This window comes from Centruroides sculpturatus, unplaced genomic scaffold, assembly GCF_000671375.1.
Source record: "Centruroides sculpturatus isolate CEXI.00-Female unplaced genomic scaffold, Cexi_2.0 scaffold130, whole genome shotgun sequence".
NCBI lineage: Eukaryota > Metazoa > Arthropoda > Arachnida > Scorpiones > Buthidae > Centruroides > Centruroides sculpturatus.
The window spans coordinates 747,800-819,888 of record NW_019384364.1 but is presented as its reverse complement, the minus strand read 5'-3'; the positions used below and the strand labels follow the sequence as shown (position 1 = coordinate 819,888).

The 72,089-nt window shown below is 31.9% G+C and overlaps 2 protein-coding genes across 2 annotated transcripts in view; one reads left to right on the top strand and one right to left on the bottom strand.

The window, feature by feature from the left end:
- The window catches only part of LOC111641760, a 4,668-nt gene extending 1,770 nt beyond the window's left edge, over positions 1-2,898 (bottom strand). The window contains exons 1-5 of the mRNA XM_023387976.1: positions 2,871-2,898; positions 2,436-2,464; positions 2,141-2,356; positions 2,020-2,069; positions 1,804-1,932 (exon numbers count right to left, since the gene is read on the bottom strand). Of these exons, the coding sequence (XP_023243744.1) occupies positions 1,804-1,932; positions 2,020-2,069; positions 2,141-2,162 (201 nt within the window). The 5' untranslated portion in view covers positions 2,163-2,356; positions 2,436-2,464; positions 2,871-2,898. The remainder of the gene's footprint in view (positions 1-1,803; positions 1,933-2,019; positions 2,070-2,140; positions 2,357-2,435; positions 2,465-2,870) is intronic.
- A 14,834-nt stretch (positions 2,899-17,732) lies between these two features.
- On the top strand, positions 17,733-62,670 carry LOC111642250 (heat shock 70 kDa protein 4-like). Its single transcript, XM_023388565.1, has 18 exons — positions 17,733-17,987; positions 42,493-42,691; positions 51,819-51,941; positions 53,047-53,146; positions 53,221-53,348; positions 53,424-53,668; positions 53,745-53,821; positions 53,897-54,048; positions 55,693-55,796; positions 55,871-56,004; positions 56,076-56,371; positions 56,441-56,497; positions 60,721-60,843; positions 60,914-61,039; positions 61,107-61,214; positions 61,293-61,454; positions 61,528-61,647; positions 61,834-62,670. The coding sequence occupies exons 1-18, from the start codon at positions 17,881-17,883 to the stop codon at positions 62,020-62,022; spliced, it is 2,550 nt and encodes an 849-aa protein (XP_023244333.1). The 5' UTR covers positions 17,733-17,880; the 3' UTR covers positions 62,023-62,670.
- Positions 62,671-72,089: the final 9,419 nt, after the last annotated feature.

Genomic DNA, 72,089 nt, shown 5'->3' with positions numbered 1-72,089 from the left:
ACAACTTACACGAGTTTTTCCTAATCTATACAAGCGAATATTATTATATATTTCGGGTCCTATAAATAAAATATATTGTAAGTACTGTATACATTACTTAAAAGTTTTACTCAGGAAATATTGTACTTACNGTTGTGATTGTATAGACAATTATAATTACTGTATTATCATTTTATTAGTTGATTTATTAATATCAAAAATTACATTTACCACATGAAGCGTGTTGTACCCTGCCGACGGTACAGAACGTTACGCGCAGGACAACATTTACGATGTAATTATTGTTACACGATAATCAAAATAATCAACACTTAATCCGTTTCCGAGGGAGTTTATTTTAAAAAAAACGAACGTTTTCGATCTACCCCATATATCATCTTCAAGTTGAAAAAAACGAATATGGAATAACCACAAAGAATGGAACATTAAATTTAAATTCAATAAAATATCGACAACTGAGTAACTAAGTAAAATAATTAAAGTGTAAAAAATATTAGTTGTAAAAATAAATAACATACAACAATAAATAAGTAATAGTACAAGCCGTTAACAGTTAACAAAAACTATAAATGCTCTCATAATGTGAATTGCGAATCAAGTCGTCATTCATAAGCCATTTGTAAGTCTTTTAACAGCAAACTTCCATGCTGAGGGTAGGCCCTCTGCATCTCTGGCGTTTACACATCTATCATCAAGTTTGCTTCTGTATATTTCTATTTTTTCGGCAGGCTTCGCTAAAGTTGGAGAGTGTATTCAGTGGCGTAGCGTGGGTGTCAGCCGCCCGGGGCGGGGAAAAATTTCGTCCCCCCTTATTTAGGTATCTCAATTTAAAAGACTAAAATTCAGTTTCGTCACAGAATAAGTGAAAAATTCCGTGCTAGAGTTGCCACTTTTTTAAAATCGCTGACCCGGACGGCAGGTGAGGTTTGTTCGAACAGAAGTTCCTGACGCNTGGTCCTCAGAAGTCGTCCTCCCAAGTTGCCTCCTCAAGAATTAATATCGTGAAAATGGCTGTGCCTCTTTAAGGATATATTACACACGTGCCTCTACACCGTAGTGCTCTTGTTATTGGACAATCTAAAGACCCAGAACAATTTCATCGAACCTCGAAGGTTTATCCAGTCATCTTATAACAGATCTTCGACTCAGTTACAATGTATTTATCAACACGCGATTCGTTTGTAAACTCTCTCTCTCTCTCCAACGGTCTAGAGATAATTAAGGGGAACGTTAGTCATGATTGATATCGAGTATATCTGTATTTTCCTTTGTTATAATTAAAAATGTTATTGTTAGTTAATATGGAATCTGAGTGAGTCGCTTCCTGGTCTCTCTCCTCACCTCTACTCCTAATCCAACCGCTCGCGTGACGTAAGTCGCGATTTCCGAGTCTTGCGAGACTCGGTGGTGTCACATCCCACGGTCACATAAGGAAAATTTAAAATTTACCTCGAAATACAGGTAAGTTAAAACTGTGATCGTTAAATTCATTAACGTTTAATATTTAAATGAAGAATTTATATTTCGAACGTTGACACTAAATGACAAATACAAGTCGACCCCCCTATAACACTGTTGATTATTCCGTTTTATATGAATTCCATATGTTGTACGAGTCACTTAGATTTTACAAATACGTGAGCCATTCATAGCCTGGTACATGTATTTGTAAAATCTAAGTGACTCGTACAATACGGAATTCATATAAAACGGAATAATCAACAGTGTTATAGGATGATCGACTGTATTATTTTCTTTAACACTTAATACAAATAAAAAATTAATTTATTGTGTTAACCTTACCTTATAAGAATTTGGTAACGTTTGAAAAGCATTGATAAAACTTATATTTCTCATAAACAAAGCGTATAGACATGGGAAAAATTCAAATAAATTCTTCTCGTCCAAAAATTTATAGAATTTCGAGTTTTTCTATAAAAATTTAATTAATATAAACGTAAAATGCGACAAGTAAAACAATACCTCTTCACAAGAAATATAGATTTAAATACAACTTACACGAGTTTTTCCTAATCTATACAAGCGAATATTATTATATATTTCGGGTCCTATAAATAAAATATATTGTAAGTACTGTATACATTACTTAAAAGTTTTACTCAGGAAATATTGTACTTACTATAGATACAATCCGATTTCATTCCAACATTGTAACATTTATTTAATCTACAGGCCGAGCAGCTATTTTTTACTAGTATAAGACATTTGGCATTCTCTTTGCAACGTGGTAGCTTCAAGTAATATACATTTTCGTAAAAGAAATCAGCGCATTCCAAGCATGTACATGGTCCGTATGCATTCGTTATGGCTATTCTAAGCGAGCACACCTTACAAGCTGCGAAGGAGAAGTAAGTGTAGTTAGTAGTGTAATTATTAAACGTGTGTACTACAATATACTCAAAACAATTACTTACGTTTGAAGTCTTTAACATTCTTCGCGATTCTGGGATACAAGAAGATATTTATATGAAATTTTATAGGGATAAGATTAAAAACAAGAGATATTTTTACAAGAGAATGGGTTAAAATTCTTAGAAAGTGAGGCCACAGTGTAAAAATATTAAACCGTTGTCTGACTCTCAAGTTGTAGCTTAGGGCCTCTCATTATAAAACTATAACTTAAGGCCTCATATATTATTATTTGGTGGACGAAAAAGGCCTTGCATACGTTATTGCTTAAGCCTACAAGTTTAGGGTAAAACATAATATTGAATATATTGAGAGTTCGTTGAGAAGGTTGATTGGCCCGATAAAAATTAATGTAAATCTCAAACAAATATACATGCTAAATTTGGAATTATAGAATTAAATTATGTAGAAATCAATAAAAATATTTAAGTAAAACTTACTTATTAACATGTGAATTTGGTATTGCCATGATGCNTAACTCCCATATACTCCTTTTTTAGTCCTAATTGTTGGTTCTATCCTAATATTTTTTACACTTTAATTATTTTACTTAGTTACTCAGTTGTCGATATTTTTTTGAATTTGAATTTAATGTTCTATTCTTTGTGGTTATTCCATATTCGTTTTTTTTCAACTTGAAGATGATCTATGGAGTAGATCGAAAACGTTCGTTTTTTAAAATAAACTCCCATGGCAACGGATTAGGTGTTGATTATTTTGATTATTAATTTGCCAAGTACGTTTCCTGTTCAATGTTACACGATAATTGGAAAATGTTTTTCCTCGACGTAAGTGATGTCATTTGATATGTCAATCATTTCTACTTGTGATCCAATTGGTTTAAAATGGATTGCGCCGTTGTACGATTTATTGAAGGGTGGTAGAAACGATTCGGGAGGGATTTTGTTGAGCACTAAGCTAAAACCGTAATCACAACTCGTTTACAATAATTGCTTTATTTTTATTTGCTATCGCGACACAAACAGCAACATCTTAACTCCAGCTGCTTAAAAATCCGGATGGCTTACGTGTATTTTGAAATTAATACAGCAATTTCAAAAATACTGGTGTTAATTTAACTATTGAATCATCAAAGAACAGGTTGCTTGCTAAACAAGCGATCAGTAGGTAAAAATCTTAGCTGTTCGCTGTATGAACCCGAAACTGAANCCGGATGGCTTACGTGTATTTTGAAATTAATACAGCAATTTCAAAAACACTGGTGTTAATTTAACTATTGAATCATCAAAGAACAGGTTGCTTGCTAAACAAGCGATCAGTAGGTAAAAATCTTAGCTGTTCGCTGTATGAACCCGAAACTGAACTAATTAGAGATGCAGTAAAAAGAGTTCACCAAAGGTATAAGAAGCGACAAGAAGAGCATAAAGATTGTGCAGTACTGTTAATGCAAAAAGAAGAACAGAGTAGCTTTGAAATAATATTAACTACTGTGTAAATTAGGTAATAATTTTTTTTTCAATTTGTATTAAAATGCCTGTAATTATAACAGCATGAATGTACTAGAATAAAGTATTTATAATTACATTTCAATCAGAATTTTTCTGGGTATATAATCTGGATTTTTTCCCATCCAGACCCAAGTTTTTCATATGTCGCGAGTGGCAACCCTAGTCCAGGTCAGGGGCGCCGCTAGCTGTTTGAACGCCCGTGTGCAATACCGATTACGCCGCCCCCTGTTTAACTACGACTACCTGCGCTGAGCTTGCCAGAAAGGCTCTTTAGTGTTGTCTCATAAAGGTGTGAAAAAAGAAAAGAAATACTTTACAAAAAGAACTATTTATTATTACTAAGTTATTTTTATTTACTTAAGTGTAAAACCATATAAATATTTATCTACAGAAATTGAACTCTCTTGCCTTCATGTTTGCGAAATCTGCTATTAATTTTCTTGTATCCAAGCTGTCTAAGATATCATGTTCAATTGAAAATATAGCTATAAACTAAATTACTTAGTCTTTGCTGGTGCATTGTTGATCTTAAATAAATTAATTAATTAAATAGTTTTTTATAATTTTTAACTTTGAAAAGGACCTTTCACCAAATGCAACTGAAACCGGCAATGTAAGTAATATTCTTAGTGCTATTGCTGTGTTTGGAACTGTTGAAATTAAGTCATTAGTAAAAAGATATTGTAATGGGGTTTGTGGATCATTAGACTGGTTTTCTGGAAAATGCAACTTTAAAGTATTGATTTCATTAAACAAATCAATACTGTCAATGTCTGTTTCACTACTTGAATCGTCTTTAAGCTTCAGATTTAAATCCTAACCAAGTTAAAATATCATTAATTATACTTCGACCCATGTCAGAAGAATTATTAACAAAATAATTGCAATTTGATATGCAATAGAACTGTTCGAATGCGTACAAGTACAAATTGAGAAGGAAGCTCTGTAGGGATTCCCTATTTTCGCCAAACCTGTCAACTTCTATCATACAGCACGACTATTGGTACTTGCCTTTCGGGTGCCCGCCAGATGGTTCAACCTGCCGACAGACGTTTCGCATTGCATCTTAATTCTGATAAATGCCAATAGAGGCGCTGTTAACGCTATAATATAAATAAGAATATAGTAATTGCGCGCCAGTCGGATTTTTTTCTCCATGCGATTACGTTTCTTATGCTATAAGTAGGGTGGGTATTATGACAATGACTAATTATTGCGTGACCGATCGCTTGATTTGTCGCCCCCTGAACGTGCCGCCCGTGTGCGGTGCAAGCCTTGCACGCCCGCTTACGGCGGGCCTGTATCCACTCGGTCACTGGTGGGCGCTGGAACATTTCACACACTAATAAATTAGAAAACAAGATGGTCCAGCAGATAAGATGGCAGCCTATTGCTCATGGAAATCTGGAATCATTTCCGGACGGGTCGAAAAACCCCAACAATTTTCCGGGTGTAGTCCATCTGGATAAGTTGAATACCGTCCCGCATCACCTCCCTGCCCCATTGTAGGCCTGGCCGAACCCACAATGGTTAAAAAACGGTCCTGATGTCCTATTAGTGCCCACAGGGCGGAGAGAGTTAAAAAAAATCGAATTAAACATATTCGAAAATAATCTGGATTTAGGTACAGTACATTTGGATACCGCAATGCGACACGGGAGATCTTCCAAGGTGTGATGCCTCCCGGAAGAACTTTCGTCAGAAACAGTCCCTATTTAGGTATTACTGACGTGAAGAAAACCGGGAAAACCCCACGTTGCCAGCCCGTTGGCAGGCGCCAACAACCAACTACAGTGTTTAGTGATTTTTATCCACAACCACTGACAGGCACGAAAATAATCTGGAAATTTAACGTAACTGCCGGAAGACGTAGTGCTTAATTTCCAGTCATTGATGTAGAATTGGGAACATGTTGAATAAGTCACATGGTATGTATTTTTTCTTAATTTTCCTTTCTGTGGGCACTCCGGATCCACAATCGGAGACGACCGAGTTATGAGAGACTGTACCAACGTATCTGGGATAACCCACCTATAATATATTCGTGGATTGGATTGGCCAATGGTCTAAAGGTAACAAACAACATATGGGCGATCTGCCAAAACGGAAAAGCCTACCGAGAGGACGTTTTATGGGAAACTAGTCCATATTTAGGTGTTAGACACGTAAAGCAAAACTTGGAAAAGTTGACGGCCAAATGGCCGAGCGGTCAAGGTGGCAGCCTACAGCCCTGTGGGAACCGGAATCGAATTCCGACGGGTCGAAAAATCCCCAGGAATTTTTCGAGGGGTGGTCCGTTCGGATATGTCGGGCCCCGTCCCTCACAACTCGCCCGTCTCATTGTGGGCCTGGCTGAACCTATAATGGGTCTGCTGATAAGAAGCCCTCTAAGTGTCCACAGGGCGGAAACAGTTAAAATTTTTAAAAAAACGTATATAAGTAACTTTATTATAATACAAACGTAACTTTATGCCTCCAGGTCTAAGTTACAGCTAACGCACGACTGACCGAAGACAAAAGAAGACGAGATACAGTAGAGCCTCGGTTAACCGACCGTCCTAGTCGGCAAATTTCAAATGTCCGCTAGTGATGTGGCGCTACAATATTTGGCTATGTCTCGGCTACTTTAATATTATTTTTACGTGTTTTAGCTGGCAACACTCATTCGACCATGAAAGGGAGCCAGTATTTAAACGATGCTTAANCCTAGTCGGCAAATTTCAAATGTCCGCTAGTGATGTGGCGCTACAATATTTGGCTATGTCTCGGCTACTTTAATATTATTTTTACGTGTTTTAGCTGGCAACACTCATTCGACCATGAAAGGGAGCCAGTATTTAAACGATTCTTAATTTTCTAATTTTTAACGATACAATAGCGACGATTATTATTTAAAAAAATTTTTGTTAGGCTTAACGTCGATGAAAATTCAACGCGAAGTAGGTTAATAGCGATATACTAATTACATGGGATATAATAATATACTACACTAATAACGGATTTTTTCATACTTTTCGGTTATCCGACTTTTCAATTATCCGACCAACCCCAGTCCCCAATTGGGTCGGATAATCGAGGCTCTACTGTAATGGATTTTTTCATACTTTTCGGTTATCCGACTTTTCAATTATCCGACCAACCCCAGTCCCCAATTGGATCGGATAATCGAGGCTCTACTGTACATAACAAAAAGGCAAAAAAAAAAACTGCTCAAAAGTCCACATGGTCAGCCCGTTGGTCATGTGCGAAACTATGACCAGCTATTAGTGTTCCGTGATTTTTATCCACTTAGTCACTGTGGAGCACAAAATTCGTAGGGTTTCCATTCTCATTCCATTTCGAAACTCCCGAAGCAGCTGGCCCACACCGTTATTACCACGGTTATGCGTCCATCAACCTGAAACAGTATAAAACGACAGGAACATGTTGAGGACGTCACAACGTGAGAAGACAAAGACAAGTTTGTGTTTCTTCCCAGTTCTGTCTTTTCGCACCACAAGAATACGAGTTGTAACAATACAGTTGAATTGATATTTAAATTTTTTTGTCTATTGATTAACACATTATCCTGATCGTAAAGTTCATGCATTTGGAACTTTTCTATTTTAAACAACACGGTATAAAAAGCAAAACAATATCCAAACACAATTGTTTTTAAAATTTTGTGAGAAAATAATAAATTTCAGACATGATGTTAAATGTTTTATAATATAATTTAAATATTTTTATCTGAAATGCATCAATAGCTGAAAGAAAACCGCGCAGGCATGGGTTAATTACGTAAAACATTTTTGTAAGATTATTTTGAATATGAAACTTCTACTTTTGTAACGTAGAATTGGAAAATTTGCATTATATTATAACGTGACAGTGGCGTGCCTTCATTGGAAGCGGTGGATGCGCCGCTTCCCTCGTATTTTCTAAAAAATAAATACATATTAATTTTAATTATAGAAAATAACCGCGCAATATTTTATTATAACCGTATTACGTATCTTATTACAAGTTTCCATACTACGCGTGAAAAAAAAGATAAGATCGCTATCGTATACAGTAATACCTCGACTTACGCTACCCCGACTTACGCGAACCCGGAGTTACGCGATTTTCAAATCTCGTCGATTCGTCTTTTGTTTGAGCGCCACGCAACCCTCGATTACTCACTCCCCCCACACTATTGTTCAGCTTATATGTTCGGACGTGTCGCGCGGAATCGACACAAAGCTACAATTTATTTTGTGTTATTTATTTCTGTGTTTGTTATATCTAGGAGACTCGAGAGACTCTATGTGGTGATTTCTTGTAACCGTGAACGAGTCAAAAGACGAGATAAGATTAACGAGAACATTTATTAGCTTACTTACATCCGTCTTGGATTTTACACAAATTGCGAAATTATACCCCGACTTACGCGAATTCGACTTACGCGGTTATCGCTCGGTCCCATCTATCGCGGAAGTTCGGGGTATTACTGTATTCGAATATTAGTGGCAGAGTGGAAGCGCCGTATCGTCGGCATCCAAAAAGCCGGATTCGCGCACGCGCTTTACGGAGCACCGACCTGGCCCGGTTTAGCCGGTGGAAGCCTAGAACTTCGGGTGGACGCTACGCGTATACCGCATCCGATTCTATCCGGGACCGGTTCCGGGCCGTTAGCCGCCTGTCTGCTAGATATTTGGCCGCCCTCGCCCGATTACGCGAATCGCGAGTAGATTTGTAACTTAACCCAACCGATAAGAATTAAAATATTTGATATTTTTATTCCGCTCTCCCATTTTATATTACTCGCGGATTTCGATGTTAAACCGGTGATATTACGATTTCGTACGTCCCATCTTTAAGGGGATGCAGAAAAAAAACGTGTACAATTCTCGTATAATGTTAAAAAATTAACTGTTACTTCGACGGCGTCATTTACAACTAAGTTTGAACGAGAGAGATGCACCGGGTACAGAAAAAGCTCTAGAATTTATTTTCCTTAAATTTACGATTTATATATCCGTTGTCGTAAAAATTTGTCTTTCCACTTTTTTCCGAGACTACAAATACAGTAGAGCCTCGATTATCCGACTCAATTGGGGACTGGGGTTGGTCGGATAATTGAAAAGTCGGATAACCGAAAAGTATGAAAAAATCCATTATTAGTGTAGTATATTATTATATCCCATATAATTAGTATATTAGTATATCGCCATTAACCTACTTCGCGTTGAATTTCCATCGATGTTAAGTTTAACAAACATTTTTTAAAATAATAATCGTCGCTATTGTATCGTTAAAAATTAGAAAATTAAGCCTCGTTTAAATACTGGCTCCCTTTCATGGTCGAATGAGTGTTGCCAGCTAAAACACGTAAAAATAATATTAAAGTAGCCAAGACATAGCCAAATATTGTAGCGCCACATCACTAGCGGACATTTGAAATTTGCCGACTAGGACGGTCGGTTAACCGAGGTGTCGGTTAATCGGGGTCGGATAATCGAGGCTCTACTGTATTCGAGTACAAAGTAACCGGTTTCGACTTATTTCTACTTAAGAAGTAGTTAAATAATTAAGCGATTAGGGAATTGGGGACATAAACAAAATCCTGATGAAAGAGCCGAAATTTTACTTACAGAAAAGCTTAACCGAACCAATCTATAGCCGAGTACAGTGGGGACTGATTTCTTCGAAATACTGTATTAGATGTAATAAAGACAGAAATTTTTCCAGTTCGACGAAAGTGACCGAAAAGTTGTAAATTTTGGAAATTTCCATGGACAACAGCTGGTCTTAAAACGAATTAGAGAACAAATGTCGGACAATCTATTAAGTTTAACATATTTAGATTTTTACAGCTATGGTGAGAAACGTTTAAAATTTACAACCCCGTCCCGTTCTTTGAGATATACTAGTGATGCGACAAAAGAGGCATTTGACATTGACCGGTATCGGCACCCTCGGAATTTGGCAGCCCGCGTGCATGCACGCACCGCACACCTAGCGGGACCGTCTCCGATTCCACTCGTAGAGACCTATTTGACTAAGTGGTTAAGATTTAAAGAGTAAAGAATATTTTATGTTATTTTCATGTACGTTTCATTACAAAGCTATATTTAGTTATAAATTTTTTTTAAAAGTATATTCATACAATTGAAGAATATTTTGTACCGGATATGTATATCCACCACATTATATTTTATTTCACCTAGTAAGTTTTTATAATTTTATTTTTAATTTTAGCCCTTGTATCGTGGTTAGCGATACGGAATGTAATTGCGATATTGAAAATTTATTTTAAAAAGTTTTGGCTCGAGATCATATAACGAAAAAGAAAACGTTATTAAAAGAGAAAGCCAATGCCTAAGTTAAATATAAACGCTTCAAAAAAAATTTGTTCGACATTTTGACGATAAATTGGCTCCGTAGATGCATAAAAATGCAAAAATTGTTTTCTTGGCTCGCCTACTGTTTTTAAGTGAAATTAGTGTGTGGAATAAGAATGGCTTCGACAATTTAGTTGGCAAAAGAATTGGAAATCGAAGCGGAATAGAATTTAACATTAGTAAATAATATAAAATAAATATTGAAAATTATAACGAGATAGTTAATAGATATATTTAAATTAATAGATGTTATACGTTATATCAAAGCGAGAATCGGCATTTAGAGAGCGTAGGGAATCTATTGAATCTAATAACAGAGGTAATTGTATTGAACTTTATTAATTACGTCAGATGAATTATCTATTAAAAATACATTTAAAGAATTAACTGATCGCCCCTAGAAATCGGCTTCTTACAGAAAGACTGCTTCCATATCATCAAATGTCACAGCACGCCACTGTAACATGAGTTTCTTTTTATTTTTGACTCTACCTTATGACACTAAGAGGACATTTTAATCATATCCATCTCGAGTTCCGCGAGGCGTATAATGGAGTGGCCATATTAAATGCTGAGAGACAAGGTCTGACGTGTCCCAGACAGAATTGCTGGGATTGTTCTCCTGAATCCGATTCTCGACGGCCGGATGGCCGAGCGGTTAAGATAATAGCTTATCGCCTCGGGGACCCGGAATCGAATCCGTACCGGAATTTTTCGGAAAGTAATAATATTTGCCCGGATACGTCGGGTACCGTTCCGTCCCTCACCACCCCGGCAGTTCCGTTGTGGGCCTGACCAAACCCACAATGGGCTTGCTAAAAGGACCTTCTTGGTGCCCACGGAACGAAAAGAGTTTTTTAAAAAAGCAAAAATTTACCTTCATTTCTATGTGAAGGTTCGAAATTGTTCTCCGAATACAGTTTGTCTCGCTGTGCGATGACCATTATAGGCGTTTTTTTTCTTTATTTGTCTACAAACGAAATCCTAATTTTCCGCTTTATCCAGTTATTCCTATCCGAAAATCATTATTTAAATAAAAAAAAAAAAAACGAAAAGTAAAACAATTATATTTGATGCATTCTTAAAATTCCTTTGGGTAATAACGTTTATGGGAAATGATTATGAATACGCCAAACCCGTACATGTTATTGATTTTCTGTAAAATCATCAGGTTGACTAATCTTATTCATCAGAATTTACTGTAAATTAAATTTTATATTTGATATTTCGCTAAAGATTTTTTAATTTTTTTGTATAAATTTAGTTTAATTAACACATTACAAGTAGCGATACGAAGTAAAACTACTGCAATTTAATCAATGCCTGCGATATTGCTGCATATTCATATACGTGAACTATTATAAAACTGGGATAAAGATATAAAAATCGAAACAACTTAAGCGAAACTATTAATAAATAAATATCGTATTAATAGAAACATTTATTAATTTTTTAAATATTAAATTTTTTGTGAAATTCTAGAAATTTTAATAGATTAATATTCAATCGCGTAATATTTTCTATTACATTAAATGAATTAATATTCTTCTAATCATTAGAATTATTAATGTTTCATCAAAAATTAAAATAAAAGCGACTTTACGTAATTATTATACTGTATAATAATATTTTCTTCATCAATTCCGTTACCATAGCAACATCCGAAGATTCTCGAAGTTTTTACTAAATTATTATATATATATTTTTTTTAACGACCCATAATTAACACATATATATTTTTTAAGACAACAATAAGTAATTAATTCGTTTAAAAATTAATAATACAAATAAAAATAATTAATATACCGTCAACAGAATTTTAACTTTTATATCCATACATTCTAGAAAAAAGACCAAACGATAAATCGTGATTACATTTAGCGCCGTTAGGTGTCTTTTCGACAGTAACTATAGCAACCGGCAACTGCATTCTAGAAGGTTCTAGAAAGAAGTAGTGAGTTATAAGTACTTCATACAAGAATTTAATTCATTTTTAATTCTTCGTTAACATTAAGATAACGGGGAAAGAAAGATGTCAGTTATCGGTATAGATTTCGGCAACGAAAATTGTTTCATCGCAGTAGCAAGAGCTGGCGGAATTGAGACTATAGCAAATGAATATAGTCAAAGAGTTACACCGTAAGTTAACCCTTTTTAAAACCTTAATAGGTAAAATGGTGCTATGACTTTGTTTCCAGCCACACTTACAAACATACGATTTATTAAAGACGACTGGCCGAATGTAAAAGTTCTGAGTGGGTGTATAACTATTTCTCGCCATTCCTAAATGGTAAAATGCCCTTTCTTGTTTCGTCGTTTGCTCGACAAATCTTTTCTTTATCTAGTCCTCATTCTAGAAAAATTCTATAAAACGGCAGCGATGACGTATTAGTAGGAAAAAATTCGTCTTCTGTTCGAAAACGAACGCGAAACGACTTTGTTCCAGAAGTGAAAGCGTAAACTAAACGGCACTAAAACATTTTTTTTTTTTTTTTTTTTTTTTAGTAGATTTTTGTATGAGGAGACTGAATTAACTAAATTACGTTGTCAAAATGTAATTTAAAGAAAAAAATGGGAGTGATTTGGTTTGAATGTTATTGTCTGGTTACAAATGCTTCAGTGTTGCCAGTGATCTTGAAGATAAATCCAGAATTACAAAATGGATCCTTCCATGTTAATTCAGAATTATTAAAGTTGTAAAAATATAAATGCCATAAGATAATTGGTGTTTTTTTGCTTGTAAGATGATTATAATCACCTAGAAAGTAATGTAATTTTTCAATAAAATAAAATACTTTTATAGATACTTTTTTTTCAATCATTAAAATAAATGCAAAATAAGCTTTAAAACAAGAATTTATTAAAACTTCTTCAAATAAAGGAAAACTATAGTTCAATTACAACCTTCCTTTTTAACAAAGTATAAACAATCTAGTAACAAATGTGTTTTAGCAGATTCTTGAGAGACATCCATTATAAATTAACTTGTTTAGGATAATGAGGTTGGCCTGATGACTGTATGGTAATGTCTGTCTGCTGCTGCTGTGGGAATTTGGTTAGAGCTTTATTTTGAGCCCGGTAGTTTATTTAAAGCAGTACGGGTTGGGCCATTGTTTTCTATGTTCTCATTCATGCTGGTTGGGTCTCTTCTCTTCTGGAATAATGCCTGCTTCTTAACGGGAACTGGCTGCTCTTAGTCATAATATATTGGTAACCCTTATTAAGTAATCGTAATACTTGTGAAGGGATAATGAGTAAATGACTGAATTATTGATAATTCTAAGTATAAATTGATTACATATCAGTGGATATCAGATTGTAAATATTGAAATTATCATTTATAAAAACAAATTTTTGTAATTGTATTAGATGATTTGTAAATTGATTGGCTTGCAAAAGGAAATTATATTAAATATACAAATGTTTATTTTATTTTGTGATAATTTATAGTGTCTCATTATTAATAATACAAATGAAATTAAATTGAATCCATAAGAGAGAGAGAATAAATGCCAGAAAGTCTTTTATAAAGAAAATAGTTGTAAGTGGAATTTTAAAGATCATGCATATATTTAAATGTATTTGGACTGGATTTGCTTTACCTTGCAAGTCTCTATTGATTTTAAAAATTAATATATTTTATAATTGATGATCATGTTACTTGATAGAAGTGACCAAACTTTTCAAGTTCAGGCCAAAAATAATATATATTCTAAATGTACAAAAAAACAAGGCCTGTTTCTATCGTAAGTCATGTATTGAGTATGTGGGCCTGGGTTGGATTAGGCACCACTGCAGATAAATGGTGAGGATACAGTGCTTGATTATTTTTTAAAATTTAAAAGGATAAGAATAAACTTAAATGGTAAATCTAATTTGTGAGCTGTATTTAAAATTCATTTCATTGTTACTTGTTTATAAAGAAATGTAATTTTGTTTCATGTAGGATGAATTATACAGATCTGTATAACATGTTCATAAGCTTACTTCTGTAATTATATATTTTTAAATTGAAATAACTACAGATATGCATATCAGAAACATAAGAGTGTATAAGTGTAGATACAGTAAATTTTTTTGATCATCTCTGATTTGTGCCCACTTCCAAAGTGTTTGATTCCTTCTATACAAATCTATCTCTGAAATGCAACCATTTGCACAAATCTATGCATGCAGTTACTTTTCATTAAATGCAATTTCTTTCCATATGGAATTGCTTTCTTTGTTTCCAGGTAGTTGCTAATTAAGCGGTCCTTCAAGAACAAAGATTGGGAGCCTCTCTACATTATGTTTTGACTTATCTAATAGTAGCTAGAGAGGTATGAGATACAATTGCAACTATAAAATTGTTTTATTTTCTACTTCCTGGGTTTTAAGTGTATGCCTCACATGCCTAATGGGCATTATTTTTATTGAATGCTATTGATTTTCAGTAATCAATGAAATGTAACTTCTCTACAATAACAACTAGGATGGTTGGTGATTGCTGGATTTGTTAACAGAACTGTGAACAACCATAGATTCCAGCATAAATTCTTTGATTAATAATTGATGTTTGATCTTGTTTAGCTACATTACTTCAAACATGAAAGACAGTCACTGAATATCTGATATTCAGAATTGATTTTGATTTGTTAAATCAAGCTATTAAGTGAAATTTTAATAGTAGCCTTATTAACAAACTACTATTGAAACTGTCTTAAGATATTTTAAATAATTAAACTAAAGTTTTCAATAAATAGTTTTATCTTTATAAATTGCAAATCCTGTAATACTGCATGTTGAAGTAAAGATTATAAATTAGTTTTTTGCCCACCTACCTTAATCTGCTAAATGCTTCATCATAAACCATAAACATTTACCATAATGGTGCTACTATTACAGATATAGAACTAAATGAATCTGTTTAGATGAGGAGATAGCAGCAGTAGCAACAACAATGATACCAAGCATTAGTGAGGCAGGTCATATGATGCACTCATGATGGTAGTTGTGTGTTCAGACAAACAGCATATTTCTGCTTTCTTATGATGAAAACTTGATACTGAAGTCTTCAGCATTATAAGAGATCTTACTACTAAAAATTATTTAAATTAAAATATGATACAAAAGTAAATTGGATGTATTTTGTGTTGTAGGATAAAATAGCATGACATTATTATTACAGCAGCTCTGCACAAGAATATTATGCTGTTTCAGAAAATATTGGTTATTTGATAACTGTTATTAATTTGGTTCAAAAGAATGTTATATTATTATTTAATATTTATTATTTTCAGATAATGACTAGTAAATACTGGTTAACTTTAAATGAACTATCATCACNACAGGATATTAGTTCCTGCACTGTATTGCATATTACTGCACAATAAAGTATGTTTTTGTTTTATGGTTGCAATCATATATCTGTCTAGCAATGACGATGTCATATACCAATTTTTATTCAAATCCAACAAGTCCTTCATGGTGCGTTATTTTTTTTGTCGTCCAGTGTATATACACTAATATTATAAAGAGGTAATGTTTGTAAGTATGTATGTATGTAAGTTTGTTTGCAGCAGGTAATCTCCGAAACTACTCATCCAATTTCAAAAATTCTTTTACCAATATTTAGAATGGAACCTCAGGGTGGGCATAGGCTGTATATTATTCCATTAAACATTCATATAAATTAAAATATATAATCTAGGTTAAGGCTTTTATGTCCAACAGATGGTGCTACGAGTATGGCGCCCTAAGTTTGCTTTTCTGTGAGGCATTACTCTTTTCTGTGAAAATTGAACTAAAGCAGATCATCTTCTATCTAATTATATAAATAAAAATGTAATGTTCGTTTGTTCCTACCGATTCCTTTGAAATTTTGACACAACGCTGCATTTGAATACGCACGTGTTTTTATATAATATACGTGTCGAAATTCCCCCCACTGAAGGGAGATGGTTAGGATTAAGGTTTACTGTAAAGAACTCTGCTTCTATTTATACTATTTTAGATGCAGTTTTTTGCGTTTTAATAGGGTACATCAACAGAATGTACACCAAGAAGAAATTTTTCGAAAAATTCCCCCCACCGGGAAGTGTTATAAATTTATAATAGATACATTTTGAGCCACAATAACGCGTGGCGGGGTCTGCTAGTATATATATAGATAATATATTTTTTCCATTTTATTTATTAACTTCTTAGTAGTGTAAGAAAGAGATTTCTCTACTACAGTTTCAGTTTATATATATATATATATTTAATTTTTTTAAGTCTCCTACTTTTTAAAAGAATGTTTGATGATTTGTTAAATGTCTAATTTAATTACCAATGTAAACTAAAACAGGTTTACAGGTTTGGCTTAAATGATTTAAAAAATTTTTTTTTTGTAATTTCTGAAAAAATTTCAATGAACTCTAGGATTAGTTTGTCAAATAGAGCTGAGCACAATATGAATTTTAAAAACTGTTTCTTGTCTCATTGTGAATTTAGATTTTTTTTTATATATAACATTTTGTTTTACAGATTTAACAATGTATTGTAAGTATCATGTCTTTACATGAAGATGACCTAAAATTAGAAATTCTTATTAATCTGAAAATTACTTACATATAAGCATACATAGTTACTGTCTAAATCAGGGGTGTCCAACCTTTTTGTTTCTCTGGGCCGCATTGGAAGAAGTCAAGGAGTTCTGGGCCACAAGTATATATAATATGTACTTGTGGTCCAATATACAAGTATATTTAAGGATTAACATGCCTAGACTATAATAATAAGTATTAAAACTTTATCACGAAACAGGATATTTTAAAAAATTACTTCTACAGACATTTTCAATTTGTACTTAGAAATAGATATATGAATTTATTTGAAAAAATGCAAATATTTAGTTTATTTCAGTGGTTCTCAACTGGGGGTACATGTACCCCTAGGGGTACGAGTGTAAATCGAAGGGGTACATCTAACTTTCATTATAAAATGGCNATCGAAACAACTTAAGCGAAACTATTAATAAATAAATATCGTATTAATAGAAACATTTATTAATTTTTTAAATATTAAATTTTTTGTGAAATTCTAGAAATTTTAATAGATTAATATTCAATCGCGTAATATTTTCTATTACATTAAATGAATTAATATTCTTCTAATCATTAGAATTATTAATGTTTCATCAAAAATTAAAATAAAAGCGACTTTACGTAATTATTATACTGTATAATAATATTTTCTTCATCAATTCCGTTACCATAGCAACATCCGAAGATTCTCGAAGTTTTTACTAAATTATTATATATATATTTTTTTTAACGACCCATAATTAACACATATATATTTTTTAAGACAACAATAAGTAATTAATTCGTTTAAAAATTAATAATACAAATAAAAATAATTAATATACCGTCAACAGAATTTTAACTTTTATATCCATACATTCTAGAAAAAAGACCAAACGATAAATCGTGATTACATTTAGCGCCGTTAGGTGTCTTTTCGACAGTAACTATAGCAACCGGCAACTGCATTCTAGAAGGTTCTAGAAAGAAGTAGTGAGTTATAAGTACTTCATACAAGAATTTAATTCATTTTTAATTCTTCGTTAACATTAAGATAACGGGGAAAGAAAGATGTCAGTTATCGGTATAGATTTCGGCAACGAAAATTGTTTCATCGCAGTAGCAAGAGCTGGCGGAATTGAGACTATAGCAAATGAATATAGTCAAAGAGTTACACCGTAAGTTAACCCTTTTTAAAACCTTAATAGGTAAAATGGTGCTATGACTTTGTTTCCAGCCACACTTACAAACATACGATTTATTAAAGACGACTGGCCGAATGTAAAAGTTCTGAGTGGGTGTATAACTATTTCTCGCCATTCCTAAATGGTAAAATGCCCTTTCTTGTTTCGTCGTTTGCTCGACAAATCTTTTCTTTATCTAGTCCTCATTCTAGAAAAATTCTATAAAACGGCAGCGATGACGTATTAGTAGGAAAAAATTCGTCTTCTGTTCGAAAACGAACGCGAAACGACTTTGTTCCAGAAGTGAAAGCGTAAACTAAACGGCACTAAAACATTTTTTTTTTTTTTTTTTTTTGTTAAGTAGATTTTTGTATGAGGAGACTGAATTAACTAAATTACGTTGTCAAAATGTAATTTAAAGAAAAAAATGGGAGTGATTTGGTTTGAATGTTATTGTCTGGTTACAAATGCTTCAGTGTTGCCAGTGATCTTGAAGATAAATCCAGAATTACAAAATGGATCCTTCCATGTTAATTCAGAATTATTAAAGTTGTAAAAATATAAATGCCATAAGATAATTGGTGTTTTTTTGCTTGTAAGATGATTATAATCACCTAGAAAGTAATGTAATTTTTCAATAAAATAAAATACTTTTATAGATACTTTTTTTTCAATCATTAAAATAAATGCAAAATAAGCTTTAAAACAAGAATTTATTAAAACTTCTTCAAATAAAGGAAAACTATAGTTCAATTACAACCTTCCTTTTTAACAAAGTATAAACAATCTAGTAACAAATGTGTTTTAGCAGATTCTTGAGAGACATCCATTATAAATTAACTTGTTTAGGATAATGAGGTTGGCCTGATGACTGTATGGTAATGTCTGTCTGCTGCTGCTGTGGGAATTTGGTTAGAGCTTTATTTTGAGCCCGGTAGTTTATTTAAAGCAGTACGGGTTGGGCCATTGTTTTCTATGTTCTCATTCATGCTGGTTGGGTCTCTTCTCTTCTGGAATAATGCCTGCTTCTTAACGGGAACTGGCTGCTCTTAGTCATAATATATTGGTAACCCTTATTAAGTAATCGTAATACTTGTGAAGGGATAATGAGTAAATGACTGAATTATTGATAATTCTAAGTATAAATTGATTACATATCAGTGGATATCAGATTGTAAATATTGAAATTATCATTTATAAAAACAAATTTTTGTAATTGTATTAGATGATTTGTAAATTGATTGGCTTGCAAAAGGAAATTATATTAAATATACAAATGTTTATTTTATTTTGTGATAATTTATAGTGTCTCATTATTAATAATACAAATGAAATTAAATTGAATCCATAAGAGAGAGAGAATAAATGCCAGAAAGTCTTTTATAAAGAAAATAGTTGTAAGTGGAATTTTAAAGATCATGCATATATTTAAATGTATTTGGACTGGATTTGCTTTACCTTGCAAGTCTCTATTGATTTTAAAAATTAATATATTTTATAATTGATGATCATGTTACTTGATAGAAGTGACCAAACTTTTCAAGTTCAGGCCAAAAATAATATATATTCTAAATGTACAAAAAAACAAGGCCTGTTTCTATCGTAAGTCATGTATTGAGTATGTGGGCCTGGGTTGGATTAGGCACCACTGCAGATAAATGGTGAGGATACAGTGCTTGATTATTTTTTAAAATTTAAAAGGATAAGAATAAACTTAAATGGTAAATCTAATTTGTGAGCTGTATTTAAAATTCATTTCATTGTTACTTGTTTATAAAGAAATGTAATTTTGTTTCATGTAGGATGAATTATACAGATCTGTATAACATGTTCATAAGCTTACTTCTGTAATTATATATTTTTAAATTGAAATAACTACAGATATGCATATCAGAAACATAAGAGTGTATAAGTGTAGATACAGTAAATTTTTTTGATCATCTCTGATTTGTGCCCACTTCCAAAGTGTTTGATTCCTTCTATACAAATCTATCTCTGAAATGCAACCATTTGCACAAATCTATGCATGCAGTTACTTTTCATTAAATGCAATTTCTTTCCATATGGAATTGCTTTCTTTGTTTCCAGGTAGTTGCTAATTAAGCGGTCCTTCAAGAACAAAGATTGGGAGCCTCTCTACATTATGTTTTGACTTATCTAATAGTAGCTAGAGAGGTATGAGATACAATTGCAACTATAAAATTGTTTTATTTTCTACTTCCTGGGTTTTAAGTGTATGCCTCACATGCCTAATGGGCATTATTTTTATTGAATGCTATTGATTTTCAGTAATCAATGAAATGTAACTTCTCTACAATAACAACTAGGATGGTTGGTGATTGCTGGATTTGTTAACAGAACTGTGAACAACCATAGATTCCAGCATAAATTCTTTGATTAATAATTGATGTTTGATCTTGTTTAGCTACATTACTTCAAACATGAAAGACAGTCACTGAATATCTGATATTCAGAATTGATTTTGATTTGTTAAATCAAGCTATTAAGTGAAATTTTAATAGTAGCCTTATTAACAAACTACTATTGAAACTGTCTTAAGATATTTTAAATAATTAAACTAAAGTTTTCAATAAATAGTTTTATCTTTATAAATTGCAAATCCTGTAATACTGCATGTTGAAGTAAAGATTATAAATTAGTTTTTTGCCCACCTACCTTAATCTGCTAAATGCTTCATCATAAACCATAAACATTTACCATAATGGTGCTACTATTACAGATATAGAACTAAATGAATCTGTTTAGATGAGGAGATAGCAGCAGTAGCAACAACAATGATACCAAGCATTAGTGAGGCAGGTCATATGATGCACTCATGATGGTAGTTGTGTGTTCAGACAAACAGCATATTTCTGCTTTCTTATGATGAAAACTTGATACTGAAGTCTTCAGCATTATAAGAGATCTTACTACTAAAAATTATTTAAATTAAAATATGATACAAAAGTAAATTGGATGTATTTTGTGTTGTAGGATAAAATAGCATGACATTATTATTACAGCAGCTCTGCACAAGAATATTATGCTGTTTCAGAAAATATTGGTTATTTGATAACTGTTATTAATTTGGTTCAAAAGAATGTTATATTATTATTTAATATTTATTATTTTCAGATAATGACTAGTAAATACTGGTTAACTTTAAATGAACTATCATCACAAAAATCAGAAGACCGTGAAGATGTCCATTTAATATGGAGGAAAATGTTTGCTAAAATGACTTTACCACTTAAGCTGGTTTTTGTAATGGTAGTTTATTTTAAATGGTAATATTGCCATATTTAATTTTTTGAATATTTTCTATAAATTTTGTTAATGATAAAATACAAAATATTACTTTTGCTTTTTGAAACACTTCAGATTAAGTCTTTCATTTTGATATAAGCTATTCTTGTGTTGTATTTTTTAAGTCAAGCTGTTCTACAAATGTTTTGTCTTAATCCGCAAAACAAAAGTTTGGACATTAATCTTCTGGATCAGTTACAAGATGTTATTACTAGATTAAAAAAATTGTTTTGTTGATCATTTAGTTCAATTCTCAGCTTCTATGAGACTGCAGTACATCATTCCTGTATTTTTTATTATGCAGCATTAAAATCAATATATTCAAAACTCAATAAGTAATTCCATGTTAACTATTCTCTTGAATAAACTAATAAACTAGTTGTTGTTTGAAATTTTTTCCTTTAATATGCTATTTGTAACATGAAGTGTTTTTTAATAACAAGACTTCATTCTGTAAAGCAAATGTTATTGTATTGAATATAGTAGTAAACATGGAATTTTCTATGAGTAAAGTAATATGTTGTTGTATATTGGAATAAATTTACAGTAAAAACTTTAGGTCAACAATTGATCAGTCGTGTTTTTTTGAAATGACAAATTTTCAAATACAAAATGGTGGGTTTATATATATCTTGCACACTTACTTCCTTTTGTAGCACATTTCAATTAGGAAAATTTTAAATGCAGTATCCCGTATACTGCATTTAAATTACTTTTTTCCGGAAAACATTAAATGCATTATTATGGCTGAGTTCATACAGTTATTAAATTACAGTTTATAGGTGTACAGTTGCGATCAAACATGATATTTTACTAATTATTTCATGATTTGTCCCTCAACTCAACAAATAAAATCATAAATTAAATTTGGCTTGATCTGTTTAGTACAATCGTCTGATAGATAAAGTCAAAACTGTTAGATGTTTTTGTTTTTACTTCAGAAAAAATTGTTTTTAATTATGTACAACTGAATTGTATTTCTTTTCCAAAATTTACAAATTTATTTGCAGTAATATTAAAACTAAACTCTAACACTGCTGATAAAATTCAAATTCCTATGCTTTATTGGAGCATTTGAGTTAACAAAACTTCCATTGCTCAATTTCTTGCACTTAATTGCCTGAAAGTGATTAATTTCAGTTAAATAATAGTTACTTGACTGTTGTGCCCCAATAGTTGGATTTTATTTGCAACTAGCTGCAAGGACCTGCTTTGCTCGGTTTTTATTTGTATGTAATATATAAAAGACTGTTTTTCTAAGTAATCTAGAATCTAACTGCAAGGACCCGCTTCGCTGGGCAAAAAGTAACGATAGTGAAGATTAAGATTATTACATTATAGCCAATCTTACCCGTTTTCACAGAATGCAAGAATTAGATGACCCGTTTTCAGACTAATTAGAGAATTTTTATATGAGTAAAAATATGTTCGATTTCCCGCAAAAAACACCTGTAAATCTTGCATGCCACTTTATATTAACACTTTCTTTGTTACTCAACACTTCCATTGTTACACATCTTCGAAGTCAACCACTTGCAACCCCATATCTCCCACATCCTTATAGCACAGAATGCAAGAATTAGGTCCCCCGTTTCCAGACTAATTAGAGAATTTTTACGTCCAAACGAACTATTTTCAATTTGATCAATTTTCTGGAACGTATACAATCGTTCTATAATTGAACCAATTCGAATTTGAAAATTTTTAAAATTGAAATAGAAAATTTTCCACTTTCAACCACTTTCAAGCCCACATCTCCCGCACCCTTATAGCTATCGAGACANTTTTTTTTTTTTTTTTTTTTTTTTTTTTTTTTTTTTTTTTTTTTTTTTTTTTTTTTTTTTTTTTTTTTTTTTTTTTTTTTTTTTTTTTTTTTTTTTTTTTTTTTTTTTTTTTTTTTTTTTTTTTTTTTTTTTTTTTTTTTTTTTTTTTTTTTTTTTTTTTTTTTTTTTTTTTTTTTTTTTTTTTTTTTTTTTTTTTTTTTTTTTTTTTTTTTTTTTTTTTTTTTTTTTTTTTTTTTTTTTTTTTTTTTTTTTTTTTTTTTTTTTTTTTTTTTTTTTTTTTTTTTTTTTTTTTTTTTTTTTTTTTTTTTTTTTTTTTTTTTTTTTTTTTTTTTTTTTTTTTTTTTTTTTTTTTTTTTTTTTTTTTTTTTTTTTTTTTTTTTTTTTTTTTTTTTTTTTTTTTTTTTTTTTTTTTTTTTTTTTTTTTTTTTTTTTTTTTTTTTTTTTTTTTTTTTTTTTTTTTTTTTTTTTTTTTTTTTTTTTTTTTTTTTTTTTTTTTTTTTTTTTTTTTTTTTTTTTTTTTTTTTTTTTTTTTTTTTTTTTTTTTTTTTTTTTTTTTTTTTTTTTTTTTTTTTTTTTTTTTTTTTTTTTTTTTTTTTTTTTTTTTTTTTTTTTTTTTTTTTTTTTTTTTTTTTTTTTTTTTTTTTTTTTTTTTTTTTTTTTTTTTTTTTTTTTTTTTTTTTTTTTTTTTTTTTTTTTTTTTTTTTTTTTTTTTTTTTTTTTTTTTTTTTTTTTTTTTTTTTTTTTTTTTTTTTTTTTTTTTTTTTTTTTTTTTTTTTTTTTTTTTTTTTTTTTTTTTTTTTTTTTTTTTTTTTTTTTTTTTTTTTTTTTTTTTTTTTTTTTTTTTTTTTTTTTTTTTTTTTTTTTTTTTTTTTTTTTTTTTTTTTTTTTTTTTTTTTTTTTTTTTTTTTTTTTTTTTTTTTTTTTTTTTTTTTTTTTTTTTTTTTTTTTTTTTTTTTTTTTTTTTTTTTTTTTTTTTTTTTTTTTTTTTTTTTTTTTTTTTTTTTTTTTTTTTTTTTTTTTTTTTTTTTTTTTTTTTTTTTTTTTTTTTTTTTTTTTTTTTTTTTTTTTTTTTTTTTTTTTTTTTTTTTTTTTTTTTTTGTTAAGTAGATTTTTGTATGAGGAGACTGAATTAACTAAATTACGTTGTCAAAATGTAATTTAAAGAAAAAAATGGGAGTGATTTGGTTTGAATGTTATTGTCTGGTTACAAATGCTTCAGTGTTGCCAGTGATCTTGAAGATAAATCCAGAATTACAAAATGGATCCTTCCATGTTAATTCAGAATTATTAAAGTTGTAAAAATATAAATGCCATAAGATAATTGGTGTTTTTTTGCTTGTAAGATGATTATAATCACCTAGAAAGTAATGTAATTTTTCAATAAAATAAAATACTTTTATAGATACTTTTTTTTCAATCATTAAAATAAATGCAAAATAAGCTTTAAAACAAGAATTTATTAAAACTTCTTCAAATAAAGGAAAACTATAGTTCAATTACAACCTTCCTTTTTAACAAAGTATAAACAATCTAGTAACAAATGTGTTTTAGCAGATTCTTGAGAGACATCCATTATAAATTAACTTGTTTAGGATAATGAGGTTGGCCTGATGACTGTATGGTAATGTCTGTCTGCTGCTGCTGTGGGAATTTGGTTAGAGCTTTATTTTGAGCCCGGTAGTTTATTTAAAGCAGTACGGGTTGGGCCATTGTTTTCTATGTTCTCATTCATGCTGGTTGGGTCTCTTCTCTTCTGGAATAATGCCTGCTTCTTAACGGGAACTGGCTGCTCTTAGTCATAATATATTGGTAACCCTTATTAAGTAATCGTAATACTTGTGAAGGGATAATGAGTAAATGACTGAATTATTGATAATTCTAAGTATAAATTGATTACATATCAGTGGATATCAGATTGTAAATATTGAAATTATCATTTATAAAAACAAATTTTTGTAATTGTATTAGATGATTTGTAAATTGATTGGCTTGCAAAAGGAAATTATATTAAATATACAAATGTTTATTTTATTTTGTGATAATTTATAGTGTCTCATTATTAATAATACAAATGAAATTAAATTGAATCCATAAGAGAGAGAGAATAAATGCCAGAAAGTCTTTTATAAAGAAAATAGTTGTAAGTGGAATTTTAAAGATCATGCATATATTTAAATGTATTTGGACTGGATTTGCTTTACCTTGCAAGTCTCTATTGATTTTAAAAATTAATATATTTTATAATTGATGATCATGTTACTTGATAGAAGTGACCAAACTTTTCAAGTTCAGGCCAAAAATAATATATATTCTAAATGTACAAAAAAACAAGGCCTGTTTCTATCGTAAGTCATGTATTGAGTATGTGGGCCTGGGTTGGATTAGGCACCACTGCAGATAAATGGTGAGGATACAGTGCTTGATTATTTTTTAAAATTTAAAAGGATAAGAATAAACTTAAATGGTAAATCTAATTTGTGAGCTGTATTTAAAATTCATTTCATTGTTACTTGTTTATAAAGAAATGTAATTTTGTTTCATGTAGGATGAATTATACAGATCTGTATAACATGTTCATAAGCTTACTTCTGTAATTATATATTTTTAAATTGAAATAACTACAGATATGCATATCAGAAACATAAGAGTGTATAAGTGTAGATACAGTAAATTTTTTTGATCATCTCTGATTTGTGCCCACTTCCAAAGTGTTTGATTCCTTCTATACAAATCTATCTCTGAAATGCAACCATTTGCACAAATCTATGCATGCAGTTACTTTTCATTAAATGCAATTTCTTTCCATATGGAATTGCTTTCTTTGTTTCCAGGTAGTTGCTAATTAAGCGGTCCTTCAAGAACAAAGATTGGGAGCCTCTCTACATTATGTTTTGACTTATCTAATAGTAGCTAGAGAGGTATGAGATACAATTGCAACTATAAAATTGTTTTATTTTCTACTTCCTGGGTTTTAAGTGTATGCCTCACATGCCTAATGGGCATTATTTTTATTGAATGCTATTGATTTTCAGTAATCAATGAAATGTAACTTCTCTACAATAACAACTAGGATGGTTGGTGATTGCTGGATTTGTTAACAGAACTGTGAACAACCATAGATTCCAGCATAAATTCTTTGATTAATAATTGATGTTTGATCTTGTTTAGCTACATTACTTCAAACATGAAAGACAGTCACTGAATATCTGATATTCAGAATTGATTTTGATTTGTTAAATCAAGCTATTAAGTGAAATTTTAATAGTAGCCTTATTAACAAACTACTATTGAAACTGTCTTAAGATATTTTAAATAATTAAACTAAAGTTTTCAATAAATAGTTTTATCTTTATAAATTGCAAATCCTGTAATACTGCATGTTGAAGTAAAGATTATAAATTAGTTTTTTGCCCACCTACCTTAATCTGCTAAATGCTTCATCATAAACCATAAACATTTACCATAATGGTGCTACTATTACAGATATAGAACTAAATGAATCTGTTTAGATGAGGAGATAGCAGCAGTAGCAACAACAATGATACCAAGCATTAGTGAGGCAGGTCATATGATGCACTCATGATGGTAGTTGTGTGTTCAGACAAACAGCATATTTCTGCTTTCTTATGATGAAAACTTGATACTGAAGTCTTCAGCATTATAAGAGATCTTACTACTAAAAATTATTTAAATTAAAATATGATACAAAAGTAAATTGGATGTATTTTGTGTTGTAGGATAAAATAGCATGACATTATTATTACAGCAGCTCTGCACAAGAATATTATGCTGTTTCAGAAAATATTGGTTATTTGATAACTGTTATTAATTTGGTTCAAAAGAATGTTATATTATTATTTACATAAAATAAGTAATTCGCTTTTAGTTATAGCTAGCTAGTTAGTTAGTTAGTTAAGAGTTTTCTTATGGCGCTCAGTTATAAGGGCTGTATACATCTAACGCAGTAATTATAAAATTTACATACAAAAATGTAAGGGTTACTTGAGAAACAACTAATGGGGTACATCAACAAAAAACGTTGAGAACAACTGGTTTATTTGAATTTCTGATTAATAATAAGCGACAAAATACCATTTTAAAGTGCATTTTTATTCAACCAATATATTTATAAATGATATGTAGCCCAAAAAGTAGCCAAAGCGTCAAATGATATTTTTTTACGTCAAATTAAAAAAAGTAGCCACATTTGGTGCAATGTAGCCAAATCTTGCAATGCTGGAAGGAATACTAAATAAAGCTGGAGTTGTGACTCAAAGGATTATAGAGCCAAATACAGAAAAAGAAGAGAAAGGACAAAAGATAAAGAAGTGAGAGATTGGAAAATTAAGACTCAATATTTGCCTAACAAGATCTATTTAATCTTTCTGACAACTTTTTATTTTTTGTCCTTTCTCTGCTTTCACCAAATTTGGGTCTGTAATTCTTTGAGTCTCAACTCCAGCTTTATTTAGTAATCCTTCCTCATTCACACATCTCCAAGTACATGAAAATATTTCATTTCCACTAAAAAAAATGAATAAAGGTTTATGGCTTTCTGAAACTACTTTTTTGAGTTTATGCTATTGAAACAAATAAATAAATAAAAAAATTAAAACATTTGTCGGTTTTGTTTACACCTGTATTGGGCCACATTGGAACTTGCCTTGGTCCGCATGCGGGCCGCGGGTTGGACATCCCTGGTCTAATAACAGGTAAAATGTTGTTTGCCATCTTAGTTTGTAGATAGTAATTGATTTGTGTGTGTGTGAATGTAAGATGGTGAAATTTTAATATTTTTAATGTCTGTTTTAAATTATAAAAAGTGTGTTGGTTTGCCTATTGAGGATTGCTGATAGTAAACTGGTTTGCCAATAGCATTAAAAATTACATTAGTAAATATACTGATAATTGGATTTTTTTTAAGTAAAAAATTTTTATACATTTTCACATTAAAGACAAGCCAAAATGCCACCTAAACAATTAACTTAATTAAAATTATTTGTTCAATCATGTTCATGTTTTAAAGTAAATTAATAGGTTTATACAATAATGAAAAAATAGTTTTTCCAAAAAGTACAAAACCAAGTAATTTATGTTGACAAAACCATAAGGCCTATCCAAAATGAAGAGAGACTATCAAATCTCATCTTAGAATATCTGCACATGCATTCTTGTTGCACGTGCAGATGAAGGTGTTGTGCAATACACAGGAGGTGCAATCACAAGCTTCATCTCTATGAAAATGTACAAAGCTGAAAAGGAGTCTAGCAAAATGCATAATTTCATATTACAAATGTTACAGACAAAAAGCAACAGTTCATCACTTTTGGAAGAAGTCAGAAGGACAAGCATTTATCACATGATTGAATTTTATAACAAGAATGAAAGTGACTGTTACAAGCTTCAAATTGAGTATTCGGAAACACTAAAGACAAAAAAAAAAATGAAAACAAAGCTTTGTTTCATAAGTACCCATCAATTTCCGTAAGAGCTAAAGCCCAGAAATTGAAAATCCCAAGGTATATGATATCCTATATTAAAACAAAGAAGCTGGAGATGGAGGCACATGTAGAACGTGTACCCAAGTACTCTGGCAGTCAGGAAATGCAAGTGAAGTCAGGATGTCAATGTGTACAAAAAATCTTTGAAGAAAATCTTTATCATTGATGATGAAATGTATGTTTCCTTCAATCCTTCAGATGTACCATGCAAGAAGTATTATCATGCAGAAGATTCAAAAGAAGTCAGTCACCTATGATGAAAAGGTCAAATCTCAATCTAAATTCTACAAATGATATCTCATCTGGAAAGTGATGGATCAATTCGACAATATATTTAGATATATTGTCGAATTGATCCATCACAAACCCTACATAGGCATTCAAGGTAGGCTTACACCTTTTATAAATCAATATTACGAGAGGGATGATTTCTTCTGGCCTGACATGGCAACAGTCCATTATGCAAGAAAAGTCACCGATACCTTAAGTAATTAATTAAAGGATGAAAACATCAATTTTGTACAAAAGATGAAAAATGCTCAAAACGTCCCATAAACAAGATGTGTCAAAAGATTTTGGGCACTCTGCAAAAGAGAATATGGAAGATGAAGGTTGCAACCAAAAAATTTGAGAGAATTTTGACAAGTTTGGCAAAATATCAGCAATAAGATGTCAAAGGAATTTGCAAAAGCTGTGATGGACAAAGTTGAAAGAAAACTTTGAGAAATAGCATAAAAGGGTGTTAAATGCAACTAATTGAATTTCTAAAGAAAGTAAATAACATTTGTTTCATAAAAGTGATAATTTTATCATAACATTTCAGTTTAAATCTGCAGCAATTGAAGTTTTGTCTCCCTTCACTTTGGACATGCCTTACAACTGAAAATAACTGCAAATTTTCATACACATCCTTAATTATTTACATTTATATGTGTATAGAGAGGTCAGCATATATTTGTATTAAAAGAAAAAATCATCTGTCAAACATGGAAAAAGGTGAAAACTGGCAGAGAAAGAACAACGACAAATTGATATTTTATGGCCACAATCACAAAACTATCATGCTGTAGCTATCCAAATAGAAAGCAGCAACACTGTTGTAGTTATCATTTTTTTAATATAGTTGTACGCAACTCAAAAAACAATAGTGGAATACCTAAGTTTAATGCAAGAGACGATAAGCAATTTTGAGGGTTGTAAGCAACAGTGTGACATTGGCATCAAAAATTGTGAATCAATTAGAGTTAAAACTTCATCTCCATACTGTTCAGAGTTAAAGTCATCAGGATGATTTAGGAGATTCTCTTTTTTGATTTTTCTCCTAACTAAAGCACATAAAATTACAAGATTGACTTATGCATGAGATTGCATGTCCTGGGATACAGAATGTGCCTATAGGTTATTTTTTCAGATAAAAAAAGTTATACGTGGATGGTCCAAATAGTATGAACTATTATTTTCATGATTTGTGCGAAGAAGAGATGATTTTATCTTAACAACAGGTGGATGGTGGTTCCATTATGGTGTGGTGTGCCATTTCTTGCAAGGTGAAAGTCACATATTGAATTCATAAATGGGTGAATGGATTTAAAACAGTATCGAAAGCCAATTGAAATTACTTTACTTTATGAAAATTAGCAGACAAAGTTTTATTTTATGCAAGATAATGCACCTGTCCATTCATCTTGCACCACAAAAAATTGCCTTCAGCAAAAAGAAGTCCAACCATTGGATTATCCACCTTAATCTCTAGATCTAAGCTTGATTTGAGAATATCTGGGGTGTCTTCTAAAGAACTGTATATGCTGATGGCAAACAATACAGTTCAATAAGACTTAAAGTTGCAGTGAAGAAAGCATGGCATGCTATACCAACTTCCATACTCAAAACATTGAGTATGCCAGACTGCATTTTTGAGATTATTCAAAAAAGTGGGTGGTCTGTGATTTTAATCTATTATTTGCAGTTGTTTTTTAGTTGTATATAAAGTTTGGTCAACATAAATTACCTGGTTTTCTACATTTTGGAAGAACTATTCCAACACTATTCTTTCATTATTGTATAAATCTATTTAATTTACTTTTTTAAAGCATATAAGCATGATCAAACCAATAATTTTAAGTTATCTGTTTATGTGGAATTAAAGCTTTGTCCACCACTGTACATGTGTCATTAATTAAAATATAAAACAAAAGTGTCAAATGTTTTTATTAAATCCAGTGGTACTCAGTCTTTTTTATTGGCAGGCCAAATTGCATGTAAGTTGTAGTTGGGTATGACATATCTATCAGATGCTGAATGGTTTAAACCCTCAAACATTGGTAGTTGGTTACTGATTTACTCCTGATTAAAAGCTGCATTCAAGTTTTCTATGTTTTCTTCATGTGCAATGTCTAGAAAGAGAGACCAGTTTTCCATAGAAAGCCCTTCCAAGAAGCACTGCTCTCCCATGTGTTGCATTGCCTTATCCCATCAATTCTACATTCAACTGGCCATGAATATTTTGTATATTATGTATACTAAAATTAAGCTTGTTTCTACTGTTTGTGAGTGGTGTGTTTACATATGTTAATCAGCTGCATCAATGTGTGCCAAGAGTTGTGGTTTGGGCATTACTGATTTAAACTAAAATAACATGTCATTTCTATTTTTTTGAATCATTACTTTATGATTTTTTTTAAGTATGTCATAGCATTATGCTGGATGGTTTAGCAGTTTCTTTACCTGTAATGCCTAGAATATAATAGTAATTATAGTTGACAAAATGGAATAAATTTGAATTTAACACTTTTTATGCACAGGCTCCTTTTTAATCACAGCAATTAAACAATTACAGCATGCTCTTTTTTCTCGTGCGATGAAACTTTTACTTTTGAAAATAGAAGGGAATTCAATTGGACCTAGTGCACCAATTTTTTGATTTGGAATCAAAATTTAAATATTACCAGTAACATCTTGAAAATTTATCATTTACTGGTAAATTTGCAATTCCTGATGCATATCATTTTTAAATCAAAGTTAGCAATTTCATTTTCCCAAACAAATCACTGGAAGATTAATTGGGATGAGATGATACAAGTAGGAAACAGTGTCTTCAGAGTCTGTTAGGGAATACTATCAAAGTACATTTATTCCTTGTGTATGTTTTGACATGAATGACTCAATAACTTTGAAACAAAATAACAAAGGATTTATGTATCATTCTGAATTTCAATATAATTTATAAAAGGTTAAACATGACTTGTTGCACATTAGTCATTATTATTTAATTTTATTTCTAAATCGACCTGTCAAGAATTTGTTTTTAATGAAAGACAGAGCCAGTAATTTTTATACCATTATACTTTACATAAAAATTGTAATTATGGAATAAATAGTACTGTCTTTTGGTGTTATATTTATTTGTTTGATGAATTAATTACATGCAGATACTTTTAATATTTTGAAAAGTCTTCCTCAAGGGAAAGAATATATATGAATTCGTACTCCTAGAACCTATTTCTGGTGTGACCCAAAAAGAATATATGAATTCATCAAACAAATAAATCTAACACCAAAAGATGGTGTCAAATAGGCCTATATCGTAAGGAATAAATAGTATCATATGTGATCATATAAAATTTTATTTGTATAAAAATATATTGTTAATTTTGTTCTACAATAATTCATTCTAATTTCACAATAAATTTTGAGTTTGCAAACACAAACTGCTGTTAAGAGATCTTTGTGGCAATTCTCCTCAGTGTTATGAAATGATTATTGAAAATGAGCAAATAGCAGCAACACTTACTAGCCAAGAGGTTGACATTTTTAAAGCACTTGTGATAATTTTTTTACTACTATCATAGAAGATTAGTTGAAATGGAATCTGTAGAAAACTTTTTTTTAATCATAGCAGAAATATGAAATTATGAAATGTGTGTTTTGAGAATTTTTCATATATCACATAAAAAGGAAGTAAGAACACACTGAGTGCAGTGTTAAGTTTATTTTTGCTGGTACTTTCAACAAATTTATGTTCTGTCTTTAAATTCTTGTTCGGTGAAAGCACTAGCAAAAATTTAAAAAATATTAATGCCACACACAGTGTTTTTTTACTTTTTTTTATGAAGTACATTTTATTTTTGATATACTTGTGCATTACTAATGAATATTTTAATAAGTAGTTATTAATTGTGGATTTTAAACATGAAACTTTTTTTGTCTAATCATGGGAAAAGCAACTTTAGACTTTATAAAAGTATAATAAATAAATAAAACCTATTTACTTGAGCCTCTAACCGGTGTGTGGAAAGTAATTTGTAAATCTGCAATGAAAGTTTCAAATTTATTGTAATTTTTAATTTCATTAAAATGAGTATTGCATTGTAGAAAATAATTAAAATTCTATTTAATGAGTGCAGTTATTTTATACACATCAATTTGTGTTTGTTTTAAATTTAATACTGGCAATCCCAAAGAACATCTAGTTAACATTTTCCCAGTAGAACATTTGGTATTTAAATCCTAAACTTAATATAATGTGTGTTTCAATACAGCAATTTTAACTAAATGATATCGGGAAAAGGCTATAATTCAGTTCCAAAAACAATCGGTGAAATAATCTGAAACCAACAAAAACCGAGGCAATTATTTCCATAAGAATTAATGTAAATCTAATTAATTCGTTTTAGACACTCCAAAATACATACCAAAAACAATTTTATAGATAACAAGTACAGTGGGTGATCGTTAACGAACAGTTGGATAACGAACACTTTTGCAAAAGATTTTTATGTTTGGATAACGAACCCTTCACAAAACATACAGAAAAGAAACGACATAAAATAGTGAATACCGATTGGTCTTCGCTTGTCTCCAGGTGACAATTCAAAACTTTTTGGATCTCTGGAGACAGATGTTCAACTGAATACCAATTAGATAGTATTTTTCTGAATTTTGAAACTCTTCCTTGTAATTCCAGCTTTTTGTTTACCTTTCTGACAAATAACTTTTCAGTCTTCGTGAGACTGTTGGGTGGGACTCAAGTTTTGTCTGTTTTTATTTATGGAAGGCGAGAGTTTGTCCCATTGGATATTCGTTAATGTTTTAATACCAAATTTCAAATTTCATCCAGCCTTGCATTTAAATACTTTTTGTGCACTAATTGATTTCTGTTCTCTGAACTTTTGTAAGTGCTTTTCTGAACTTTTCATTTAAAAAAGAAACTGATAATATTATGGAGCCTAAAAAGAGGAGTGTCAAGAACTGTGCTCGCTGTAGAAGCCAGGTAAGAGATAAAGCCAAGGTAGAAAGTGGGCACAAGATGTCTGATGTTACTAGGCAGTATGGCTTGAACAGGTGTACAGTAAACACAATCTTAGCTATGAAAGATTGTTCTTGATATATCAAGAAGTCTGAAGCAATCAAAGATCTTTTGAGGAAGTGGGAGGATATCAGAATAACAGGCATCCAAACCAGAATGATAATTGTTAATAGGCTTGGAGATCTCTAATTACAATGCTATTAATTACTTCCAAAAAATCCTGAAGAAGAGAGAAAAGCAATCGACATTGGACAGATTCTTTAACTCCCAAAACAGAAAAAACATTTAATAAAAATGCAAGACTGTGTATATATGTATTTTTATTATTACATATATACTTTCTTACTATGCTTATTTATATTTTTTATTTTTTGGAGTTTCCAGAATGAATTAATCAAATTCCCATAAAAACCTATGGTAAATCGATAATCGGTTAACGAACAATTCAGATAGTGAACAAAGTCTTGGAATGGATTATGTTCATTAACCGATCACCCACTGTACAGTGTTTAATACTAAAAACAACAAGAAATGAATATAAAAGACTAATATGTTGATCTCTGAAACAGAATTGCCATCGAACTGTTTTTTATTTATCCAAATTAATAATGACTGTTCGATGTCTTCAGTTGTTTGCAATTTGTTTCATTTGCACATTCATGCCTTTTGCTACATTAGCCTCCTTTATTGCTTTCTTTTTTGCCACAATGGAACTTATTGTGGATGGCGATTTTTCCATACATGCGGCTAATTTCAGCAATCTTAATGCTGCTCTAGTATTTTTCGACGATTTCCTTCAAGTCATGTCAAGTTGATCATGTTCCTGGCCTACTTCTTCAAAGGGCTGCTGGCTCTGGAAATTTTCTTTGGTCCCATGATGGAGCTAAAAGGAAAGGAAAGCAATGGAATTGTTTGACTATATGTGCAGGGTAATGCTCACACAATGAGAAACTCCACACTGAGCATGAGAACGTGTGGGTCACCCTTTGTTTTTGCAAAATTAGCAGCAAGGTCACGTAGGCATGCCAATGAAAACCAAGACAAATTTTTCATGGAAAAAATCAACAAAAACCAAAACCGACGATAACTGAGGTCAACGAAAATCAAGGTATTACTGTATATGTTGTATGTTGGTGCTGGGAGAAGCATCACAGTATCTTACCAATACAGTCGACCCCCCTATAAGATATAGATACGTTCCATTCTTTAGGAATCCGATTTCTTACGAGTCGTTCCAATCACAGCCCGACACGTGTCAAGTTTACGGACTACGGCTGATTGAAAGGTTTTCTTCCATAAAATTAATCGATTCTAGACTAATCCGACTCAACATTTCCAAAATACGTATATTTTTTTTGGAAATAATCCGTATAAACTACGCTATAAATAAAAAATTGTAGGATTACTTACCGAGTGTCACCATTCGACATCGCCATTGCTCAACATTGTTTTCGTCGCGGAACAGCTCAGCAAACCGCGGCCGATTTCTAATAACTTATTTTTCTGCGAATAGTTCCTTGAACTTCGGAGACATCATTAATATAAATAATTTTAATCGCCGTTGAATAAGAAATGTTTCTTTCACAAGAAATGTATAAAATTACAGTACTGTATTAGACTTACGGTACCTAATTTACATACTCTACAGACGATAGTTAGCGTAAAAATCTCCGTAGCGTGGCGCCACGCTAGACGGCGGAAATTATATATTTAATTATAACAAAGTTACAATAAGTTAATATATAATTATATATACAGTACATAATTTATATATAATTATATGTACAGTACCTAATTTATATATAATTTATATAATACTGTCCAGACGATAGAAATCCGTAGCGTGGCGCTACCGACAGCGGGAAAGTAGTTCGGCTGCCCGATGATGTTTGAGGTAATTATAGGGAATTTTTACTGTTTCTTACGGATACCGGTCACAATTTTTTCGTAGTTTTATAGGAATCGTAATTATAGGGGGGTCGACTGTATTCCAAAGAACAAATCTTAAACCTGCTTTAATGGCCTATTAACACTAGTCAGTCAGAATTTATAACAGTTCTTACTCTTTCTTTACCAGAATCTCTTATATTTAGAAAGATATGTTTGACATTGCTATGTTTTGCACAATACTTAATTTTCATATTTCTATTATGTTTTTTGGGATTTTTGAGAATTTTAGATTGATTTTTGAATAGATCCATAAAGTGAAATTTCAAAATACTGCATTAAAATAAAAATTAGCACTGTACATAATACTGTTCTTAGATAAATATGAACAGTATTTATCTACAGTGCTAAGTTTAAATGGATGAGTAGTACCCACAGCTTTTAATGTGATATCAAGACAAGATTTTTTAGTTACTTGACTTTTTCTGTTTTCAAGAACTAACATTTCATTTATTCGTATACTGGAACTATAGTTCTTTTATATGACAGTTGTCATTAATGGAAATCATTTTGTAAACAATCTTATTTTTTGTTTTGATTGTATTATATTTTTATCTCCATAATAATAAGTTTAAACTCTGCTTCAAAATTTTATTGTAATAAGCGTTCACTGAACAGTTAATGGTTAAATCTATAATTTTATTTTATGATGTTAACATAGTGCCATAAGTTTGCTACAATATTGATTAGTTTTTTTTAAATTAATGCATCCATTTATTGAAATTGATGTTAGTATGTAAATACTGTAGCTAATTTTGGTGGGGTGTTCAAGAAGTTTCCAGAAAGTGGTTAATATTTCTAAATGGAATGCTATATTTATAATTAACTGATATAACAATTCAACAAGTTTATAGTCACATCAGGTATTGGTTTAACCTAATCAGACTTCTTATTCCCAAATTAAGAGAGACATTTAAAGGTGTTCACCGTAGTTGCTAGATTGAAATGTTTTGTAGTGCAGTGGCTAGAAGCAAAGAGCACTGATTTCTACCAAAGAGCTACAAATAGTGGTGATATCATGGAAAATTGTGTATAACTGGTTGGTTGGTTGGTATACCAACCAACCAGACATTAAATTGAACATACGTTGTAAAATAAGTGCTAAATTCAATTTGTTGTCTTTTTTATTTATATTTTCTGGAAACTTTTTGAATATAGGGTATTCCTTGATTAATGCAGTTAATTAATCCTTCAATCCTATCATGTATATCAAAATTGTGTTAATCAAACTACATTATTTGTTAAGTAAAGACAGCCAATAAAACAATGTAAATTAAAACTTCTGCCGTGTATATAAAGGGATTGCCACAATTAATTTCGTGCATTAATCAAATCCCACATTAAAAAGGGATACCTGTAAGTCAGATATGGTTTATTTTTGATTATTTTTTCCTTTGTGGTGAAGGAAAAAATAATCTTTATAGTAATGGAATTAGTAGCTCAAAAGCATTTTGAAAGTTAATATGAAGATGTTCATATTCTCAATGATTAAAATACAGATTTAGTGTAATTTTTAATTATAGTGGAATACATCAAAATTTAATAAAATTACTTATTATATGAAAAAATCTGAAAACTTGTTCATAATTTGAAGTATAAATGAAAAGTTTCATCTGTAATTTCTCTTGTTAAGATCCTCAAAGATTTCCTACTTGTTATAAAACTGATTGTTGCATGGCTGTTTTTATCTATTGATGAATATTTTTAATGTATTGATAATTGAAATGTAAAAAATAGCTTGGTGACTGCTAGAAGTGAGCATTATCTGCCTTTTGAGTTAATTCATTTCTTGCAATCATTTGGAGAGAGAGATTCAAAGTGAAAAATTATTATAAATAGTATATCCATATATATTGTATCAACTGGATAGATAGATTACAAAAAATCAAACCTTTAAAGAATCCAGCAGTGAGGTTTACTAAATAATGTTTTCAATCATCTTCACTGGCCTTTTCCAGTTATGATGGAATAGAATGTGAAATTTTTAAATTTTTGGAATAGGCATTCTCTTACAAGCATTCCAATTCATGGAAACCTGATGATGACCATTAAAAATGGAAGAAAACATTTGTTTTGAAGAGAATTATTGCTGGTTTTAGGTAATTATTTATTTATAGAACGTGAATATTTAAAAAATATATATATAACAAAAATTCTAAAATAAATAAATAACAGAAATCATAGTTGAGATTAATAAAATAACTACGGAAATAAAATAAAAAGTAAAAATAAATGAATAAATGTCCTTTTTAATAAAATTAAATTTCATAAAAGGACCGCCATGTGGTACAAAAACTGTCCGCATCTCTACGGTTGATACAACCAGATTTTTTTATGCACTTTAAAATTTCCAATTTTTTTAGATATCTCGGTGTGTATATTAGATGTGGGTTTGATGATGGATGCCTGCTCCCATTGTACTTGTATGTCCTGATGTTGCAAGTAAGCTGCCAGCATTATCAAAATTTTTATCAATTGTATATTTATGTCCTTTGGGTTGTTGTAAATTACGCATAGTGGCACTCACGTAGACCAGTTTTGATTTGAAGTGGGATGGAGTAAATCCCCGCGGTCAAATTATGGTTATATTGTTTCTTATCATTCCTTAAAATTCTGAAGATCATCGGTTGTGTTGATATACAACTGTAACATTATTAAGTCTGGCTGCTTTCTTAAAGATGGGATATAATTTAAAATCATTCTTTGTTTTTGGTCTAACGACGTAGTCTGACATTTTGGTGTTTGAAAGGTTGTGATCAATTTCTGTATTATTTCTATCAGATAACCCTATTGCTCTGTGGTCTTTAAGATGTAATTCAGCTCCATTATTGTGTATCATATTCTGGTACAATGTATATATGCCCTTCTTATCAATGATCTAAAGGCTGTGAATTTGATGTCCTGGGGATCAGCACTTATGTGAAATTAAAATAGGTTGAAAACTTGTTTTCCTGTATATCTTGGTCCAAATTTCACTATATTTGCAGGAGATGGAAATGTATTACTGTTGTTTCACTCTCCTGGTCTAATTGTAGGAGTTATTCGTAGCGGTTATCATTGAGTACTTTTAAAAACTGCTGCAGGTTTGATTTTCTCTGCCACAAGATGAAGTGTCATCAACATATCTTGCATATAAGATAATGAAGTGTTGGAATTTGGGTAAAATGATTTTCTAATTGTCACACTACCAGTTCACAAAGAATTGGTGATGTGGGACTGCCCATAGCATTTCTCAAGTGTGTGCAGATGGTTGTCATTTATGGCTTGTCTAAACACATCATCATTATTAAGAATGATGCATTAGAACTACAGTATAGTCCTAGACATTTTTAAAGTGCACAAAAAATCCACTTGAATTAACCATAGAGATGCAGACAGCTTGTCTACCGCAAGGCGATCTTTTTATGAAATTTAATATTTTATTAAAGGATATTTATTAGTTTATTTTACTTTTTATTTTTTATTTATTTTAGAATTCTTGTTATCGTTTTTAAAATTTTTGTATTCACACTCTATTGTAACTGAAGATGGTCAGTGAAGCAGATTGAAAATGTTATTACTTAGTAAATTTCATTGTTGGATTTTTAAAGGTGTGATTTTTTTTTTTTTTTAATAAACAGTATATAAAAAATTATATATATAATGACTTCTGACTCCAAACCAAAACAGTGCTTAGTTCAATATATCTTCACTAACATTTTCGAACTTAGTTCTTCTTCAGGTAAATAAAAGAAAACAGGCAGAATTGATGTTATTTGAACATATCTTTTTCAAACGAATTCTGAAAAGCAGTATTCTAAGGAAATCCATGCAATCGTCGTCTTAATTTGCGCATGCTCATGCATTTGAAAAAGATATGTTCGAATAACATCAGTTCTGCCCGTTTTCTTTTATTTACCTGAAGAAGAACTAAGTTCGAAAACGTTAGTGAAGATATATTGAACTGAGCACTGTTTTGGTTTGGAGTCAGAAGTAAGTCATATAGTTTACAGTGTGTATAGATGTGATTATATATAATATTCTCAAGAATGCATTTTGGCATAGGATAACAAAAGGCCATCAAAAACAGTAGTTTGTATTGATGATAAATTAATTAAAGAAGTGAAAATGGCCTTTAAAATCCAACAGTGGTTTATTTCTAGTGATATAAAATGAATTTATTTATATACAGAAATTATAAGAACCTTGAACATTTTTGAGGAATTTAAAGATGTGGAATTTTTCAGAATATGTGCATTATAATATCTTGTAAAGGGTAAAATGAAATAATTTTCAGTTTCAAATCATTTGCTGAAATATCATAGGCTTTGTGTTCTAATTTTCAAGTTTTGAAGAATAGATCCGAAGAGAATAGCTTGGAATAAATTTCATTTTCTTGTATGTAAAACGATTCTGCTTTACTATTGAACATGTCGTAGGACATACTTCAAGAGATTGTTGCATTTTTTTTTTTTTCATACATTTTTACTCCTTACAAATTGCCGAGAAGCCTCATTACATTTAAATTTTGAAGGGTTAATATTGAACTTTCTAATTAGTAAACCATCTGTTTAACACATCTTTCTTTAAGTAAAAAGTCCAAAGCTGATAATTTTATATAATTAGTTTACATTGCTTGAATAAACTTTTTTTTCTCTGTTTGTTTCTCAAGACATACGAATTATCCAGGATTTAATAAGCATACATCCAGGGCCCGCTCTAGCGGTTACGTCACCCTGGACAAAAAGACAAATTGCCGCCCCTTAAGAAAATATATATATATATATACATACTAGCTGCAAGGACCCGCTTTGCTGGGTTTTTATTTGTGTGTAATATAGTTTTTTTTATATATAAAAGACTGTTTTTCTAAGTAATCTAGAATCTAGCTGCAAGGACCCGCTTCGCTGGGCAAAAAGTAACGATAGTGAAGATTAAGATAATTACATTATAGCTAANGCTATGTTTTCATAGGTAAATTTACTGAGAATTGTAGTTTTGTTTTCATTAATTAACAAAGATTTTCAGAAGAATAATTGAAATTATTTTTAACAGTATTACTGAAATAATTTTAGAAAATCAGATTTTAAACTAAAATTGTTATTTAAATTTCATTCACTCCATCTGTAACAGCTTGAGTAAATATTTACTAAGGATGTTTTTAAGTAGAAATATTGAAATCAACTTTTCAAATGAAGACTAATTTGTTTTTGTAAACCTGAAAATTGAGGTCAATTTTGTTTTCAAATCTCGCCTTCATTTTTGAATATAAAGCAAATTTTATTTTTTTTTAAATGCAATGGATTTAAATAACTATACTGATTATTATTTAAATCCATTGCTATTAATAAAAAAAAATTTGTCGTACAGTAATACAATTGGAGTAGATTGGCACCGGTTTCTAGTAATCACTGGAGTATGAAATAAAAATATAAAAGTTTGATTTTGTTGATTTTGCATGTTTGCTCTAGACACTTGTGTCTAATCTTGAAGAGGCATGTAAGGAATACATGCTGGATAGTGAGTAAAACTGAAATGATTAATCTTATCTCTGCATTCAAACACACAGATTATATGATTGAGTTGGGTAGTGAACAACTGGAACAAGCAAATGAGATTGTATATTTGGGAAGCTTGATAGATAGGAATGAAAGGATAGATGGTGAAATCACCAGAAGGTGAATGCTGGAGCATAGGTGATGGGTGCAATGAGCAAATTTGCATGGGATAAAAAGATGTCCAAATGTGTACAAATGACTATATGGGGGTGTGTTGTTGCTTCAGTGTTTATGTATGGTAGTGAAACTTGGGTGTGGCAGAAGAGTGCCAATAGTAGCGGTGTAAGGAACTGAATTTGAGCTGTATTATTATTTAATTTTTATTTTGCTTTTTATTCTATTTTGTTTGGGGTTTATGCTTAGTTAGGATGAAGGTTCCCTCACCACTCACCTTAGTAACGAAAAAGAAAAAGAGATGAAGGAAAAACAAACTCACTGACTAGACAAAGCGCTGTAGGGAAACTAAGGCACACTTGTGCTCCCGGCGGAAGTTTGAAAGAAGTTTCACAGAAAGAAGGGGGAAACACCCCACACGCACAAAGTAAAGAACTTGCTAAACCTTGATAAAATAAGTATCCCAAATATGTAATAAAAAGAATAATGTAAAAGAATAATTGTAAAAGGATTTAATGTTGGAAACTAGGCTGCCCAGGAAATGACATGCAAATTTATTGTTAAAAGTATTTAAATGATGGGAGTGGTTCCAGAGATAATTGTGACATTACCTCAGAGTATAAAACAAGCACAAGCAGAGAAGACAAGCAAGGTGATCCCCAGACAGGGATAGAGTGAGGTGAATTCCAGAGAAAGATCGAGGTTAGTTCCAGAGTGAGATTGGAAGCAAGTCAGAATAGTGATTAGAAGGAAATAGGATGAAGGAAAAAAAGTTCCTATTATTGAGGTGACGGATAGGATTATAGTTTCTAAGATTCCTTGTTCATACTGACTTTGTACATAGTTATTTATGGTGCATGCATAAGCCCAGGCCTGGCATACTAACCGTGAACCTGCCTTAAGTACCAGTTAGGTTAAGTCATAAAGTTCGGTGATAGTCCCAAACACCTTTCTGCCACATAGTTCATACATTTATATCAAACTCATTACTCTATTTAAAATTAGGTCCTATGTTGGCTTTGGCGAGAAAAATCGTGATTTGGGTGTTTCAGCTAAGAGCAAACAGGTGACAAATCCCAAAAATACAGTCTTTGGATTCAAGAGGTTAATTGGTAGAAAATTCAGGGACCCAGCAGTACAGACTGAAATAACATATCTACCATATCAAGTGATTGAACTTCCCAATGGCGATATTGGAATTAAGGTAAGAAACTTTTTAAAGTAACTTTGTAGTTTTGTTAATATATTTTCATACATGCATACTACTGCTTTGGTAGAAAAAGTTTTATTACTGTCTTTGAAAAGGCAATTAAATTTACTCTTATAAACTGTAGATTTAGTATCAGGTTTCTGCATACAAAATGGCAAATTTGCACACTATTTTCTTAATTTTAATTCATAAAAAAAAAAAAACAAATGCCACTAGTTATGTAACTTAAAATCTTAATCTGTACTTAATGAACTGTTTATATTCTCATTAAAATTAATTTAAAATTATATAACAACAAACTTAAGAACACGCTAAAAATAAATTTTTAGTTAAAAACAAGTAAAATTACACTTTTTCTATTTTCAACTTCGAGGATTCTATGAGCCAAAAAACGAAAAATGATTTATATTTATACATTGTAAATTTAAAGATGGGGATAGAGGATTTGAAGCATCAAATGGACAGATTGTTGATGGATAGAAATTATTTTAAGTGCTTTTTAAGAGAGCAATATGTACCAGCAGCGTTTAGAGGCCTGATGGCGAAATGCATTTGGATCGTATTAATAAAATAATGATTGTTCCTTGCCATTTATTTGTCATTTTTTGGCTCATAGAATCCTCGAAATCAGAAATAGAAAGAGTATAATTTTACTTGTTTTTAACTAAAAAATTTATTTTTAGTGTGTTAATATTTATACCGATCCCATTGGTTTTTAATAATTGAATTTATATGTAAACTTAAGAACAACAAAATTAGAATTAAATTTTCAGGACAATTTCATTATGAATTTTTAAACTTGGACACAATGCAATGGAAGCACTTCAACATTAAGGCATTTTCGGAAGATACAACTAGTGAATGGATAATGTGGTGCTAGTTCACAAAATTTCAATTTGGAGAAATGGCCCATGTAACCAATCAAAATATGCTGTAGTTAACTTTGAAATAGTCATTTCTTGAATGTGATGTATAGCAAACTGTAAGAGACGTTGCAGAGAAAACCTAGGGTTACATTATATGTTTCCCAGCATTTAGCATCCATTGAAAAATAGGTACTGCTGAATTAATAGAAAAGAACAATATGCACGAATTAAAAGTATTGAATTCTTTCCTTAGACTTAACAGAATGCAAAGTGTAAACTTCTACTCTTACACACAACATTTTTGTATGATGAAAAGTGAATAGTTTGACATCATTCAATGCTTGATAACAGTGATACACTGAAATATGTATCGGTCCTCACTCAAAGATTATAGTGCAGTTTAGTAGTATGCAGTTGGTATTATGCATTCTTAAAATCATGTGAAATCATAAATGCAGATGAATATTGTACACATCCTCCAATAAATTCATGAAAAATTGTGCAAGAAACAAATTATCAGGCAATAGACATGATATCCTACTGCTTGGCCACATTTGCCAACTCGTGTTTGGTTAGGCCAGTATTGCGTATGTCTGGATGGTGAGAGATGAGATATGAAATATCCTTGATATAATTGAAGTTTAAGTCAAGAACCAAAATTTTTGTGGTTCTTGACTCAAACTTGAGTCTCAAGGAGTAGGAAGCAAATACCTCTGTAATCTCAGCTATCCAAATGTCTGTTCTGGAATAGTATATCAGTTGTTTACTATTTAATTTTAATACATTTCCAATTTTTACATGTATATTAATAATTTGCAAACATTAGATTACTTGAAGTTTAGAAATCAAAATGAGATTTATTCCTATAAACCCTATGTATTTTTTTGTTCTATTACGTTGTTGTGTGTTCATCAGAAAAGTTAGGCATTTTTGGATTTTTTATTTAATGAAATGTCTTGTTTTAAGCTTTAATAATTTTGCAACTCTGGAAACTTTTTAATTGGTTAAAATTATTAATTAGAAAAAATTTTAATTTGCAAAATTTAAGAAGATAACTCATTAGAAAGAAAGGTAGATATATATAGACTTTTTCCTCTCTCTTAATTTTTTTAAGAGACACATGCCATATATCTTGTAATAAATGTCTCCCACATTTAATTACCAAACTGGCTGACCAATTAGCATTTATTAGCCTACAGTTATGTTCTACAAAAAATAAAGAGACTGAGTAAAGAACAGATCAAAATATACAGATATAGCAAAGGACAATGACCCCTTTTGCTAATTTTAGTTAACCAATTCAGATCTGATGCATTCAAAAACAAAACCAGAAATTCCTTAGTTTTGGTTTCACCTGAGAATGGCATATATTCAAGTCTTTGCTGTAAGGCTGCATTTATGTAAATGCAAGAAGAGTGAAAAATGCATGAAAATGAACTTCTTACATTAGAATTTGCAATTGTGACATTGTGTGCATTTCTCACTTTTGCATAAATGAAGGAATGAGCGTGGTGGTTCGGATAATTGGCATTCTACTGTTTATCGTTATTATTGTTAATGTAATAAACAGTTATGCAACCACCAGCTAAATATCCTTGGCATTTCTACAACTATTAGAAGACTCACGAGTCACTGATTTAGACTACTTCATTGCTGAATATTTTCTTTGGTATGAAGTGGTTTAAAAACACCTTTGGGGAATTCAAACTTTTTTAATGGAATAGATAAACTTTTATGTTGTTGGCAAGAAGTGTGATTATGGAAGAGCTTAATTTAATTAAATTAAATTATAATAGATTTTTTAGGGAAACAGAAATAAATTTTATTATTTTATTTCATTTGCAACATGCAGCAACCTGTTAAATAGCAAATATTTCTAATTTTTATTTTGCTTGAAACCTCTTATTGTGTTAACTTAAAACTTAGCAGGTCTCTCTAAATGATTCTCATTACATTCATGTTTCAAAAACTATGAATATAAGAAGTAAATTTGTAATATTTTGTTTTATAAAAGTATAACAAACATTGCAAAGCCTAATATGTATATAGAAACATCACCAAATGATCGCCTAAATAATTGGGCTATAACTCTGCTAATTTAATAATTAATAAGTAATTTGCTACTAGAGGTAGATGTTAGGTGCCATCTCTTAATTAATAATTATAATTTTTAATTTATTAAATAATTTAGAACCATCTGGAAGAAAATAATTTTTTTTCCACTGATGGTTCTAAATGTCTACTCACCTAACGTCTACCTCTAGTAGCAAGTTACATAATTTAATTATTAAATTAGCTGAGTTATAGCCTGATTATTTATACAATCGTTTAGTGACGTTTTATAAAAACAATGAATTAAAAAAATAAACAGCTAACAATTTAAAACTGATGACTTTTAATTAAAAGTACTAAATTTGATTGGTCAATTTGTTTAAGAATAAGGTTATTACTTTAGGTGCAAAACATCAGTTAAAAATTTTATTTTGTCTCACAAGCATGAGCATAATTCCATGCAATACCGATTTTGACCTTGGCAATAATAATTCTCATTTCCTTGAAAATGCAAAAGAAAGTGTACACAATCAGATGAAAAAATTCTCTGGATCCTAATCTCAAGTTAGCACTCGACAGTGAGGGACAGATATATCCGTCCAGGGCAATCGTGTGGCAGTGAGGAGGGATGGATAAAATTCGTTCATTAAATTCTTTTGGGGTATCACCGAAAACTACCACCAAAAAAAAAATTTGCATAAAAATGAATTATGTAACAATAAAAAAAGACTTTTCTTTACTAGACATAACTGTTTACAAAATGTTTTTCTGAAATGGTAATGAGAAAAAAAACGTGTGGAAAAATACTTCAAAAATTTCCCACGTTTATTCTCCACTACATTGGGATAGCACAGGCATGGCCAACATATGGCCCATGGGCCGGATCCGGCCCGTCTAATGAATTTATGCAGCCCACGATTAATCTTTCAATATTAGCTACTGAAGTCCAAATAGCTTGATGAAAATTCTAACTCCTAAAAAAACAAAGGTCAACAATTCACTGCATGCTTAGAGTTAACCCTCCATTACAAATCTCGTAAGTACAGCGTAGAATGCTGATAAAACATGATAATGTGAAAAATGTACAGTCGACCCCCCCCTATAAGATATAGATACGTTCCAATTTATTAGGAATCCGATTTCTTACAAGTCATTCCAATCACAGCCCGACATGTGTGAAGTTTACGGACTACGGCTGATTGAAAGGTTTTCTTCCATAAAATTAATCGATTCTACACTAATCCGACTCAACATTTCCAAAATACGTATATTTTTTAGTAGTTTTATAGGGACCGTAATTATATGGGGGTCGACTGTATCTGTAATCTCTCTGTATAATTTAATTTCTACGGGGTGACACCACAGTGAGATCTTGCACCATCTCAAAATCTTAGGGCAGCCTCTGGTTCAGCCTGTGAAAAAGTTTTCTTTCCAATTTGTCCCGGAGGCAAAAACTGGTGGCTCCCCTGGGATAGCACCATACCTGACTATCCCACTGTTGAAAGGTTAACTTATTAGAAATTATTGAAATTTACAAACAGTAATATCAAATACTGCTATTATACTGGTATAAGTTGACTTTGTCCTATAACATCAACTGTCAATAGTTCTTAACCTTTCAGTCCCATACACCTTCCCTGAAAATAGAAATCATCTGCAGGAACTTTTTGAATGTCCAAAAATGCAAACTTTTTACTGTCAAATAGTTTTTAACAGTTCATCTAATTTTTTTTCTTTTTTATTTAAAGAAATTTAAATAAAGATTAGTGTAATAGTACTTTAAATTTGCAATTTAAAGTATTATTGTACTAATTCTACTAATAAAGTTTAGCAATATAAAAAATAAATTAGAAGTTACAGAAGACTTAAAATATTTTTCTTTTAAAGTTAACTGCTTCTAGACTCTTGTATAAATTTTTTTAACTAGAAAAAAAATTACTGGTGTAACTTTATGGTTGATAGCAGTTATGAAACTTTCCCTGCATACTTCCTGGAAGTACCTATACAAGTTGGAAAATGCTGAACCATGTTTTAAAATGCCTTTTTATCTTAATTTCCATTACATCATCAATGCAATGCTATTAGATCAAATGCTACTTTTAAAAAACACTGGATTCTTATTGTGCTAAACTAAGGCCAATTAAGTAATTTGGCTAAAAGTAGGTGGCTTAATTTAGATTATTCTGGAAGAAAATGTCGGCACAGAGTGGGACTCCAACCTTGCAACTTAAGCTTAATGTGCGGATGACTTACAAATTATACTACCCAGTCAGATCTCCATCCAATCTTCATTTTCAGACCAGTTAGTCAATTTAGGTATAACCATACTGGTCACAAGACTATGGTTTAATTGCCCACCTTTATCCAAATTTATTAATTCCATAATTTGCCTTAATGTAGCCCGACAAGAATAGGCCATTTGTTGAATAATTAATTTAATTATCAGGTTGTTTGTATATTATTAAAAATTAGAATTATTTAAAAACTTAAAATATATTTTACTTGCTTTATTTGTCTGTCTGTTAAGAAGTAGCATTTTTTTTTTTCCAAAGTTACCTACAACACTGTACATGCATTAAATTAGTAAATAAACCATTACAGAATATATAGTCTGAATAATAATTATAAAATAGTTTGGTTATTAAAATGCATGTTTAGAATTTTCATTTAAATAGTCAATCCTGGACTGTTTCATATAAATTTATAAAAACAATTCATCAGATTGTTTTTGCTTTCAAACTTAAAAAAATATAATTACCAAGTATGCTTAGCTATGTTTTCATAGGTAAATTTACTGAGAATTGTAGTTTTGTTTTCATTAATTAACAAAGATTTTCAGAAGAATAATTGAAATTATTTTTAACAGTATTACTGAAATAATTTTAGAAAATCAGATTTTAAACTAAAATTGTTATTTAAATTTCATTCACTCCATCTGTAACAGCTTGAGTAAATATTTACTAAGGATGTTTTTAAGTAGAAATATTGAAATCAACTTTTCAAATGAAGACTAATTTGTTTTTGTAAACCTGAAAATTGAGGTCAATTTTGTTTTCAAATCTCGCCTTCATTTTTGAATATAAAGCAAATTTTATTTTTTTTTAAATGCAATGGATTTAAATAACTATACTGATTATTATTTAAATCCATTGCTATTAATAAAAAAAATTTGTCGTACAGTAATACAATTGGAGTAGATTGGCACCGGTTTCTAGTAATCACTGGAGTATGAAATAAAAATATAAAAGTTTGATTTTGTTGATTTTGCATGTTTGCTCTAGACACTTGTGTCTAATCTTGAAGAGGCATGTAAGGAATACATGCTGGATAGTGAGTAAAACTGAAATGATTAATCTTATCTCTGCATTCAAACACACAGATTATATGATTGAGTTGGGTAGTGAACAACTGGAACAAGCAAATGAGATTGTATATTTGGGAAGCTTGATAGATAGGAATGAAAGGATAGATGGTGAAATCACCAGAAGGTGAATGCTGGAGCATAGGTGATGGGTGCAATGAGCAAATTTGCATGGGATAAAAAGATGTCCAAATGTGTACAAATGACTATATGGGGGTGTGTTGTTGCTTCAGTGTTTATGTATGGTAGTGAAACTTGGGTGTGGCAGAAGAGTGCCAATAGTAGCGGTGTAAGGAACTGAATTTGAGCTGTATTATTATTTAATTTTTATTTTGCTTTTTATTCTATTTTGTTTGGGGTTTATGCTTAGTTAGGATGAAGGTTCCCTCACCACTCACCTTAGTAACGAAAAAGAAAAAGAGATGAAGGAAAAACAAACTCACTGACTAGACAAAGCGCTGTAGGGAAACTAAGGCACACTTGTGCTCCCGGCGGAAGTTTGAAAGAAGTTTCACAGAAAGAAGGGGGAAACACCCCACACGCACAAAGTAAAGAACTTGCTAAACCTTGATAAAATAAGTATCCCAAATATGTAATAAAAAGAATAATGTAAAAGAATAATTGTAAAAGGATTTAATGTTGGAAACTAGGCTGCCCAGGAAATGACATGCAAATTTATTGTTAAAAGTATTTAAATGATGGGAGTGGTTCCAGAGATAATTGTGACATTACCTCAGAGTATAAAACAAGCACAAGCAGAGAAGACAAGCAAGGTGATCCCCAGACAGGGATAGAGTGAGGTGAATTCCAGAGAAAGATCGAGGTTAGTTCCAGAGTGAGATTGGAAGCAAGTCAGAATAGTGATTAGAAGGAAATAGGATGAAGGAAAAAAAGTTCCTATTATTGAGGTGACGGATAGGATTATAGTTTCTAAGATTCCTTGTTCATACTGACTTTGTACATAGTTATTTATGGTGCATGCATAAGCCCAGGCCTGGCATACTAACCGTGAACCTGCCTTAAGTACCAGTTAGGTTAAGTCATAAAGTTCGGTGATAGTCCCAAACACCTTTCTGCCACATAGTTCCGTGTCATATAAAAATCCATAAGTACTTTACAGCATTACTGCATATGAGATAGGTATTTGAGAAGAGTGTGTGTATGACGAGGAGAGACTATCAGAAATGAGTAAGTTCCAGAGGAGTGTGGTTGAAAAGTGGAAAAATTGTTCTACGATGGTTAGACCACATTGAGAGAATAAAAGAAATGTGAAGAGAGAGTATACAGGGGAAGTGTGATAGGGGAAGGCGAAGAAAGTCTTGTTGGAACGAGTGGATGAGTATCTGAAAGAATATAAGGTGTTCAAAGAGAATTTTGAGGAAGTGTGCTAGAATAGGCACGAGTGTCTGAAGTAAAGATGTCTGGATATGAAGATGTGGAGAAATTTGCTGAATGGACAGTTTGTAGTCTTCTTTTGTCTGCTGCTCAGTCTATATTATTTTTGGATTATGAGGGTATGCATGTTGAATATGTAATGCATAAGTGGCTGTGGCTGTCTCTACAATAATTTTTGTTAAAATTAGACAAATATTTTTAACTAAAATGTTACTTGAATCTGCAATCCAGCATATTAAAAACATTGTTTAATCTGGTGGCATTTGTATTAGTATGAATTTTATATATGTATTTTTGTAAATCATGCAAACAATAGCTAAAAATATTTAAAACTCTAAGAGTGAAGTTTTTTGTATGGTTTTGAAACAAACAATGATTTTTAATAAGCTTTTACTTAATGTGGTCTCTGGTGTTGAATATAGAAAGATAAATTACATAAACAATTTTTAGTTTCACTAAAACATATAAATTATGTAAAATACATTAATTAAGTATAAATTGTTTTATAACTTAAGTAAGCAATTATTTTTTAAAACTACAGGTAACCCCCGTATAACACGGAGCTACGTTCCAAAAAAAATTGCCATGTTATGCGAATCTGTGTTATACAAAACAAAGAACTAGTGCGAAAAGGGGGGGTTAGGTTTCAAATTAAAAAACATGCTGTTAAATCCTTATTTAAATCAGATTTATTATTCATTTTTTTTTCATAGGTAAAATACTTATTTATTATTTAAGTAAATATTTTACTAGAGGATTATTCATCCTATATGATGATCTCAGCATGAGCATCATCAACTGGTAAGTTTTTGGGTGTGTTTGTTAATAGCAATCGCTCTGCAACGGGAGTGCGCTGCTGCTTGTAGGCACTTAGGAACAACGGTGAAAGAAAGATGGCGGCACTTGCACTATCGATAGTATCGTGATGGAGGAATCTATAATTCTAAAATGAGCTTTTAGAGGTAAAAGAAGTGTTCCAATTGTAAAATTTAAGTATTAAATGGATTATTTGTTAGAAGATCATTCAAAGTAGCCACGAAAACAATTAGAATGCTCACGCGGAGGTATAAAAGAACGCATCCTTTATTACATTTCATATTGTACGAGGGTTTTACCCAATTCCCGAACCATGTTAGAGTGAATCCGTGCTATACAAGTGCCATGTTATACGTGGTTACCTGTATTATGTTTTTATTTTTCAAAGTTTGTTGAAATATTCTGACTTAATTTTGCAATAGTGACCTTTATAATGTAGTTTTGTTGTTACTTTAAATCCACAGAACTTCTGTATAACATTAGAAACACTAAATTGTTTAATAAAAACTAAAATTTTTTTTAAGTCTAATAATTCTAAAACTTGAAATGTTTTTTGTATTTAATTAATAAATTATAATAAAATCTTGATGTTTATTATATTAGTTAAATTAATGGTTGTTTTTTGTTGCAGGTTAAATATTTACAAGAGGACACAACCTTTACGGTTCAACAGATAACTGCAATGCTTTTCACCAAACTGAAAGAAATAGCAGAGGCAGCATTGAAAATAAAAGTCAACGATTGTGTTATTTCTGTAAGGAAATGTTTTTTTCTATTTTTTTTTTTTAATACACTATATTTGTACTGTTCTTTCTGTAAACACTCGGTCTAGATAAATTTACCTTAAAAGTTTAAGAATAAACATGTATTTCAAATTTTATCTTAAAATACACACACAATCTAACATTCCTACACTCATTAGCCCAAAATTATATAATCCTTTTGGAACTGTAGCTAATGTGATTTAAGTTGGTTGATTGTTCTGCTTTTTTACTCTTGATTACGTGCAATCTGTTTTTGCTAGGATGGCTGGATTGATGTTTGTTTGTATGATCTGTATCATACTATATAATCCATCAACTCAGTTTAATATTATTGGTCTTAGATTTTCAGATATGTAACATTGTTTCATAAACACCAAAATATTTTGATATGTTTATTTTACAAATAGATTTACAGTAGCATTCAGTATGAATTCATAACTTGAAAGAAAATATACAAATTTAATTTTTAGTGTGTGTTTGCTTTTTTAATACTTCTCATAACAATTGGAAGTGCTATATTGTTTGATATAATATCTACACTGTTTATTTTGATAATTGTGTTTGCAAATGTCTTACTTGTCAATAATAACAGAAATGTTTTCTTGAACGAATTGATTTGCTTTGTTTGCTGATGTTTACTGTTTTGAAATTGTTGGAAGAAAATAAATTGTTAGTCACTTGTATTTTTTTTATTTTTGAACTTATTTTGCTATTGTGACTATTATTATTTTTTAATTAGATGTTAATCTGATTTTGACAATTAAATATAGTCAATTGGAAAAATGCACTTGGTCTAATGGTGCAGTAATGTGTTTTCTAATAATTTCCTATTAGATGTATTTGTAGATGTTTTTTAAATTCTCTTTATTCAGAGTCAAATTTCCTCCTTGATATATAGAGATTCTATGATATATGATATACAGCTGCAGGTTCTGTTAAATTATTTAAGTTTTCTCAATTGGATGTTCTGAGAGTAAAGATCTCAGTGGAAAATTATAAAGAATGATGCAAATATTTTAAAAATTTTGTTGGAAAAGAATTTTAGCTACAGCTTGTTTCTTTGTTAGAATTACTTTAATTGTAAATTTTTTACAGGTTCCTTCATTTTTCACTGATGTTGAAAGAAGAGCCTTGTTAGATGCATGTCAGATTGCTGGATTGAATGTACTTAGGTTGATGAATGAAACATCGGCTGGTAAGTTAACTTTTAATTGCAAATCAAAATCCTTTTGGAGGAATAAACTCAATGTAACGCTTTGAAATTTACAGTGGCATTGACATATGGTTTTTATAAGCAAGATCTTCCAGAAGATAAACCAAAAAATATCATATTTGTAGATATGGGTCATTCGGCACTTCAGATTTCTGCTTGTGCATTCAGTAAAGGGAAATTAAAGGTATGTATGTTTAATTTGATTTTTATAGTCAATATATATTAATACATCATAAAATTGTGTGTGTAAAATTTATAGGTCTTAGCTTGTATATCGGATACAAATGTTGGCGGTAGAGATTTTGACAATGCCATAGTGCGTTATTTTTCCGAAGAATTCCGGACAAAGTATAGATTGGATGTTCTCTCCAACCGCAGAGCTGTTATTCGGCTGTTGACGGAAAGTGAAAAACTGAAAAAACAGCTTAGTGCAAATCCCAATGAATTGCCACTTAATATTGAATGTTTCATGGAGGATAAAGATGTAATGGGTAAAATGGGCAGGTGTGTATTTATATAATTTTTAATTTAAATAAAATGTTCAGTATTTAGTTAGTGTTTTTTTTTTTCTTCTTTTCAGAAACAAATTGGAAGAGATCTGTGCTGATTTATTAAATAGAGTTGAAGTTGCAATGAGAAATATTCTGATGGAAACGAGTAAGCTTTGAATAATTTAATTACGTAAGTTTTATTTTTATACGATTTTTTAAAAATTGTGTTTTCTTACTAAAGGATTAGAAAAAAATGATATTGAAGCTGTGGAAATTGTTGGCGGTTCTACAAGAATTCCTGCAATCAAGAGATTGGTTCAGTTGGTGTTTGGTATCGAACCAAGAACTACATTAAATCAAGATGAAGCTGTTGCTCGGGGTTGTGCATTGCAGGTAATTATATAATGAATTCTATAAGAATTCTTTTAATTTTGTAAAAGAAACATTTCAAATAAATGAAATTTATATAGGCTGAAAATTATATATAATAAATTTAAGTTATAGGATAAAAAATTCATTTTAATTTAGTAAGTATAATTTATAAGGTACAGAGAAATGATAAATTTAAAATTATCCAGTTTCCCTTCTTGGGCACTAAGATTGAATTTGATGTACAGAATTTATACTCTAAACTCACTGAAATCGTTCTGTACTACTTGATTGCTTCCTGTTCTTTCTATTTTCTTTGGGGAAAAAGCACAAAATTGGTATGTAGAACCCGATGACTGAAATACTGTTGTACAGTTGCATGGATATGCATTTTGGGCTATTTGCCCATCTTTACTCCTTTTTTTTTTGTACAGTTATAAATACTGAAATGTTTACATGTGACTACTGGAATAGCAATGTATTTTTTTAAAACGCCAAGTGAAAGCGATAAAACTGTAAAAGTTAAAAATTTAAAACTTGCTAAGAAATTAGAAAAAACACAAACCATAAAAAAAAATAAAACCAACTAAAATACCATTTTGTAAATATTTCAATACAGTAGACCCCCTATAAAACAGGTTCATATAATGCAGATTCGTATATAATGGCGAAAAAATTGTGACCATATTCATATAAACAAGCTAAAAGACTCGTAAAATACAGTAAAAAGTCATCACCGACTCGTGTTGCGACAGGATTGGTTAAGTCTAGACCAATAGCAGATATTGCACAAACCATTCAGTTTAAACGAGCAGCGGACCTACTAAAAACCACTTATTATTTAACGGCCATAAAAATTATATTTATATTAATGATGTCTCCGAAGTTCAGCAAATTTTTCGCAGAAAAATAACTTATCAGGAAACTTACGCCCGCCATTCGATGCGCTGCTCCGTGACGAAAACAAGCTTAAGCAATGGCGTCGTCGAACGGTGCACGCTCGGTAAGTAATCCTACAATTTTCTTTGTTTATAGCATAGTTTATATGGATTATTCCCAAAAAATTATGTTTTGGAAATGTTGAGTCAAATTAGTCTAGAACCAATTAATTTTATGGAAGAAAACCTTTCAAACAGCCGTAGTCCGTAAACTTCACACGTGTTGGGCTGTGATTGGCTCATGTATTTAAGGATTCCTACAACGCGAAATTCTTATAAAGCAGAACGTATCTACTGCATTATAGGGGGTCGACTGTATTAACAATTGTACAAAAAAGGACTGAAGAGGGGTAAATAGCCTGAAATGCTATCCACTCCATTGTACAAATCAAGTATGTTTGTGTGATAAGTTTTACACTATAGTTTTGTACTATTTATCATAGAACTATTTGCATTTTTAAACATGATATTCAAATAAAAGGTTTTAAAATAAGATTTTAAAAAATTATCACATTTGAAATAATTTTAACAGAATGGTTCTTTTAGATGTTTTCAGTTCCCCCCCCAGTAATTTTAAGTTAACATTTATGATAAAACTAGAATTGTTGGCTTGTGGAAAATTTTATACATAATTTGTCCATATACAAATTATAACTGAAAGTTTAAAAAATTTTTCTTTCCTATTTCTGTTAACCACTGAATATTATGAAATTTGTGTTTGTATTTTCAGTGTGCCATGCTATCTCCCACTTTCAAAGTAAGGGATTTTGCTATTGCTGACGTGCAGCCTTACGCAATAAAACTACTTTGGTCTGCTGATAAAGGCGAAGAAGGGTAATTACTATAGTTCTAATTAAGTTAATTTCTTACTCTTTCTGTTATGTCTGTTATAATGAATCTTATTGCAGAGAAATGGAAGTATTTCCTCGTTTTCATCAAGTTCCATTTGTAAAATTACTAACCTTCTACCGTAAGGAACCATTTACTCTTGAAGCACGATATTTGGATAATGCAAGCATTCCGTTTCCCGAAAGACACATTGGTAAGTCTTTTTTTGAACTTGGTGCCTCTTGTCTTACTTAATCCTGAAGAAATCCATTTAATGTTTCTTAGGTTATTTCACCATAAAGAATATCTCTCCGACGTCTGAAGGAGAAAGCACAAAGGTCAAAGTGAAGGTTAGAGTTAATTTGCATGGAATATTTTCTGTTTTCTCTGCCTCCATGTTAGAAAAGATAGAGAAAATTGAAGAAAATGAGCAGAACGATAAGAATCAATTAAATCAGAATTGTGTCAAACAAAAACCTGACGAAGCCATGGAGGTCGACGATGCCGTAAAGCAGTCTACGAACACTGCCGATGCTTCCGAACCAGAAGTAAATCACGTGGACCAAGTTCCAAATCAAAATGTGATTATTTTTATCTTTTGTTTGAAGAATTTAAATTTGCATAAAATAACAAGTTAATATTTTTCTTAGGCCAGTCCGGAAAGTGAAAATACAAATCAACAACCATGTAACGAAAAAGGTGACAAGGTATGTTTGATTTTGTGTTAATTCATAAATAAAAGCAAGGCATCGGCACATTAAGGCTATATTACCAATCACAATTTTCATCCACACTGGCCAAACCATTACAGATGGGCCCAGTCTGTAATAAGTTTGGCCAATGTGGATGAGGTATGTATAACAATACTCGGGACCCTACTATGATTGTTCGGGTGGTCCGTATCAGATTCATATCCAAACTTTCTATGGCATTAGGTTTACACCTTAATCTGTGAACATATTGTTGACATATATTTTGTGAGAATGGAAAAGGAGAGAATGTGTTCTTTGTTTTTGATTGTGAATAACAGCAAACACAGAACAAATCAGATGCACATTTGCTTCTAGTACTGTTTAAAACATGATAGCAAGTTGCACTGTGAAACATTAATCAAATCCATATCATATTTGTAAAATGCTTTTGAGAGTATAACTTACATGCTTTTAATAAACTTAGAATAAAAAGGCAGAGAAATTATTAACTGGTTTTAAAAAATTAGGAAGAATAATTTGGAAGCATATTTTCCAATATTCTGCATAAATTTTTATTCAAATTTTTGACTAATTTATTAATCAAAATATTCAATGACTGAAAATGTCAGCAAACCTTTGTTAATTTCTATTTGTTATGACAAAAAGTTTTTAAAGGCTTTTAGTGGTTATTTAAACATTTTTGAAATTACACATATCAGGATTTTAACTTCTTAAAGAACGACAAGTTTGAACAAAGTGCTCTTGAGTATGTTTTTAAAGATTGATGAATATATAGCTTTGGAAAATGCTTGATTTGAATAAACCATCAACTACGTGAATAGTTCAACACAATTTTAAAATGCTTACTTGAGATTGATAAAGCAAATGTTTAACCTTTGTAGATAGGGCTAGTCAGATACGGCATTATCACAATGTAGTGGAGAATAAATGTGGAAAATTTTTAAAGAATTTTTTCACACGTTGTTTTTGTTTCGGGGAAAAATTTTTTAAACAGTTACGTTTAGTAACAAAAAATCTTTCTTTATTGTCACATAATTCCTTTGTGAATTTTTTTCACGATAATTTTTGGCTACTTTTTGGCAATATCTGCAAAATTTTTCGGATATAGACGTCATTCTCCAGTGCCACTTGATCGCCCTTGACGAGTATATCCATAGATCACTGCGGAGTGGTTAACAGCACAAAGATTTGTTGGATAAAAAGTAGAGAAAATTAAACTACTTTATTTTTTCCGTAAACTAAAAAAGAAGAGAGAGATATCGTGAATATTTGTATACTAAACCAATTTAGTGGTATTTTATTTAACACTTACCCTGCTGGTCCAGTTGACCTAGTTCCTTACCTGTCTGCTGACTGATTTCAGCAATTTTACAATATTTTCTTATAAAACTAAAAAACGATTGACTAAAGCTAGGTAAAAAGTAAAAAGAGTGTCTGATATTATGAACATTTATCTGTACATTGTGCAGTTTTGATGAGTGTGCGCTTTGTTTTTATGTATTTTACTTTAATGTTATTCTGACATGTTTTAGAGATAAAAAATACAATAAAAAAAAATTAAAAACTGCAATATAGCTATAAAATTTGTATTTTTATGCATGAAATATGTAGTACATCGATGAATTTATTCAAAATAATAATGTATTGTATCAATATTATTAGTAGACTTATATCTGACCGTAGCTGTTTTTCATAATTGAGTCGATTCAGCAAATGTATGGTACGTAAGATGGCATTAGCACTATCAGAAATTTTGGAATTTGACTTTTGTATTGATGATATCTAAAAAGTATATAAATTATGTAATATCATATAAACTATACAGGTTTAAAATAATATCGAAATTACATGGCTTATTTCTATTTTTTTTTTTTTTTTTATCTCAGTTAGGCCTAAATTATAATCGCGACATTTTCATTAGATAAATCAATATAATCGGCACTATATTTGTTGATTCTTTTATTAATGAATTCAAACTATTCTTAGTGCGTTAATGCACCATATCTAAACTTAACTCATATATAATAAATAAAATGACTCGGTACTCGCTTGCAAAATGGGCAAAGAAACTTCGAATCAGGCGACGATCGTGGTTGTTCAAAATCGCTTAAATTTCAAATTTCTGAATAAATAGTGCCCACTATTTATTAACAGACACACTAAAATATACAAAGAAATCATATTTTCACTGCCGAAAACATAATGCTACGTTTTAGAGCTAGAAATAACTTGATATATAGAACAATGTAATATTATGTTTTTCGCATTTTACCAAAGTTTTCACGAAACGTAATATTACATTCGTAGCAGAGTAAGTGTTAATTTGTTCATTGAGAATAGAAAAGCTTTTTTCTAGTAAAACAGTTTTTAAATTGTAAATTTTAGATAAATGCTAAGTAAGAAAACAAACTATTATCTAGTGTACTATACTTTGAATTGTAAATTGATACAGCCAATGTGATAGAAATATTTTATATGTATTTGATTACAAGAATCTTGTGAACTATCAAAACATGTTTCCACTTGATGAAATATTATCTTAATGATATCTAGCATAATTGTTGTAGAGTCTATTATATTGTAGAGAGGATAATCACATTTACATTAGTAAAATCCTATCTGTTCTGGTGGAAGTTTTTTCCAACAGAGACACTGTACTCTAATAGCCTGCAAGAAAAGGTCTATTGAAATTTTGTGATGTGACTTCTTGAAAAATGTTAGTAGTCTAATTAATCATTAAATTAACTTCAGTCTCTCTGATTATCAACAGTGTTAATGGATTTGTTCTTGCATATTTGATACTAGTTAGTTAGTAACTGTTCTAGTCAATTAGAAGAAAAATAGCAACATGTTTTATCTTATTTTCAGTTTTCAATAAATTATCTCATTGTTTAATTTAGAGTTTGACTCTCAAATTTGTTTACTCTTAAAAGCATTCAATTCTGTCCCCAGTTAGTTATAACAAAGACTGTCTGTGTTCTCATGATACGTGACCTTTGTTTCTCTGACAAAGTTTGAAATAACTCAAAATAGTTTGCTGTATTCTACAGTAATTGTCATACCTAGAGGCAATTTTCACTTGTTTGTCTACAGGTGGAATCTTGTGTTTTCACTATTTTCGTTATATTCTTTGTATCCAAAAATTTCTCCAGTTTTCACGTCTGAAAAGTTTTCAGCTTACAGTAAAATTTAAGATATAAAATCGCATTTTCAAAGAATTTTTATTCCATTAAGGTAGATTTCCATTTTTGACAAGTTTTATCATATAAGGAAAATGTTAATTGATAGTAAATAATTACAAAAATAATTGGCCAATTATCTCGTTTAACTACCAATAAGAATCACAACCAACATTAGAAAAAAGTGTTTTGAATATGATATGCATTTTACCATCTATTATTTTCATTTGGTGCAGAGAAGCACTTTTCCAGTTTGCAATTTTATAAGATATTTTTATTCTTTCATAGTTTTAATTGTAGTCTGAGTTAACGGTAATAATTGAATCATTGCAATAACCATTTTTACAGACAAATTTACCACTAAATCTCGAACGTTTGCTTCAGTTTGTGATTTTCCATACCTTAACACTTTAATGTAATTGGATGCTCCTCCAAACTTAGTCTAAGTGGCTCCAGATAATCAACGTCAAAAATTCTATATTCTAAATTTTTAAGCATAATTTTAATAAAAATCAGTTTTATGGATGTATTGAGAATAGAAATAACTAAAATAAGCAGTATTAGGATTAAATTAATGCTTAAGGGTTGGTAATATCATTGATTTTGATCCAGACGTCTGTTAAATTTTTTGTCATTCAACATTCAATCAGTTACTTGCATTAAAACTAAGTTTTAATGCAGGCAACTGGTTACATCAGACTCTCCCTGGGTTTGGTTTCTCAATTTTGGCAAGAAAAGTTTTGTAATTACTGGCGTTTAAATTCCGAAATGAATCCAAATAAATTCAAGTTCTTAATAATGAATTTAAAGCTAAGTTATTGGTGAAAGTGAAAAATTGCTACAAATTTTGTAAGTGCTTAAAAATTGAATGCAACTTACTTAATTCAGATTATTACTTTTTATATTTGGCTGAAGTAGTTTGTCAATACGTTAGAATTTTGAACTAGGTTTTGAAATAGAATTTAAAAGCTCCGTGTCTTCAGTTTTCATGAAATAATAAGATATTTAGTATAGTAGCACGTTGCAATATACTTACAGGACGAAGATAAAGAAAATGCCTTACAGAAGAAATCAAAGAAAGTGAAATCGATAGATCTTCCAATAGACGCAAAAGTACCTCAGCTTTCGACCACCGAACTAAATTATCTGGTAGAGAAAGAGGTGTGTTGCATTTTGTTACTCATAAAATTTTAAACTATAAATGAACTTAAGCTCGGTATCGCATTATTAGTTAAAAATGATCATGCAAGACAAAATGGAAAAGGAGAGAGCGGATGCTAAAAATGCCGTGGAGGAATACGTCTACGACGTCAGGGGTCAACTTTCCGACAGGCTTAGCAGATTTATTTCAGATCAAGTAAGTAATTATAATTTGTTTCCATGTGTTTGTTTCCGGAACACGTTCCAATCCTTTTCCCTTTCAGGACAGGGAGATATTCATGAACTTACTAGAGAACACCGAGAACTGGCTGTACGAAGAAGGCGAGGAACAACAGAAGAGCGTCTACGTGGAAAAATTATCCGAACTAAAAGTAAGTATTAACTCCCAAAGCTGGGTTTTTCTCCCAAGTTGCAAATCGACGGGAATTTAAAACTTTTTATTTTCTTAGAAACACGGAGATCCGGTCGTCTTTAGATGTAGAGAATACGAAGAAAGGCCTCTGGCCATCGAAGAATTCGGAAGGTCTCTACAAAGAGCCAGGAAGGTGGTGGCCATGCACGCGGCCAAAGACGAACAGTACAGTCACATCGATAGCAAAGACATGGAAAAGGTAATAAGTTTTTCACTTTTACGCGAAACGTCAAGGACCAATTTTTATTTTAAAACAAATTTGTAAACGACAGGTTCAAAAAGCCATCGAGGAGAAACAGAAATGGCTGGATCAGCAAGTGAACTGCCTATCGCAACTGCCGTTACATCAGACTCCACCGGTTATAGTTTCTCAATTTTGGCAAGAAAAGGAGGTAAAAACATTTGTCTTGTATAATTATATTCGAAAGGATTACTGGCGTTTAAATTCGAAAATTAATTTTAATCTTAGAGGCGGTACTTTTTCTATGGTTATTTGTTAAATTCTCACTCGAACATTTTCGAGGAAAATAAAAGTCGATAGGAGGCGACGCCTTTGACGCCGAGATTTTGTCTTGCAGATTTTCGAGAACACCGTCAAACCCATCCTGAACACACCGAAACCCAAAATGGAGCCGCCGCCGGAAAAGGAGGCGAAGGAGGGACAGAACGCGCAGCAGACGGCCGGCCAACAGAACGGATCGGAAGCGGGTTGCCAGCGGCAGCAACCGGAGGGCCAAGACAAAATGGAGACGGAACAGACAATTTAATTTAAAACCGTAGTATGTAAAAAATTTAAAGAATTTACAAAAAAAAGCTGTCCATAGCGGGGACGAATTGTTCAATTGGGCTTTGTAACTCGTGCGCATTCCTTCTCGGCAGTATTACCGTTTTTCGGCTTCGAACGTCATGTTTTGCTAAATATTCACTCTTACGAAAAAAAAAAGTTCTAGAAAATGGAATTGTCCAGGTTTTTTTCGTGGCTCCGGTCGGGTCCAAAGAAGTTAACTGGATTCCGGACGCACTTTTTAACTTTTGGGAAGACGACGACTCGTTTCGTACGCATCTTATTTATTTGTTAACGTTTTTTCTAATCATTTCCGTTGTTTCCGTCGCTGTCGTAACCCGTTCGTTGGCTAACACCGAATTTTTTTAAGTTTTCTTCGGAAGTCGACCACAAAGCGCAGTTGTAGAAATTCGAATAATTCTATATATAATGTATAAAGCCGCACCGCTCTCCGGAGGGCCGGCAGACGCCGGGAATCCGGGGACCGGCAGAAGAGTTGGCGACGGAGACGCCGTTTCGCATCCACCCGAAACAGAAACTGTAGAGAACAAAAACTGGGTTATGGAAGTAGATTCCACGAAGATGTAACTCGTCACCAAATAGTAGACAAATTAAAAGAAATTACCGTTAACCTTCGTCCTTTCCTTCCCTTCCGTCCACCAATTCCACTTCTACGTAGTGGCCATCTTTCGGTTATCGGTATCGAAATTCGACAATTCGCCGGGGTCGGGCCGCCGTTCCCAAGACGAGATTAGAGTAGGCCTCGTTACGGAGGATCGGGAAAGAAAACATCAGCCGTGGTGGTATACAAATACCGATGTAAATCGTGGTGCGTCTTCGCCGGTAAACTCCGAACCTTCCGCATTACCTTCTTAATTAAATCGTCCGCGTCGGCGGGTTGGAAACCCGGGTGGCCAGAGACCGGATACGGAAAGGGTAAGCTAAAAATTGCGGTTTCGTCGTCTTTCCGCTGCTGTAATACCTTACAATCTAAACGCACGCGGTCCAAAGAGATATCTCTCTCCCCGCGGGGAATTTCGAAAAATCTCTTCTTGATGTACATTCTCGTGACGTACCCCGTGTACCAACTTTCGAGTCCTAAACGTTTGGGCTCTGCGCTAATGTTAACATTTTTATCGACATCGCTTCGACTTTTTTACTTTCGCGGCATATCGTATTATACACACGAGTGTCCATTTCGCTTTACGCGTAAAAGTCGCTTTATTTTTGCAGCAGCCCCCTTGCGGCAAGCGTTTAGAAAGTGCCGTGTAGCCATCGAGCGGCGCTGCGTAAAGGAACACAGCCGCAAAAATACTTTCGAACGGTGGGAATTAGGAACATCGAATACTTTCGTGGGCGAATTACGATTGGGCCGTTCCGAATACTTTATATGGTAAGTACGTGCACTCGACGTTAATATTTAAATCGGATAGTAACGTATTTAGAGCATAAATGAAGTTTTTTGGCCCAAATTGTTTTTTTTTGCCAATTCTCCCGGATACCGAGTACGCTGCATAAAAATTACGTGGCGTAGGTCGTATTCCGTAATTGGCCCGCTAACCGACTTATTTTCCTAATTCCTCTTAAAGTATTTAACTACTTTTGGAAGTCGTAACGCAGACTATCTAAGCCTAACCGTGTTAAAATGATACACGGAACGAATTTAACACAAGTTTCGGTTCCGAAAATAAATACTTAAACGTTTATACTTCGGACAGAAATTCGACTTCCGTGCTGTTTTAGTTTCCCGGTCGTCACCAGAGAAAGTCGGAAGGGTATCAAATTTGTCCTTCCCAATTTTCTCAAAATTCCACGTTTTCGGACCACCCCAACACAGAAAAAGGCCTAAAACTCCGTGCCTATTTCGTTTAATATCTCGGGATCTTTTGCCAGTTTGTTATAGTTAAAAATATAAAGGCATTTATAGCAAAATTTACGTAAGAAACGGCATCACGCGCGAGTATTTTTGTGGTTAATAATATAAAAGTTATTTTTAAATACGATAACGGCCAGAAAAGTTAAACTCGTCAGATAATTTAAGGAATTACATAGTCGGAAGGAGTTTTCGGCATTCCGGAAGTAAACGAGTGGTGGAAATTTCCCGTAGCCCGTACTCGATATTTGAATCCCGAATGTCTCTAGTACCGTGCCGCTCGGTTCAGCGCGCGGGCACTCCGTTGGCTGTTTTCGATTCGTTCCCGATTTTTCCAGTGAAACTAGATCCGTCGATGGTTCCGATCTGTAGTCTCCTTCGTCTTTTAACCTTTACCTACCGCATTCTTCCAGCTAACTCCGTCGCCATCTTGGAAAACCTGGTAATTTTCGATTAAATAGTCGAGATCGAGAGTAACTTCGGCATCGATTATCGCCAGACGATTGTTCGTGTAATTACTCCTTCGGCTTCCCGTTGGCTAATTTCAAAATGACGTTAACCAGCCGCGTACCGATTGCGCAAAAATAGAATGATGCGTTGGAGTTTTTCTCCCATATTTTTCCCCTAAAAATTTGGGAAAAATTATTCTTAAGTTACAATACACGATTCGACCAAGACGTTGGATATTTATTTTAACTTAAAGTATGGCATCGATCAAAAAGTGACCCCCGAAGATAACATTTTTGGACTCTGGTCCTCGAAACGTCCAGAAATGCAAAAAATTCGGAGGGGAGGCGAGATTTTTATTCACCTTCGTCTATGCTTGATGTTGAAAATTTCTAAAATTTTGCAGGATGATTTGTGTATTAATTGTTGGATCGATGATTGTAAATTTCGGTGGTTAAAGGTCGGGGTGGGGAAATAAGGCGGGTCGAGTGGAATGTTGGGACTTAATGACTATTTTACTTATTAGCATTTACAGTTATTTATGAAACTCGTCCCTACCCTCGAAATTAAGCCTTTTGCCATTTTATAATAATTAAAAGTATAAAAAGTTTCGATTGAAATATAACTAGTCCACCGGTGGCCAAAGCGGCCTTCGTACCCTGAACACTGGGAGTTCGATCGGAGTTCGCGCCTCGCTCGGACGGACTGGCCACGTGGAGTTTTCCGTGTTTTCTCCACGTCTGTAACGCTTAAATGGGGGCCAGTTTCCCCTAAAAAGACCTCCCGGAAGCATTCCCCTAGGCAGATCGCCCAAGTGTTTGTTGCCATAACCAAACAAAACAGAAATATAACAGGGCGCTTTCGAAACATTTTCCAGAAACCAGTTAAAAAATCTCGGCGACTTACGAATGAACTTTGGTGGAACCTTACGTGGAAAACCGCGTGGTTTGGAGGCGGCGTGCCTGGTCCCATTATCATTGGCAATATGACGCGGAATCGTCATAAGCCACGGTAAACAGTCGGCCTTCGATGTGGCTACTCCGGTTTCTTATTGTTTACATCACCGGTATATTTTTTTCGTAGCTAATACATTAACTTTATTGTCTGCTTATTGTAACTAGTCAAGGTAAAATTAATTATATATTGTCAAATATAACGATATATGCTGCTTGTAGCTGTTTATCGAGAAATTTTATAGAACAATTATTGCTAGCGTTTATGCCATTTTATGTCGTATTATCGAAACAAGTGAGCGAGATCGTTCTATTCCTATTTGTGTTTAAAAAAAAGCATGAGCTTTGACATTGTCCCACTAGGGCAGAATTTACAAGTTAGCTACAGTACAGAAGCTGTAGCGTACGGTCTGGAGTTTCGAGGGGCCTATAGTCTCCGTTCGGTACTCTGTCTACTGCGCCCCTTGCCGCCCCCTTAATTTACTCCCCTCCCACAAGGGGGCGGTAGCGCCTACTTTGGGAACCACTGATATAAAGCCAGACAATCGAGAAACTTCTTTACCAATTCTTAAGTCGAATCAACTCGATCGGTTACGTGGAAGAGCTTCTAATTCTGATTTCCGAATAATCGGTTGTTTTTTATGTGGGAATAGATAAGATTTACATCGGGATCCCTATGGCTTTGCAATTACAATATAGAGCGCAATAGAAAGCTTTGCTTTTTCAATTCGTCTTTATAGCCGACAATACACAAGAATGATTCAAACGACATGGATAAAGTATTGTTTTTAGACACTACAGGGCGAGCATCCGATGAAAAATGCGAATAGACAAAAGAGAAGTTGCGGCCGAAGTTCAAACTTTAAACTTGTACGGCAAGCAGAAGTACACGTTTGACGTTTGAACTCCAAGCAAAACACGTTGCGCCATACATTCACGTCGCGCAGTGATTCGTGGGATATTGTTAAAAAATGGCAGAATCATTCAAGAGTGACGAAGGTTACCAGCGAAGGTAAATAAACAAATTAAATTATTTCTAGAATTTTACAAACGAATTATGCTGTTGATGGTAGAAGATGCCACGAAAGAACAAACCTACTTCAACAGAATTATGATAAGGTATTATGAACACAAATGATTAAAAATTCTATAGGCACTTCACATTACTTGCAAAAAACTTAGACGATTTTAATCCAGAAATTATTCATTTATTATTTCTTTACACTGTTGTTCACAAATTCTTAAATAATCATCATTTTAATAAAATACATTTACGTCGTGTTTTTAACCCAAAACAGAAAAATGCAGACGTTTAAGCCGAACTTCTACTGGCATGCTCGACGTTTCAAACGCCATTGTCAAACTTCTAGGCTTACAAGATGGCGGCGCTCGACGTTCACGTTTTAGAGACAAAAACTTGGGCCGCAACCTTTCTAAAATGTATAAACTCGCGGGATTTACAATTTTTGGGTTGCAATATGAAAAAATTGTAGACCTATAAATTCCTGTTGTCTGTCCTTAATCTCGAGATAAGAGTTAGATAGGAAACCTTAGGGGCAGGAAGCCTCGATTAACTACAGTAGAGCGTCGATTTTCCTAATCAATTGGGGACTGGGTTGTTCGTATAACTGATATTTCGGATAACCGATTTATGTACAAAAAAATAGTTTAACGTATCCGATGTTGAAATTTTTCTCCGTTGCGTGTCGCTTCGCGTTGAATTTGCGTCGATATTAAGCCTAACAAAGACTATTGTATCGTTAAAAAAATTTTTTTATTTTGTACAAACAAAATAAATATAGGCCTATTGAAAAATATAAAAACAATAAAAAATTATACTTCAGATGTTAATTTAGTATCAAAAACGTAAAATATTTGAGCAGCCCAAGACATAGCCAAAGATTGAAGCTTCACAGCACTGGCGAAAATTTAAATTTGCCGACTGGAAATCTTTCGGAAAATCGACGCTCTACTGTATATAGAAACTTCCGATGTAAGCTGGAATTTTTTATAAGTTTTAATATTTTTAACTAATATATAAAAAGGTTTTATTAAGCTTTTTGCCATTTTATAATAATTTTGTGGGTAGAGATGGGTTTTATAAAAAAAAAATTGTAAATGCTAATAACCAGTAAAATCGACATAAAGGGGATCGCGTGTCGTAGTTAATCTCCCCACCCCGACCTTTAATCAGCAAATTTTAGTAGCATCGATTCCCCTAATGCCTAATACACAAACCTCCCGGCAAAATTTCAGAAAATTTCGACAAAAATCGAGTGAGTTCTTAAGCTCTGAAGAGAGTGAACAAAATCGTGCCCCGCCACAGAAAAAACGCCCGAATTTTTTGTTGCATTTCTCGACGTTTCGAGGTGTCCCGAGTTCAAAAATGTAAAAAAGTCGGGGGAGGTCATTTTTTTTTATCGATGGCCATATTTTCCTTCTTTTATATAATAACCGGAAAGTAAAAAGGTAATTTTCAAATTTCCCGCCAAAGTAGTAACGCCACAGTCGTCGAGTTTTTCGAGTTATTTTGTATTTTATACACTTACGTAGACGAGGTGAGTAAATGTTGACCCAATAGGCCCTAGGAAACTAAGCATCTCTCGCTTTAAGATTATGTAGTATTAGTTCGCTTTACGGTAAAAGTAGTCGGAAAGCGACAGTTTTTCATTGTAAATTTACTCGAAATATCATTTCGTTTTTTACAGAATTAAACAGTCAGAATTGACGATAATTGCAGCGCTGGTAATACAGTATATACCGTATTCAAAAAGCAATTTTCCGTATATAAAATGAAAATGTCGATCAGTATGGCACAAGTGGAAAACAAACAAAACTACCGAATGCCGGTTGTGGACGGCGGGTTGGGGCCCGGCCACGTGCAGTTTTTCGGGTTTTCTTCGCGCGTACAACATCTAAATGGGGGCCAATTTCCCATTAAACGGGAAGAAACGGACGTCGCCATATTTTTTCAAACCAAACCCAGTCCGACCGTTAAAAATTGATTTCCGACTTGACTTTCGGCAGGCCAGATCTCGAACCCAGTGTATTTTGGAAAAAAATTCTGTTTGCAGAGTATTTTGAACTGGTTTTTGACTGTAAATATTTCCCCCTATATTTAACGAAATATGTTCGAAACTAATTCGTGGCATTTTATCTTTTCCTCGCAGTTTTCGTTGGCCAAATTTCTGTAAAATAATTTTCGTTTTATTCCGTGCCGTGGTTACCGACCGTAATGCCGAAAGGCGCTTCTTGCCACTTGTTGTTTTTTTGCCATGCGTGTAACGACAAAATTCCGTCGTTATTCGAAACCTTTGACCCGGTCTCGTTCTATCGAAAACTTTCTAAATTCTACGAGATATTTCCTTATTAAGAATTATTAAATCGAAATTTATTACTGGAGTAATTACTTAGACATGGTCTTTGCAAATTATAAATGTTTGAAAATCTTTATTTTTACGGTAATTATTCCTTTTTACAATCGGAAGAAAGAAGAATTTTAACTTAATTGTAAATTTGTATTCTTCGTTACAATGCGACGTATCGTATTGGGAAGAAGATATTAGAGTTTACGCGCGATGTATATTTATCGGACGTTATAAACGCGTAACTTTAGACGGCATTTGCCCATCCCTGGTGCAAATGTAACAAAATCGAAGCTACAAACTAAGTCGGAACGAGTTTGCATTATATTCGAAAACACCGTATAATTATCACAAAAATAGAAGAAACTTATACGTAATACTATAAACAATATGTGCGTGTTTCCCAGTTTATCCGCGTGCAACGTAGCGCAAAATCGTGCTACGTAATACGCCATATTGTTGGAAAATAATAAAGTTTTACCATCGTCGACCTTAAACGTCGATTGTGTTAATCGTTAATCGTTTTTAGCATTCGTCTATTATTCTAATGCTGGATATTTTATTTCGTTAAACGTATTTGCAAATAACCGATGCGGAAAGAATACGCGCCGTATACGGTTACGTAATGCGTGGCAGATTCGATAAAATTTTCGTAACTATAAATGCGTAGTGCTGTCGTATTGTATTGTCGTCCTATACCTGCGTATATTTTAAAACTGATTATCCGGTGAATTAACTTTGTTCTTTACGAAAATACAAGAGAAAATTTATATAATTATACAGTGGAAGATAATTATATTACGAATCTTCCCGGTAGTTTGAAAAGATGATTAAATATTAAATCCCATCGACCGACAAAAATAAATCTCTCCGTTTTTTAACCACTAGTAAGGGAAGATTAATTCGAGTGTTATAAGGGAACAACAAAGAAGAATTATAACAATAGATAGTTGGCATATTTCTCTGCAGAAGTAAACACATCGGGCCCCGTGTTTTTTGCTCATCCATCAACAATGTCGATATCAATCTTTGACAATCTCAATTTTTCTAACGGACCGTACGACAATCCGAAGATTACTCTCGTTTCTCCTTAATATAAATGGCTTCCGAACAAGGCCGACTCGCTGTTATTCTAAAACATTACGTAGAAGGCCAAATCTTTCGTATATATTTCGGCAGTTAACGACGGGAATAGATAAATATTTTTCACTACGATAAGAATGGAAAAGCGGAAATTTCGTGTATCGAAAAGTACGCTAATTTGGATTTTCAATTACGGAAACTAGCCCGTACCAATCGATATTTTATGACGTAGCGAGTTATCTCCTTTCGTCATTTGTCGTAATCGATCTGTCGTTCGAAGGACGTCGGATCTTCCTTCCAACGGGGACGATTACATCTTTTAAAATTTCTGCGCTCCTAACTAATATGGCCAACGAAGCGGGGGAGGAAATTCGAGATCGATTTTACCTTTTGTGTAATATTTGATATCGATAAAAAGAAGAAGTAGCGCTGTTTATTATCCGCCCGACTTCGTTGCTTAAAAAATATGTTACGCATTCGTTCATTCCATTATTTAAAATTTTATTGTTTATTGACGCGCGTGTTTGTTTCTGTTTGGTGTAATTTGAATAAACGACACGTTTTATATACCGTAATTAATATTAATAGGTCCGTTGGTTTGATACCGAAATCGCTCTTCTTTAACTAATTTTTCGTCTAATTTATTTAAATAAGACGAGCTTACCGTTATTTTTCGCCATCCGATCTAATTAATGTTTGGTTAATTATGTAAGATTACTTAATGACAAAAGACGTTTGGACTTCTTTAGAATTTCTCTGCTCGAGATTAATAACGGATTTTTATCATTTTTAAATCGGAAAATCGAACGAGTTGACGTGAAATATAACTTTTATCTTAATAAGTTTTATTGATATAATAAATTCTACTCTGGCTCGCGGACGAAAGATGTTGTCTCGGGGACAAAAAATGTAGGATTTAGATCAATTAACGAACCGATTCACTAAAATTGTGTTCCGTAAATCACTGGTATAAGACGATTTCGTGTTACATATATCACTGTTTTCGACTTTTTTCTAGTAGAAGCACCCCTAACTCAGTCATTTTTAATTTCCCGGCTGTTATGTATACGTAACACAAGAAAGTATTGGAATCGTGTCATATTTGACCCTCCGAGTTGTATCCAAAATCTCCACGTTTTGAGACCTCCCGAACCCATAAAAGTCAAAGGGCAAAAATTCCGTGGATGTATCGGTTTGTGTGTGTTGACGTGTATTTTGCTTAATATCTCGGGATGGGTAAAAATTAAGTAACGAAATTTGGTCTGGTGGCCTGCGTATGAGGGGCATTGATGGTATTAAATTTTGATGGTTAAAGGTCGAGGGTGGAGAGATAATAGGAGTCTTGTGTATCTCCAGTAGGATCGGACTTAATGACGATTTTACTCGTTATTAACATTTACATCTCTACCCTCGAAATTGAATTTTTTGCCGTTTTATAGTAATTAAAAATCACGGCTGTGGAGTCGGAGTCGTGGAGTTTTGGTGTTTTAGCCGGAGTCGGAGTCGTCAAAAAAATCTGCCGACTCCGACTCCCTTTTACTTACCAACTTGTTATGTATATGAAACGGAGTCGGAGTTGGAGTCGGTAGATTTTTACACGACTCCACAGCCCTGTTAAAAATATTAAAATATTTTAATAACAAAATCTCGTAACAGATGGCGCCATACACAATTTTATTATATTGTAATTAGAAATGTTAAAGTTATTTTTTAAATAAAATCTGGTAATAGTCGGGAAAGTTATGCAACTCTTTGCTGGATCTCGTTTGACTTAAGACTCGCAATATCTTAATAAATTGTAATCCCGGTAAAAAGGAGTTGAGGTCAGCGGGTTCGGTGTGTAAGCGGACCCGCGGCCGACTCTAAACCTTTTCGCTAAATACATAAATACGGGGTCTAAATTCGATAATTCCCTCAGAACTGGCAAATATACTCTTTTTCCATTTTTTACTTTCCTGGTTGTTATATATTAACAGAGGAAAGATATCGCCATCGGTCAAAAAATGACACTCGAGATTTTGACATCTTTGGACTCTAGACGCCTCGAAACGTCGAGAAATGCAACAAAATCTCGGGGGGGGGTTTCTGTAAGTATGGATGTTGCTGTGTGTCGGACACGACACACCCTGTTCGGAGCTTAATAACTCACGTTATTTTTGTCGAAATTTTCTGAAATTTTGCAGGGAGGTTTGTATACTAGAGTGATCGATGCTATTAAATTTTGGTAATTAAAATTCAAGGGGGTGGGGAGATAAATGAGTCGCGTGTCGTATCTCGAGTAGGGTTGGAGTTAACGACAATTTTACTGATTATTAGCATTTTCAATTTT

Coding starts and splice junctions, on each gene's coding strand:
- LOC111642250 (XM_023388565.1), top strand. CDS start 17,881: ATGTCAGTTATCGGTATAGATTTCGGCAACGAAAATTGTTTCATCGCA. Junction 56,005..56,075: donor GTTTCCCGAAAGACACATTG/GTAAGTCTTTTT, acceptor AATGTTTCTTAG/GTTATTTCACCATAAAGAAT. Junction 61,648..61,833: donor AATTTTGGCAAGAAAAGGAG/GTAAAAACATTT, acceptor TTTGTCTTGCAG/ATTTTCGAGAACACCGTCAA.